At 34.8% G+C, this 72,089-nt stretch overlaps 1 long non-coding RNA gene across 1 annotated transcript; it reads right to left on the bottom strand.

The window, feature by feature from the left end:
- Positions 1-30,520: 30,520 nt before the first annotated feature.
- LOC149136893 (uncharacterized) lies at positions 30,521-48,066 on the bottom strand. Its single transcript, XR_016237870.1, has 3 exons — positions 47,694-48,066; positions 33,217-33,410; positions 30,521-30,797 (listed from the first exon to the last, which is right to left on the bottom strand). It is a non-coding gene; the product is annotated as an uncharacterized LOC149136893 (long non-coding RNA).
- Between the last annotated feature and the right edge of the window lie 24,023 nt (positions 48,067-72,089).

Below are 72,089 nucleotides of genomic sequence, written 5' to 3'. Positions count from 1 at the left end.
TACAAACAAGCACGAACTCATATATGTTGAGCCCACAACAGTTATTTATTGTTTTTCCTACGAAGCCGTTCGTTCTGAAATTATTTTCATCCAAATCAAACACGTCAAAAGATAGTATAGGCCTTGAATTAGTGTTTCCCTGAAAAAAAGATAAAGAAACGGAAAAGAAAAAGACTTCTGGTAATCCTTTAATCTTTGGGGTTCTCGATCAAGCCTAGTACAGAGCAAAACAGCAAAAGCAATATTGCTTTCAAATTTTGGCACAAAGCCAACAATTTCGGGGGAGGGGGAAGGCGATTACATCAACCGCAGTGCTTAGCTGGTACTTATTTTATCGAACCCAAAAGGATGTAAGGCAATGTCGAACTCGGCGGAATTTGAACTCAGAACATAAAGACAGATGCAATACCACTGAGCATTTTGCCCAGGTTCTGCCAGCTCGCTGCCTTAACAACAAAAAACAATATTAACCTCCAACTAACGAGAAACCCTTTCTAGTTGTTCGGTCTGCTAGAAATATCAGAGAAATTGTCCTTTAAATCACAACCTGCCATCTTACAATACCTAAATGAATAATGGGTAGTGTTTTTCTAGACACACTACGGGTGGGTCATATTTGAAAAGACTTTACTCATAGATCTGCTTCCATAAAGGCTGGTTCCAAAATGAAAAACAGTAACATATATACGACTAACCATAGATTAAGTGCGTTGTTTCATGTTGTATAAAAATTCCTTTAGCTACTGGGTATACAAACCGATTGGCTGCTTGTTTCTCTGAAGTTATTCAAATTGATATCGCCACCATTGAAAAGAACCCAATAAGGTTCGAAAATCAATTAAAGCCGTTCATCGTTTTTTGTTGTTTTTTCAATCTATGGAGAAATAACCAAGTTTGCCTTGTTTATATATCTACTATATAGGCTATATAAATGTATACTTCTAAACTAATTTATGGTTTAAACTACAGAAAAACTATCGTTGGAATTTGACAAACGATATCGATATATCATGATAACGAATGTGTTTATCCTGGCTATATGGAAGCTGAACGAGAGACAACATTGTCGACGTCACGATACTCCTGTTACATGCTTTTTTTCAGCAGTTTTAAGTATTTAAGTATTTAAAAGCAAGGCATGGATTCTTTAAAACGAACAGTAAAGAAACAAACAAAACATCACTCTCACAAAGGCACACACATGCATATACATACAGACATAGACACACATTCAAATATGCATAAGTATTCACACACACACACACACACACACACACACACACACACACACGAATGATTGATTTCTTAAACTGATGCCAAATTGTAAGTCCTTGGCAGGTAGAATTAATGTATGCTTTCCGTGTACTGCTGTATCTGTTAGTTCATTATCGTTATTATTTTTTTCAATTGTAAGCTGATAAGGCAGAATAATTTAATTGATCCTTTTGCAGTATGTTTATCTCTGAAAATGGAAGGGTCGTTCTACCACCGCTAACTGAAATTAACTGTTCAGTAATGCAAATTATTATCTTTCCACTTGACAGAATTTATGCACTTTTGCATTAATTTTCTTAGAAAAGATTTCCAGTTTCCTGGCGACATTTTTGTTTACATTTTTATAGGTTTGCCCACCAAAATTTAATTCTTGATTTGCAATATCTTTTACCATCATTCTGATTTTTTCATTGGTTATTTTCAACATAGTAAATTACCAAAAAACTCAAAGCTATAAAATTACAAATCATAAAATAATATCTACTGAACACATGAGAGAGAGAGAGAGAGAGAGAGAGAGAGAGAGAGAGAGAGAGAGAGAGAGAAAGAATGACGTGCCAGTAATATACGTTGTGTTACTCAGAAAGATGTGGAAGGATTGATTTAAGAGATTAATTTTCATCAGTTATAATTAACAAAAAGCAGCAATTTAATAAAAAAGATTTAGTGAGTTAATTACAGTACTTACTCCATGCGCACAGTGAATTTACGAAAGTTTGTGATCCCATATCATATACTAAGTTCATAATAGATTTAGAACACTTAAAAATTCAAGGACAAATATTTTAAAAGAAAATACAGCCGAAGGGAAGAATGTAAATATTTCCTGGTATAATACCACCCGCTATAAAAAAAGACAAAGAACAAAAATAAAAACAAAAAACTGTCACCTTTAGAAACCTAAAGCCCTGAAAGACTTTTTATCTTTTACTTATTTCAGTCATTAGACTGCGGCTATGCTGGGGTACCGCCTTGAAGGACTTTTAGTCAAATGAATCGATTCCAGTACTTCTTTTTTTCAAGCCTGGTATTTATTTTATTGGTCTCCTTTGCCGAACCGCTAGATAACGGAGTTACGGGAACGTAAACCCACCAACACCAGTTGTCAAAGGGCGATTGGGGACAAAGACAAACACGAAGGGTTTCTTTCAGCTTCTGTATAAAAATACACTCACAAGGTAATAATAGAAGTAATAGTTGAAAACACTTGTCGAAGGTGCCACGCAGTGGGACTGAACCCGGAACCATGTGGTTGGGGAGCAAGTTTCTTACCACACAGCCACAGAAGAAATAAATTGCTCGCGAATTTAGCAAGTTCAAAAATATGCAGTAGTTCAAATGACCATCAACATATTACAGTTTAAGGTCTATCACCAACAACAATAATGATATCTGACTCCTATGGGTCACATTACAGAATGGGAGTCATTTCTTCAGGAATGAAGATGAGTTGCTTATGGGTGTTATTTGAAAACCGAATTTGTTTAGAAAATATTAGAATAAAATATAAGAATAAATATTAGAATAAAATCAAATGAAGTATGTAGTGCAAACATTTTTAGATCAAGGCAATCGTATAAACATGTTTGTACACGAATACATTATTTTCAGAGACAACATAACACACACACACACTCTCATACATACACACATGCATACATAAGTATATGTGGTGCATATATATATATAAATATAAATATATATATATATATATATATATATATATATACACGTATGTATGTATGTATGTATGTATCCTTTCTATCTATCTATCTATCTATCTATCTATCTATCTATCTATCTATCATCTCTCTCTCTGTCTCTCTCTTTCTCTCATACATATATATATGTATATATATATATATATATATATATATATATATATATATATATATATATATATATATACATATATATATATATATATATATATATATATATATATATATATATATATATATATATATATATATATGTATATATATATATATATATATATATATATATATATATATATATATATATATATCTATATCTATGTATATATATATATATATATATATATATATATATATATATATATATATATATATATATATTCACAACACCAGTCTGACCCAAAAGCAAACTACAGGCCTTATGTTACGTGGGTCAGAGTTACAAATCTTAGCCCTTTTAAAATTTACTGTTTTTACTGATGTCAACTAAATTCTTGAAATAAAGTGATAAACAATGTAAAGAATTTTTTTTGTGATATTACACAACACAGCTTAAAATTGCTTCTTATATACGCTCAAAGCTTCAAAATTAAGGAAGGTTATTCCATTAAATCGAATCCAGTATTGACTAGTATTTTATTTTGTTGTGTGGCCTAAGTTGATCCTCGGCGCGATTTGAACCCAAAATAAAAAAGCAAATACGGCAATTATTTTTCCTCCAACACTCTAAAGGTGCTCCAATTCACAGTCCCCCACCCACGCAACTTAAATATGTTTTTTTTTAAATTTTGGCACAAGGCTACAAATTTTGAGTGGAGTGGAAAGCTGATAGCATCGAACTCAGTGCTTAGCTGGCACTTTCTTTTATAAACCTCGAAGTGATGAAAAGCAAAGTCGGACTCGGTGGCATTGAACTCAGAACACAAAGAGCTGGAAGAAATGCCTTTAAGCATTTTCTCCGACGTGCTGACAATTCTACCATCTCGCCGCCTTCGCTGTCTTAAATATTTTAAAAAGGGGGAATTTATCTTTACTAGATTAGTAGAATGTATGGGCGAAAAAAAAAGAGAAAAAATAAAACAAAATATAACGAGACTAGGATATTTTTCAGAAACAACAAGGGTCAAGAACAATAATGTTAATAAATTGGTTTGAAATCGTTTTCTAGGATAACTTCATGGCTTGGTTTCTGTTATTTTCCAATTGTCACATTGCTTCATACTTTTGCAAAAGGCATTCAAAATCAATTTTACGTCTAATCTTTAACCATTTAATATTTATCTCATACATTATCGTTATCCTTTTAATTTTAATAGCTTCAGTTGTGCTTGAGCGGTACTTATTTATCGATATCAAAAGGATGAAAAGTAAAGTCGACTTCAGCGGAATTTGAATGTAAAGCAGGAGGAAATGCCGCGGCAACGATTATGCAAGCTCGCCGTCTTAGTGATAATAATAATAATAATAATAATAATAATAATAATAATAATAATAATAACAATAATAATAATAACCTTTTCCACTAGAGGCACAAGGCCTGAAATTTTGGGAAGGGTCTAGTCGATTACATCAACCTCAGTGCTGAACTGGTACTTTTTTTTTTATCAAAGGACGAAAGGCAAAGTCAATATCAGAGGAATTTGAATTCAGAAAGCAAAGAGCCGGAAGAAACGCCGCAAATCATTTTATCTAGCACGCTTAAATTCTTTAAGCTAGTCGCCATTCTGCCATCTCATGAGGTTAATGGCGTCTTGCAGCGAATCCATAAATATTTCGCTCGTGAAACGCCCACCATTGTGAGAAGTTAGTGTTAAAAGACCTAATGCAGTGAAAATCTAAAAATCTAACTAGAAATATTTGTAGACCGAAGAAAAGAGAACATTATCTCAACTACTAACATTATTTTCATCGCTTGGGAAAATACAAATGTCACTTCTGGACATCTTTCTCTCTGAATAGACTCATTATAAAGTCTGTTTTATTTTCAAATATTCTAGATTAATTTCTATGTGTCATTAGACGTTAAGTTTATAAGATAAGCATATTTTGACTCAATGCTATTATGTGGCTGAATATAGAACTAACTAACAAGGGAGCCTCTGTGCTGTCGTACCAGCTTCTAAAACAGCGAGAAGGATACTACACTGGCCTCATTGAAAAAGGATACTACATTGGTCTCTACTATAAAAAGGTGGTACGACCTTGGTGATAAATCAAATCCACGGCTGACATAGAGCTATAGAATAACAAATGAATACAGAATTAATCGGATGATTACAACTCGTGCAGTGAATTGTTGAACCTGCTTATTGTTGTATTCCCCAAGTAACTATTCCGAATTGAAATCGATACAAAGAGACTATTATTATTCAGTTGAACAATGAGTTTATAACAAAGAGCTCATTATTATGAAGTTTAACTAGAAGGCAATGCATTTACGTTCGAACTAACTTGTCACATTGGTACTGTAATTGTAATCAATATCAAGTTACAGATAAAAACAAATGTGAAATGAATTTAGCATCATTCTAATTGAATTTAATATAATTAGATTTGTAAGTGTAGTGAGTAGAATACATAAAAGAAAAAGCGAAATCTCTGTCAAGGAAGATCCTATAGTACGCCCCATTTTCGCAAATTATCTAAAAGTAATATATCATTCATAATTTTGAGAAATAGATATGTTACATGATATTTGAGCAGTTCTCTTAAGTTTAAGAAGCATTCTACTGTGCCACATAGTATAAGAAATTTCCGTCATTGAGTTTGGGCATAAAAGTTCTATTATAAGTAGCTGTACCACAATATAATTGCCACGGCTTGGGTTTTATTAGATGGTATTTAGCCCAAATCGGTTGAATCTCTCAACAAACTAGTTCAGCCGTTTGTGAAACACTACAGAGGTAATAGCAAATGACTGGCATAGCAGCTATTGTACAATATATATATATATATATATATATATATATATATATATATATATATATAGTTGGAATTTACAAAAAAAACCCAAACAAAACAAAAGACGAAGACGGGTGTGTAAACAACAAACAGATGTATTAGTTTAACGCTCGGGAAGTCTTTTATGTTTCGAGCCTACGCTCTTCAACAGAAAGGAACACAGAAATAAACAGAGAGAGTGAAAATAAAAAAGGTTTAGTGGCTAGCGATCAATCATGATATATATATATATATATATATATGTGTGTGTGTGTGTGTGTGTATATATATATATATATAGTTTTAGGGAAAAGAACCAAGTTTCATGAACTCATCGATTATCTCATATAGAAAAATTAATAATTAAAAGCACAATAAATGAGTATAATATAATACAAAGTAAATATCATAAGATAAAGATAATAAAATGACTATACGTGTTTCATAACTAATTTTCAAATAGAAAGGAAATTTAAATCGATTAAAATCAATTAAAATTATCGAAAATATATTCTATTAAAAAATACAGCTAATCGTCAGGTCTTAAATAGAACAATAATTATAATAAATAAATATATATATCAACAAACAATAAGTACCAAATGAATTTATATAAAATACTTATTTTATAAAGATAGAAAAATTATTAAAAATATCAAAATAATAAATATTCCATAATCATCCCTACATCCATTATAATATATGCTAACATGTATATTATATACAAAAACCAGCTTACGTAAATTATCGCTTTAAATACAATTTGAACGAAGTTTAAGGTTAAAATAATAATAAAGATAATATTAGTACATATCTAACCGGTGTAATAGTTAAATCTAGACTATTTAAAACTAAAAACGTTAATTTAATTATTATTAAGAATAAATTGAATAATAGAAAAATACAAGAATACTTATTTCTACAAACGTAGAAATAAAAATAAATAAAAATATGAATGAAAAAATTATGAATAAAAAAAAATTAAGAATGAAAAAAATTATTAAGAATAAAAGACTAAACTTTATATATACTAGGTTTTAATAAAAAACCTTTAACGATATTATAAACAATAAAGACTAATTATTGATCAAATATTATTAATCAAAAATGATCGAAAATATATCAACACTATTCAAATCCAAGTCTTATATTATGTTGAAATGATACTCTAACTTCTAAATAATTTAGTGTTAAATAAGTTATCTATTGAAAATAATCTTTAAAAAAAGACCAAATGAATAATATAAAAATCGAGAATACATATTATTTTCAAATAGTAGAAAATTAGAACTTATCCATATTTTTCCGTAATTCAAACTATATATATATATATATATATATATATATATATATATATATATATATATATATATATATATATATATATATGTATATATAAGCAATGTTAATTCTCTAAATGAAGTATTAACAGTAACTGCACGATAAAGTGTAGTATATTGCCACTTAAGTGTGGCTGACCCCTAGGGGTGGATGTTACTGTTGCTTTTAGCCCCAGGAGGACATCTCCTCCAGCTGGCTTATCGACACACGACTGTGTCCTGTTTGCCAAGGGAGTTATCCCTCTCACCTCGGCCAGCAGCACGAACGTATCCGGATTTCAGGGTTATTTCCCTTCGTCGGCGTTCGACAGCTGATGACCTTGGTGAGAGAGAAAAACCTGGCAGACCTTATATCTTCTTTTCCAGTGACATTCTTCACTGATATTGAAAAGGTGAAAACAAGCAATGTTAATTCTCTAAATGAAGTATTAACAGTAACTGCACGATAAAGTGTAGTATATTGCCACTTAAGTGTGGCTGACCCCTAGGGGTGGATGTTAATGTGGATGTAATCCGGATACGTTCGTGCTGCTGGCCGAGGTGAGAGGGATAACTCCCTTGGCAAACAGGACACAGTCGTGTGTCGATAAGCCAGCTGGAGGAGATGTCCTCCTGGGGCTAAAAGCAACAGTAACATCCACCCCTAGGGGTCAGCCACACTTAAGTGGCAATATACTACACTTTATCGTGCAGTTACTGTTAATACTTCATTTAGAGAATTAACATTGCTTGTTTTCACCTTTTCAATATCAGTGAAGAATGTCACTGGAAAAGAAGATATAAGGTCTGCCAGGTTTTTCTCTCTCACCAAGGTCATCAGCTGTCGAACGCCGACGAAGGGAAATAACACTGAAATCCGGATACGTTCGTGCTGCTGGCCGAGGTGAGAGGGATAACTCCCTTGGCAAACAGGACACAGTCGTGTGTCGATAAGCCAGCTGGAGGAGATGTCCTCCTGGGGCTAAAAGCAACAGCAACATCCACCCCTAGGGGTCAGCCACACTTAAGTGGCAATATACTACACTTTATGTATATATATATATATATATATATATATATATATATATATATATATATATATATATATATATATATATATATACATATATATATATATACATATATATATACATACATATATATATATATATATATATATATATATATATATATATATATATATATATATATATATATATATATATATATATATATATATATATATATATATATATATATACATATATATATATATATACATATGTATATATATATATACTCACTCACTCACTCACTCACTCACTCACTTACTCACTCACTCCCTGCCTTTATAACCATTAGAATTCATAGGGATTTCCAGTTTTACTTTAGCCGTGGATTCAACTACTTGTTAAATAAGCCCATACGATTAATAAATTCAACTTAGAAATAATCAGAGTCCCACTTTAAATAAATGTTTCATTGCTGACTCTAACGTTTATTAAATATCACCAATAAATATTACACACATGCGCACAAACACACACGCGTCCGCTTAAAGCACTCGCATATGTATACGAACATACGTACGAATTTAGTTTCATAGACAAGAAAAAATTGCTCAAACGATATTGATGGGTTTCATATTATGTAGCCATTTTTAATCGAATGATTTCACATTGTTCATAAAACAATGATGCATGATGATGACGATGATAACGATGATGAGGAGGGTGAGGAGGAAGAATTCTCACAACAATATTTTTTTATTACTTTTGAACTTTTATTTATACCAATTTTCAATCTATACTTAATCTATGGTTCAATAATCTCTGTCAGATGATGATGATGATGATGATGAAGATGATGATAATGACGACGACGATGAATATGATGATGGAACTAAAATCTATTTACTAACTCTAATGTTGTTGACTCGATAATTTATTTATTTGTTATATTATTCTATTCATTTATCTAATGTTATTGCTCTTATATATTTACTTATGTCTACTAATTATTCACTATAGTTGCAATGAGTAAACGTTCTAATTCGATGACCTTGACCGGTCTTCTCATATACACTTTCCATCCCAAACTATAGCGTCTTCGTTATCTATCAAATCTAGACGCCAGAGTTTCTAATTTAACCTCTAATACTACCGTTCGCTTTGCTCTCCTTCACTCATTAAGTACCTAAGCAATTCATAGCGGTCATAGCTTACTGTTTAAGCACTTGACAGACGAATCCTACCATCAAAAGCTTTTTCTTATTCCATCGCGCGCAAATATCCATGAGAAGGAAGTACAAGTCTTGTCGAAGCCCACATTTGGATAAGCAAATACTTTTATAAACACGCACGCACACACATGCATATCTGTATATATATATATATATATATATATATATATATATATATATATATATATATATAAACAATTTATGAGTATATGCATATATATGTACATGTATGTACATACCTTCATCTACATGTACATATAGATACATAACTGGGTACATGACGTGGCAAAAGAACATGGACAAAATGATAAACAAGGTACAACAAACAAGCAAGCTACATAGAAACATCTCCCTCATCAGCTGCCACCATTAAAACACCGGCGTTTCGAAGAATTAAGGCAGTACGCATCGTTGAAATGGTTCTTCCCACGAACACAAATTAAATTATTTTCGTGGAGGATAGTGGCGGACGGAAAACAAGACAGGAAAACAGACGGTGAATAAAAAAAACAAGCAAAAAGGCTGTACAGCCAGACGTGAAGTGTGTATGTATTGAACGCTGTGAAGCACGAACAGGAGGGGCAAAGAAGTACGTGCGAGCTTGGAGAATCCAAGAACGAAAAGAAATAGCAGCCGGACACACGTGACCAAGGCTGTGTAAAGAGAAAGAGTAGCAGAGGGAACAGAAGGGGAGGAAATAGAATAAAAGTGAGCAACGAGAGGTAGAGAGAGAGAGAGATAGTAGTAGTAACAGTGAGAGGCGAAGGACGAGTAACAAGAGATAGAGAGAGAGAGAGAAGTAGTGACAGATAGAGGCGAAGAACAGTAGAGGGAAGAATGAGAGGGGGAGATAGAAATAGAGAGTCGCGTTATATATAATGTATATTTGACAATTTTTATCTCTCCGGGAGCGTAAAATTTAAATTATAGATAAGAAAAAGTTAGCTGATATGGAGGAGTGAAAGTCATCTGAATATTGGAAATGAATTACCTATATCATGATGATACGTCCCGGGTGTCAAAATGCCGACATTACGACTACTGCTCAATGCTCTATAAATACTTTTAAGGCTGTAAGACAAACTAATAAACAGAGCCTTAGGCTGAAATTCAAATGTCTATGTGAAGTTTCTGGAGATTGGTCAATTCCTAGCTGGAGAGACGGTGAATGCTGGAAGGCCATATGTGTGGCAGCAGGATTCGGTTTCTTGCCATACCTCTGAAAATGTCAGAAGCAGTCGTCGGAGAATTACTATGATTTCACCAGCCCCAGTTTCTGGTCGGCTGGTTCTTCCGATTGTAATTCCATGGATTGCTATGTGTAGGGTGCGGTTGCGAAAGACACCAATTGTAACACCAAGGACGAGCTGGTAGCCAAGATCAATGAGGTGTTCGAAGATCTTTCCAGAAACACAATGAGGAACGCATGCGCCAAGTTCCAGAGTCGTCTTGAGGCCCGGGTGGAAGCTGAGGGCCGCTACTTTAGGAAGATGGCTATCTCCCAGTCTAGTTGATAATTTTTAGCTCCTTAAAATATTGATATTTTTGGGTAAGATATTGCGTTTTCTTTTCCTTTATGCACACTGTCAAATTACACACACACACACATATGTAGATACACACATACACACAGATGAATTTATATGCATGCGTACGTATTTATGTACGTATGCACGTATGTATGTATGTATGTATGTATGTATGTATGCATGCATTTATATTCTTTCATAGATCTCTGCCTTTGGACTCCGGTGAAAGTGGGGCTCAATCTTAAATCTTTTAAGTCGATCATATTGATTCTTGTACTTGAATCTGCTAATTATGTTATCGATCTTTTGTACTGAACAACTTTTCATATATGGGAGCACAATTCGACACACACACACATATATATACACTCACAAACAGTCACAATCGAATACACACACACACACACACACACACACACACACACACACACACACACACAAACAACACACACAAACACACACGCACACACACACACATAAACTACACACACACACATAAACACACACACAAAGGAGCAAATAAACGTAACCAGTATTTTAGGCTGTTTTAGAAGCCCCCACTGTTATTACGTAATCTTTTATGCTCTATTACGTAACATGAGTCAACATATTGACTTCGTCAGCATTATTACTAAAAATAAAACAAAGAAAACTATCGACCTTTAAATACACCAATATGGGAATAAGTACTGTCAGGTTATCACGGTAGAATACCTGGTGAAAGAAGTGAGAGAGTAAGAATGACTGTGATGGGATGGAGAGAAGAAAGCTATCGAGACCACATCATGTACGCCCTCCGGTGAATCTTTACGCAAACGATCACGCAAATTTCATCCGCTGTTACAATTCATTCACGGAATGTTTAATTATAGAGTGTTGATAATTTCTAAGGCAGGTATCAATTTTAGACTGTCATTTCTGTACAAATCTAATTCTATAAAATTAAATCTTGATATTTGGTTGTCTGAAATAAATAATACTATGAAGTTGCATATCTCGGCTCCATCAGAGCCGCCCATAGGAACATTGAAAAGCTCTTAGCCATTGAGCTTTATTCAGAAAACATAATCAAAAGGTAGAAGAGCCTTTCTGGCCTTCATAATGACATAAATGTCTGTGATAGTAGCATGTCTATGGGATTAATATAAAGCTTTCATTAAAAGGGACAATGTCAAACTGCGGGAATTTGTGTTTTCTCATATAAACTATCAAACAACTCTTTCATTGAGGAACTGTTCTTCTATTGGCAAAGTTATTTCATTGTCTAAGTTTATCGTTGTGTCAAAGACAACATTACTAACGCTCCCTAATTCACTTCAAGTTGTGTTTATAAGGCTGCATTTAGCGTTAGCTAAATAATTTGGTTAAAGGTCTGTAGCAAACTCATATGAGGCGGAGAGAGAACGTAAGTTCGTTTGCCCGAACATGAGAAATTATTGATTTCTCATTGGTTAAAAATTACTACCCATATGAACTTTGTTGAAGAAATCTTTCACGGGGTTACGGTTCTATGATTCGTGTATGAGTAGTTATAAAAACCCTGATTTTCGGCAAAATCTCCACTGATCGTTGGATGTTACTCAAGTCCACGACACTCACCCTTTTGAGTATAGGCTAATATATATGCCATGTTCAATACTCAAATCCGACAATATTGAATTGTCGTGAAACCTTATTAGTTAGAATGAGAAACTAGTTAATAATAAATTTAAGTCGTAAATTCTCTACGATGAAATGCTTAGTTTCTAAATATCTATAAATGTAAAAAAAAATGTATATAATAAATTAATGTAGAAACTTAATTCCTTTTACTTCTCGTTTCTTCCAACTTGTTGAATTTATTTCTGTATGTTAATGAAACTGTATTTTTTTTATGTGTAACGGTCAAGAAAATATAATCTAAATCTTCAACATACATGCACGTAATGAACGCACATTCGGCGTCTTGTCATGTATATACATCATAACATTTACGCAGCCTAAACTAAACTAAGAGTTATGCTTAGTGATAAATACTTATAATTAAGTTATAAGTAACGAGATTATCATTATAGTTTTTAATTGAATAAACAATAATATTTGTTATAACTTACGAATGAAAACATTGTAAATAAAGATATAGTATATCTCACACTTCAACGACCTGTTGTGATAACAAACAACCAACATAAAAAAACTGGTGTCCGACCTGTTAAACACATAAAAGGTCTAACAAAGTGATTCAGAGCGAAGTAGGATCTATCAGGTCAATCCCATCATGTTTTAATAATCTCTGTAATGCTTCTTTATTTATCATCGTACGCATTACGATAAATTGTTTTATTTACGCATTATTGATGTTGCTAGAGTTGGTAAGGTGGTCAGCTGGCAGAATCGTCAGCACGGTGGGAAAAGGCTTTACGGCATTACATCCATCCTTACGTCTTGAATTCAAATTTCGCAGAGATCGACTTTGCCTTTCGTCCTCGGGGGTCGATAAAATAAGTACCAATTGGGCACTAGGTTCGATGAAATCGACTTCCCCTTCCCCAGAAATAGCTGGCCTTGTGCCAAAATCGAAACCAATACCACTAGAGTAATATTGGTTTCAATATGCTTCAGATCGTTCATAATAGTGTTTGGAAAGTTGTTAAAAAACCTTTTCTGAATTTCATCTTCTTTATTCAGGTTCAGTAAATCGTATTCAAAAGCTCCTAGTGTTATATTCTGCGATGGACGTTTGCGAGATATAAAACAGAATTTAGAATTAGAAAATAATACGTGCGATCTATTTTTGAATAAAAAATCTTTCAAGTGTATACGCTTGATTAGATGCTTGGGTTTAATTTCTATGTGCTTCATCATATACAATTATCCTGGTGGTATCAGAATATTCCGCATAGAAAATGCGAGAGAAAATTGCTCAATTAAGGAGGAAAGGACAGGTTTGATAGCACGAACAGGATAAATAGAACTCAACATAGATGAATAGATTTTTTTAATCTTTAATCGGCAGATGTTGCACAATGATTCGTGGACGGAAAGCTTCGTTCAGGGCATTTACGAAACTGCTTCACAATCTGGAAGTCTGATTTTATATGGATTAACTAGCTTATAATATCAAATCCAAATATAACACACACATACACAACCCCCCACCCCCCACTCAAAGATACACAGATACAGATATATACACAAAAAATATGCACAGCTATGCACGTGCTTAAATGGGGATATATATGCGCATGTACGAAAGTACGCATACACACATATACATACACATGTTATATGTGCTTCAATCTCTCTCTCTCTCTCTCTCTCTCTCTCTCTCTCTCTCTCTATATATATATATATATATATATATATATATATATATATATATATATATACATATATATATATATATATATAAATGATGGATTTTTTCCCTTATGAGTTTTTTTTCACGCTAGCTACTTGATAAATTCTTGTAAAAGAATTCATCCTATTATTGAATTTATACACACACACACACACACACACACACACACACACACACACACACACACATATATATATATATATATATATATATATATATATACACAAACACACACACACACACACACACACACATATATATATATATATATATATATATATATATATATATATATATATATATATATATATATATATATATATATATATATATGTGTGTGTGTGTGTGTGTGTGTGTTTGTGTGTATATATATATATATATATATATATATATATATATATATATACCCACACATATATGCACACACAAATATTTACATATGCATGCGCGTATATATATATATATATCGCATAAGTACATACATTTGAGTGAATTGTCTTTTCTTATTGTTTCGCATCTCTAAATGTTCATATATGTTTATGTCACTACATCCTAGGTTTTAAAAGAGGAATAAATGCATATATGTGCGTATACATGTACTTTTGTATGATAAATTTATCATGTATATATATATATATATATATATATATATATATATATATATATATATATATATATATATATATTGCCACGGCCGCCGGAACTGCATTTTCCGTGGTTTCGACCTGCTATAGGGTTCTTAGTGACAGTTATCCAACAGTGTGATAACAGCCGAATCTCCTATCAGTGATAAACAGAGTATCATTGCCTATTCAGGTACTGGTTTGAGACCCTCCGACGATTGCTTAACTGGATTGCTTACGTACAAAAAATAAGATAAACAGACAACAGTAAAAACAATGTCACGAACTACCCCTGCCATCTATCTATCTATATATATTTCCCCTGGCCCACTTCCCAAGGACTGGGATAAATGAAACTTGGCAGAATTATTAGTCCTTCTCTACATAGCCACCACCAATGGTGACACACTTTTTCCCTTTCGCGTTGTGAAGCTGTGAATAACTCGTCTAAAGAAGTCGGTAGGTTGCGTCTGGAGCCAAGACTTTACCTCGGAAATATGTTCATCATCATCTGAAACGTGCTTCTCCATTAAAAAAGACTTCATGGCTGGAAAGCGTTGGAAGTCAGATGATGGGAGGTCGGGAAAGTAAGGGGAATGAGAAGTATTTCATACACAGGAGTGTGCTTTTATCTGGGCAACATGCGCATTGTGGACTGGGGCGTTGTCTTTGAGGTGACGGAATCCTTTGGTCAGTATGCTCTGCCTTTCTGCTTTTATAACGTTTCGCAATTTCTGCAGCATGACTCTGGTGCCTTTGCTAGGAAATCCATCATCCCTACTCCGTGCTGGTTCCAAAAGACTGAACATCACCTTACCTGCTGAAGGTTGCACACGAGTCTTCTTTAGAGGTGGTGAGTTATGCTTCCATTGCTTCGACTGCACTTTAGTCTGAGGATCATTGTTATGGACCCATGTCTAATCCTGTGTGATAAGTCTGCCGAAAATGTTCTCCTCGTTTTCTTGGCACATTGCAATTGACTCTTGGATGCAAATGAACTCGTGGGTGCAATTCACTCGTTCCTGCTTCTGAAAAGGTGTGAGCATCCGGGGAATCCATCGTGCATACCACTTCCGCATGTGCTAATGGTCATGAATGATCTTTTTCCACAGACCCTATACTTATCTTCACATCATGGGCTAGTTGCCGAATAGTTATGCGGCGATCCTCCAGAATAGCGGCTTCCACTTTATGGATGGTGTTATCATCAATGGCGGAATGTAGCCGTCCAGGAATAGGAGCAGTTTCTGCTGATATCCGACAACATTTGAACTGACGATGCCAGAGCTTGACTACGGTATATGATGGTGCATCATCACCGTAAACTACTTTTATTTCATTGAAAGTCTCTTTTGTTGTACGACCTTTCAAGTATTAGAACCTGATCGCTGATCTGCATTCAACTGCTTCCATTATGACACCTTAGTCCACTTCAGCAGCTGTAAAAGACAAACGAATACTATTGGAAAGCTGCAATTTGCAATGTGACATGTAGAGACATATATAATTATATCTGTTCCAATTTTGTTTCTTGCAATCGCCGTAAGTGGTCAGGGTAAATTTTTAATGAACAGCCCTCATGTATATATATATATATATGTATGTATGTATGTATGTATGTATGTATGTATGTATGTATGTATGTATGTATATATATATATATATATATATATATATATATATATATATATATATATATATATATATATATATGTATGTATATATATATATATATATATATATATATATATATATATATATATATATATATATATATATGAATACGACGGGCTTCTTTCAGTTTCCGGTTACCAAATCCAACCAGAAGGCTTTTGCGGCCCGAAGCTATAGTAGAAGACACCTGGTGAAGAGCAGTGGAACTGAACCCGGAACCATGTGGTCGAAAAGTAAGCCTCTTATCACTCAACCACGCCTGCGCCTATACATATGCATGGGCACACACAGACATACAGACATACACACCGTCTCTCTATCTCTCTCTTTCACAACACACACACACACACACACACACACACACACACACACACACACACACACACACACGTACACACACACACACACACACAAACACACGCACACACACACACACGCATACATTGGTCTAACAAATAGCATCAAACATTCGTGAACCGGACGCTACACCGGAAAGACCTATGCACATGATGTCGCATTATGAAATCTAACATGCAACTATGTAATTGTGAAAATAACTTCTTAAGGACATGTATATCGTTACGCTTGAAAAGCACACGAATACAACACCATGATTATCATCGTCATATATCAAGGTAGATTGGCATTACGTCAATAATGCTAATAAAGAAATACTGTGCATATGCATTTGCTGTCTACCTCTCTATCTACATGTCTTATAGATTTTCCTCTCTCTCTCTCTCTCTCTCTCTCTCTCTCTCTCTCTCTCTATCTATCTATCTATCTATCTATCCGTCTCTCTGTCTATCTGTTTGCTCTGTCTGTCTCTCTATCATTCAGGCTGTCTGTCTCTACCTTCTTATCTATCTATCTCCCTATCTACCTACTTATTACATCTACGTATGTATGTATTTAAATATATCTTCCTTTTTAATATAGGTAAGTATATAAAGGAAGCATTCATCGAAAGAATATATTGCCTTCTACCACTAATTAATTCTATTGATAGCATCAATCGACTACTCATCACGAGATCAAGAATTCTTTAAACATATATACAATAGGATTTCATTGAATTTGATTTAGATAGAAATAAAGAAAAGAAATATGGGCTTTCTCTTTATTTGCCTTGGTTCTACGTAGTGGTTGAGCAATTTTCTACATCTGTTTCAAGAGGAATGACTGAAAACATACTCATGTATATGTGTATGTATTTACGTGTATATGTATATTCATGAGTGCACGTCTATATGTTAGTCCACTGATTGCTGAAACAACTGTCTTAAACCTAACCGAGTAAAAAATGTGCAACTAATAAGTACAAAATAAGTGGCTCAAGTACGTACATGAGAGATAAAGACAAAAAGGAAATATGAAAAAGAAATAATAGCATGAAAATAAACAAGTAGGATTCGTTAGCAAATAAACCACAGAAGTAAAGATGGATCATCTTTGACTGGATCCGACACTTCAATGTAACAAGAACCAAAAGTTTCAACGATAAATATGGGCGTAGAAAGAAGCACAAACTAGTTAACATAACTCCACATCTGCGAATAAATAACCCCGGTTAATTACAGCTCATGGGAATTCTGCATTCGATATAATTGATACGCATGCAGGTCTGAGAAATTAAACTTGGTTAATCTCCATCCTTGACCCAGAGAAATTGCCGACGAAGATTTGCATATGTGTGTACATGCATAGTTTTTGCGTGTACTCTTCATTCTTACATTCTTTTACTTATTACAGTCATTGAGCTCCGGCCATACTGGAGCTTAGCCTCGAAGGGTTTAGTCGAACAAATCCAGTTCATTATTTTTTTTACATCTCAAACCGTTAGGCTGCTGAGACCCCCTTCGGTCATGACTGACCATGGGATTGCACCTAAAACGTTACCCACCCAGGCCACAAGTCCCGGCAAGGTTGTTTATGGAAGACCAGCAGTCGCCCCTCTCCACGCCACCAGTGCTATCCAAGGGAAAGACAGAGGCCGATAAAGCTTGGCACCTGTGACGTCACAACTTATTTCTACAGCTGAGTGAGCTGGAGCAACGTGAAATAAAGTGTCTTGCTCAAGAACACAACTCGCAGCCCGGTCCGGGATTCGAACTCACAACCTCACGATCGTAATCTCGACGCTGTAATCACTGAGCCATGCGACTTCACAACCGTTAGGCTACAGGGACATAAACAAACCATCTCTGACAGTCAAGTAGTGGAGGCACAAGGGCGCGCGTACATACACACATTCGCACACATATATACACATATACACACATACACACATCTACGTACAAGCACATTTAGATACACAAACACACACGATTGCATCTGGTTTCTTCAGAGATTCCGTCTAGTAGATTTCTTCACAAAACTTGAGGCTATTATGGAAGGTACTTCCCCAAAGTGTAACACAATAGAGCTACAGCCGAAACCGTACGAAGGTAATATAAATCTGTATATATTTGTATATAAATATATGTATATGTTGCGTGTGCCTGCGCATGTACGTTTGTATTAATGTTTGTGCATGTATACCTGATTTTATGCATTACAATATGCATGCATCTATATTCGTGAAACTGTGTGATCGTATGAGTGTGAGAGTATTTCTCTGTGTGGGAGAAGGCTAAACAAAATGCATGTAAGATGCGCGCTACATGTTTGTACATGGAGTGTTAAAGCGAGATTGTTAATTTTCAAAAGGAATGCGCTTGGACAAAAGAATGAAACACAATTGAATAGATAACCAGTTTTTGGGTTTTAAATGATATCTTTCTATTGGAATATGTAAGTTGAATAAACAAAGGAGAAAGTGACTGAATAAGAATTGAAACAATATCACGTGGATCCAAGCATTTCCCAACATGAATTAATCTTCTTTAGAAATGTAAGTGCTTCAGATGTCTATCTATCTATTTATCTATCTATCTATATATCTATCTATCTATCTATCTATCTATCTATCTATCTATGTATGTCTCACTCTCACTCTGTACACGCGCACGTGCACACACACACACACACACACACACACACACACACACACACACACACACACACACACACACACACATTCACGCCTCTGCGTGTGTGTGTGTATGTGTGTGTACGTATGTGTACATGTATACGCGTACGAAATCAATAGAATCAACAAAGGTGAAAGTGAGTGAATAGGATATATATCATCATCATCATCATCGTTTAACGTCCGCTTTCCATGCTAGCATGGGTTGGACGATTTGACTGAGGACTGGTGAAACCGGATGGCAACACCAGGCTCCAGTCCGATTTGGCAGAGTTTCTACAGCTGGATGCCCTTCCTAACGCCAACCACTCAGAGAGTGTAGTGGGTGCTTTTACGTGTCACCCGCACGAAAACGGCCACGCTCGAAATGGTGTCTTTTATGTGCCACCCGCACAAGCCAGTCCAGGGGCACTGGCAACGATCTCGCTCGAAAATCCTACAGGAGCCAGTCAGGCGGTACTGGCAACGGCCACGCTCAAAATGGTGCATCTCATGTGCCACCCGCACAAGAACCAGTCCAGGGGCACTGGCAACGATCTTACTTGGCTTGCCGGGTCTTCTCACGCACAGCCCATTTCCAAAGGTCTCGGTCCGTAGTCATCGCCTCGGTGAGGCCCAATGTACGAAGGTCTTGCCTCACCACCTCAGCCCAGGTCTTCCTGGGCCTACCTCTTCCACGGGTTCCCTCAACTGTTAGGGTGTGGCACTTTTTCACGCAGCTATCCTCCTCCATTCTCACCACATGTCCATACCAGCGCAATCGTCTCTCTTGCACGCCACAACTGATGCTTCTAATGTTCAGCTTTTCTCTCAAGATACTTACACTCTGACGGGTATTCACATTGACATTACACATCCAACGGAGCATACTGGCTTCATTCCTTGCGAGCTTACGTATGTCCTCAGCAGTTACAGCCCATGTTTCACTGCCATGTAGCATGGTTGTTCGTACGCATGCGTCATACAGTCTGCCTTTTACTCTGAGTGAGAGTCCCTTTGTCGCCAGCAGGGGTAAGAGCTCTCTAAACTTTGCCCAGGCTATTCTTATTCTAGCAGCTACACTTTCAGCGCACCCACCCCCACTACTAAACTTGGTCGCCCAGATAGCGGAAGCTATCGACTACCTCTAGTTTTTCACCCTGGAATGAGATAGAAGTTGTTTCCTGTTTGTTTGCAGTCTTTATTGCACCTGAACATCTGCCACAAACAAAAACTAACTTGCTAGTTAACCTGCCTTTGATGTTGCTGCACCTCTTATGTGTCCATAGCTTGCACCGGGTACATCTTATAGAGTTACTACCTACTCCTTTTCTACATACTGAGCAGGGCCATCTACCTGAAGGGGTTTGTGTTTTATCTACCTTCCTACTTATTAGGATTTTGGTTTTAGCTAGGTTGACTCTAAGGCCCTTCAATTCTAGACCTTGCTTCCACACCTGAAACTTCTCCTCTAGTTCTGATAGTGACTCCGCAATTAGGGCAAGGTCATCAGCATAGAGGAGCTCCCAGGGGCAACCTGTCTTGAACTCCTCTGTGATTGCCTGGAGGACTATGGTAAATAATAGGGGGCTGAGGACGGAACCTTGGTGGACCCCTACCTCTACCCGGAATTCATTGCTGTACTCATTTCCAACCCTCACCTTACTGGCAGCATCTCTGTACATGGCTCGCACAGCTCTCACTAACCATTCTTCTATCCCAAGTTTCCTCATTGACCACCAAATAAGGGATCGGGGGACCCTGTCAAAGGCTTTCTCCATGTCAACGAAAGCCAGGTACAGAGGTTTATCCTTAGCTAGGTATTTCTCCTGCAACTGTCTCACTAGAAATAAGGCATCAGTAGTGCTTTTACCTGGCACGAACCCAAACTGCATCTCATCTAAATTGATTCGCTCCCTAATTAGTTGGGCTATGACCCTCTCTGTAACTTTCATAACCTGATCTAACAGCTTGATGCCTCTGTAATTATTTGTATCTAAAGCGTCCCCTTTACCTTTGTAGCAGTTGACTATGATATATATATATATATATATATATATATATATATATGCATAGATACATATGTATATATACGTAAGCAGAAATACATATGCAAACATACATGATACAAACGAAAGAGTACATGCGTTTGAGCTGCGTGACTGGTGGGATTTTAGAGTACTTAATTTTGGCTATTTCTTTCTCACTATATATATGTTTCTCAAGGTTTCTTAGTTTTTATATGGCAGTTATGAATGTAATAATCTGTTTCAAAATTTCAAATTTCTGCTTTTTAGCAGCTTCTATACGTATATATATAGGTATGTATTATTCAAAACAGTTTGATTCGGATTCCATGCTACTTCAAGAAGATATATATATATATATATATATATATATATATATATATATATATATATATATATATATATATATATATATATATATATATATATATATATATATATATATATATATACGTAACAGGTAAGCAGAGTTAGCGGTTAGAGTAACCGACTAAGGGATAAATGTGAAGGCGCTTGGCTCAGTGGTTAAAGCGTCAAGCTTACGATCGTGAGGTCGTGAGTTCGATTCCCGGACCGGGCTGCGTGTTGTGTTCCTGAGCAAGACACTTCATTTCACGTTGCTCCAGTTCACTCAGCTGTAGAAATGAGTTGCGACGTCACAGGTGTCAAGCTGTATCGGCCTTTGTCTTTCCCTTGGATAACACGTGTGGCGTGGAGAGGGGGGGGGGCATCATGCATGGGCGACTGCTGGTCTTCCATGAACAACCTTGCCCAGACTTGTGACTGGGAGGGTAACTTTCTAGGTGCAATCCCATGGTCAGTCACGACCGAAGGGGGTCTCAAGGGATAAAATATCCGTATTTACTATCACGCTTTGTATTAAATAATACATATGTGGTCCAATTGATTTGTTGATCTAAGGCTTTCTAATTATTTAAATGTATATACATACATACATACATACATACATGTATATATATATATATATATATATATATATGGTAAGCAGCGTCGATTTTACAATTCTGTAAATGATAATGACAATAATAATAATATTTTATTAGTTTAAAGTTTATAAGCGATCATCGTGCAATGACGAAAGAAATAGTCTAATACTGGGGTATTTAAGCCTTCAACGGAATAAAGTAGGTCTTCTCGTACGCATGGGACTGGAACCCACTGCTCTTTGTTTTCGCGACAAGTGTGTTGACTACACGTTTACACGACTGTGTTCACGCATCTATTCTAAACGTGCATTTAACGAATCAGCTGGCTTACATTTTCTCAAGGAATGTACTTCTACTCTTTAAATATTCCCAAATACACCTATTTCGAATTTAAAGACAGACGATAAGAAAGAAACCGAATTAAAAATACTTATCCCAATGTTTATCTTTTCTTAAAACACGTCTCACACTTGCACAAGTTCCCAGGTTTGTTTGCGCAAGGGTCTAATGGATTAAGTCTATTCCACTATAGCAATTTGAAAGGTCGTTGTCCTATAGATATCAAGGAGAAAAGTAACGTAACCTGAACTGTGGTGGAATTGAATATTGCTAAGATGAAAGTAACCAATACTTGGAAAGCATTCAGTCCATCATTCCTGATACTCACTACCGAGTCCCATTGTAAGCAGCATATCGATTTTGCATCCAGTATGTTAAAATGCTACTTTCAGTAGCATTAGTAGAAATTGTACCACTCGATATACGTTTCAAATATTTTATTTCACATTTCTTTTTAATAATTCACTTTTGAAAGCAAGACATATTCATTCACACACACATGCACGCGCGTTGGTAAATAATCTACATATATATTTATTTATATACGCATATGCATGCTTGTATATATGCATGTACTTATATATGCATGTATGTGTGTGTGTATATCTGTATATACATGTATGTGTGTGCTTTTGTAAATTGCTGGAATCAAGTGTTTTTATATGATAAAAACACAGCAAACATTGATTGAGTAAATGACTTAGTACATGTGTAGTGGGCAATATTTTGCATTATACTGTTGACAGCTACTTTTAAGTAACTTGTAATCTCTCTGTCTTTCTCTCTATCTATCTATGTTATGTATGTATGTATGTATGTATGTATGTATCTATCTATCAATCTAACTATCTATCTATCTATCTATCTATCTATCTATCTATCTATCTATCTATCTATATATATGTATGTATATATAGACATATATGTATGTATGCATATATATATACATACATACACACATATATATATATATATATATACATATATATATATATATATGTATGTATGTATGTATATGTATGTATGTATATATATGTATGTGTTATATGCATACACACACACACACACACACACACACATATATATATATATATTAGATCTATTTGTATACATATAGATGTGCATTAGATACACACACATATTACATACACATATGTATGTGCACGTGTGTGTAGCATATAATACAAAGAAAGCCGAAGAGGAATTGAATTATTGCCAATTCTTATTGTTACTCTAACTTCATGAACATCTCAGGTGTCCGGATAAGTTGGCACAGGATTTAAATTTAAATGTTGCCATAAATCATATCTAAAGTTATCTCAAGTATACCATAGTCAGAGATATTAGATTCAGCTTTAGAGGACGCTGAACTAATATGTGCGTGTATTAGGGAAAATGTGAATAAGCGTATAAACCATCATAAGAAGCTGAAAAGCATCAAACTTCTGTGAATTGACGGAATCAATTTTCTGTCTCTGATTTGAAATAATTAGTTTATAAAGAAAATATGAAAGAGTCAATAAATAGTCTGAATTAGTAGTAGATGACAAGTTTTCCAAAGTTAATCTTGAGTGTTGCATAAGCGTCAATGTCCATTATCTCAAATGTCAACTGGACTAATTTCCATAAAAAGTTTGAAGATTTAAACAAACAACAGACACAAACATTTTATTGAGATATAACACAGTTGCAAAAAGATAATGGGAACACTAGAAGATACATCTGATGGGAGATTACTACTATTATTTTAGGAGAACTACTCTGGTAAACCTCACTCGATGAAAGTATGTCTTATGTGTTGAATGGCTAATTATGTTTATATTTTAGTTACAACACTCTCAGATTTTTGTGCTAAATCAAACTGATTTAGTAATATGTAGTTGTTTTAATAGCCATCATCATCACCATCGTCATCGTCATCGTCGTCGTCGTCGTCCTCCTCCTCCCACTCCTCATTAATCTTGTATTAAAACTCAAAGCTTATTTTGCTGGGTATGATGGAAAGTGTCAGCACTCCACAGCCAGCAGACTAAGGTAACACTTATTTACTGGTCAGGCTTCAAGAACCCTGTGAATTCTTGCAGTTCCAAGCGATGCTGATTTTGTAGGTTTTCTACATTCACACTTTCATCATTCTTTTTCTGCATGTTGGTAGTTGAGTGCTGATACTTCCAAGTGCACCAGTTACTATTGGTAACACGTCTACTCTCTTCATTGACCACAACCTTCGTATTTCACACTTGAAATCGTCATAGTTGTTTATTTTTTCTTCTTTCACATTGATCTTATGTCTGGTTTCACATTCTCTATCTCATGGTCGCACAAATGATACCATTTCTGGATTCACCACCCCATATATACTACAGAATAGGTCTAGCTTCTAAGATAGTTAATTATGAGAAATAGTTATTGCCTCCATTTCAGCTTACGGGTGGATTCATGAGCATCAAAAGCTAGGCAAAACTGATAACATTTGAAATTAACACCCCATGTATCCACAAGAATAAGTCTAACTTTCAAGACAACACATATTTTTGCTGCGTCAAATTAGAAAACGAAAAAGCTTGCAGTAATGTTTTCTTCTAGATTATAGTTTAAGACGGTAGGGCATAATATAAGGGAAAATTAGCGGCTATTTCTAGCATGTAGAGCTACCGCGTAGAAGCCTTCTTTTCAAAATAAATTTCGCTATTGATGTTTAGTCGCATATCAACCCCCATTGGACGTACGTATAACAAACGGCATTCAAGTTGCGATCATCATGATTTGCTTTTTAAAATCCAGGAAGGTAAAACGTTGACTGTATCTTTTAACGGTCAGGTGTGACATGCGACAAAGATGTAACTGCTATTTTAATCAGTTCCAGTAACCATGTTGAACATCGAAACTAGCTGATATGGATTGACATCACATTATACAGAGGGAATACAACAGATGGACGACACGTGCCTGCTAGCAATCACCTTTCTCTTACAGTTTGCTTTTCATTCTTTTGAGAGGGCTGCGTGAATGTAAGAAGCGGAATGAGATATGAATTACTTATTTCACTCCTTCAGATAGGTAATTAGTATAAAAGGCCATGTGAGGCATAAGTCTTGTTAGGAAGGATGTGAGAAGTGGTGGGAAAGTATGTTTGTACTGAAAAGGACAAGGTTGTTATTGGCTTAGTTGCAGGTTAGGTTTGGGGTATATGTTCGTGAAATTCTACAACTGTGGACTGAGCTATATGTGTGGAAGAATAAAGAGGAAAGAAGGATATCATTTGTGCTGAAGATAGGTTGGAAGGGTTAGAGAACTTTTTGAATTTGGCAACTGTCTGTACGTGTTGGTGAATCAGATAGAATTTAGAGAAATACTTCATTTAGTTTGTGTGTGTGTGTGTGTGTGTGTGTGTGTGTGTGTGTGTGTGTGTGTGTGTGTTTGTGTGGTAAAAGCGCGTATAGTAAAAATGATACTTTATCTGCTAGAATGCTACATATAAAATCAACGTAGTCTAGACCTGCTGGAACCTATGCTATGCAAATTGACCAGAGATCAGAGCAAAAGACCAGAAAGTCTGATGGAAATTTAAGAACGTTAGAGATATGCTACATGCATCATGGAAACATAATTTCCTTCCTTTCGGTTCATTTTAAAAGCATTATAATGATGAGTAAATATAAAGAGATTAATTTAGTATGTAACTTCACACTTGTGTTATAAACTAGCACTCTTTGTTTGTACAGTTGTATTGAATTTGTGTGGTTTATTTAGATGAGGGAATGGTATGTTCACCCATTTAGCTGTTTCCATAAGAATAACTAATAGAATATATTTAGTATCAGAAGTAGTCAACATTTCACAAGCAAATTTTCGGTAGCCGGCTAATTAGAAGTGACAAAGGTTCCAGGATGAGACTCAAGATTATGTGTAAGATAATGCAGAGTGGATGATCCCATTAGACAGTGATAAAATAATTCGATAGGAACAAAAACATAAATAGTTCGATAAAACTTGTTTTAGAGGTCAGAAAGAGACTAAAGGTGTTTGGAGAGTCATTGAATTTATGAAGAGGCCCCTACTTTCTTCAGTGTAACTACTTTTCTGAAATTTGGTCTCAACAGATTGGCTTCTTTTGATTGTGAATGAAAGCTATTCATTTGAGTTGAGGATAGCAAGGAAATTGCAATGCTAAGTGTATTATTGTAAATTTTGTGAAATACTTGCTACTATAACTACGAATTGGAATTTGTGTCGTGAGAGAATATTCAACCCACTAAGCAATCTTTACAATGTGCATCACCTTCGATTCTGTAGCATCACACTCCATTCCTATAATGTGTCCCTCTTTCACTCTTTCAGCATTCTGTTCCGAGAGTGATCTGACCTGCTCTCTGTATTGTTAAGCTTTCGTCTTTTTAGTTGAATTATGAAATTTTATGCAACCTTCTTAGAATATGTGTTGCACCCCAGATATCAGTGCTTGAGGAGGTCTATTAGTTAGCTATGTTTAAGCAGGGAGCGTGAAGAGCCTGATCTTCAGAATTTCAGTAGAACATATAATCACTGATGATGTCTTCTGGCGACCTCAAGTCTTCGATACAGCAGTGACTGCATCACAAAGATTGGACTTCCTCTCCATAACCAAAATGTTCTCCAGTATCGCGTATTTGAGACGTTGCTGCTATTACACACACACATATTCCAGACTGCACCCATTTTGGTCGAAAGCCACTCATTAATACTTCAAAATCTGGCCTATAAACGTACTGTTTCCGCACTCTGCTTTCTTTTCTGCCATTACAGTGGCTGCTCTTCTCGAAACGGACTGATCTAGTCACATCCACTTAGAAATATTCTTTTGTCTTCTCGTCACCCATTTTGTTAGCCTCATCTATTTTCCTACCAACCCCACCACCCACTTCTTTACTCCCAACACTACCACCCATTTCTTTCCTCCCTAGAATGTAATTTATCTGGAATCCCTTCTCCCGGTTTATGTTTTGTTCGGTTGCAGTCATAAACTTGCAGCTGTTGAATGTTACCAGTTTCGGATAGTTAGAGTAGGCAACGGGCATAGCACTCCTTTCCCTAAGTGTATGTTATGGAGGATCGGGGATTGAAGTGAAAAACTTAACGTATGTAAAATACTTCATCTGACACCTAAACTGATAAGCAATCATCACACACTGCCGCTTTCCCTCCATAGGACATATCTTAGTCCTAAGAAATTTTCTTTTTCTAGTTGATACTGCTGTTGACACCATTATTAACACTTCACTTGACTAGTGTTCCGGGTAAGTATATCTTTAAGCAAAGGTATTCCTATTATCACTGTCTCACCTTTGTCCAGGCATTGTCTACTCCGTAATACATTATCCAGTCTGTCCACTTTTTGAAGAAGGTGAAATGAAATTCGATTGCTAGTTTTATTGACTATACGTTGTTCCTTTGTATATTATGTGTCTGCTAAGGTCATAAGTTCTGCCTCTCCTCTTTATAGTAATAAATCTAATGTTAAAAATTAATAAGAGAACACACACACACGTATGGCACCATGAGAGGTCAGTGTCAATTAGGTGAAAAGCTGATTCTATCTTCACTACAACTATTACTGAAAATAATTAAATATATCAGCCATTTCATGGCGGTTTATTTGATTATTGACATTGTTATTGGTGCTTTGAGCCAGGATTTTGATTGTTAATGAATCCAATTTGCTGGTCTTCATGTTACTAATTCCCTTCGGAAAAGCAAATACTTTATACCACAATTTACTGTTCTGTTTATTGCTTGGATATCTTGGTTCTCTTTGTATTAACTGAACTTTGTTTGCTTTATTCAGTTTACTTCGAATCATTGTATACACAAACATTGATGCGTTTAGTAACAAAACAATATATTTTAGTTAAATCAAAAATTACAGTTTAAGGAGAGAGAAAAAGAACTTAATATTAAACAGCTGAAAGGCGGCGAGCTGGCAGAAACGTTAGCAAACCGGGCGAAATGTTTAACGATATTTCGTCTGTCTTTACGTTCTGAGTTCAAATTCCACCGAGGTCGACTCTGCCTTTCATCCTTTCGGGGTCAATAAATTAAGTACCAGTTGCGTACTGGGTCGATCTAATCGACTGGTCCCCTCACCCAAAATTTCGGGCCTTGTGCCTAGAGTAGAAAAGAATATTAAATAGCTGAGATTAATTCTTTCTCCTTAAATTGGGTAACGAAATTATGATTTAAATGTAGTATCACATCCAAGCAACAGACTTTTTTTTTGTTTTCATCAAAAGAGGAAATCAAGTGCTATTCTTAAACCAAGTTCCAGAAGAAGATTGGGATAGAATTGTGCGTCAACTTGTTTTGAGAAATTTAGCTATCACTTACGTCATAGCCCCAACAGTTTTCTTTTCTATTAAACTTTGAGACTTAGCATGTTATTTACCAATGTTATTTATGTAATAGAAATGTAAATATAGTACCTACGCGATGACAGTTTAACATTTACGCCATAAATCACAAATAAATATTCACGCATCTATTAACCCTTCCTGAACACATAAGCATATATCTGTTTCTATCTATCTATCTATCTATCTATCTATCTATCTATCTATCTGTCTGTCTGTCTGTCTGCCTGTCTCTTTCTCTTTCTCTCTTTATCTCTCTCTGTATCTATCTAATTAATATACATTGACATATGCAAGCATAACGAACATATGTAAACATATGCATTAACACACACACACACACACACACATAATGTTTGTGATAAATATATTTTGCATCAACAGGGACTTCAAGGACATTCGACGATTTTCTATTGATACATTTCATCATAGTTTAAATGTGAAAAGGAAATAAATATGTAAATAGAACTGAGAATCAATAACATATAAAATTAAAAAGAAACAAAATATAAATAAAATAATAGGAATTAAAGCAAAAGGAACATAACGATTAACGTATTCTCGAAATATCATTACATCACTATAAATATTTTTCTGGAAGAGTTTGATTAGATGTTATGTATAAATAACGTGTAAGAAGAAGTATAGCTTTTAGAGAGAATTTACTTCGAATCGGCACAAACGTGATGCATTTTAAGACATTGTGCTTGCGTTTTCCTATATATTTATCTTTCACTTGCTTCACACATAGATTTATATACGACGGCTTCTTTCAGTTTCTGTCTACCAAATCCACTCAATAGGGTTTGATTGGCTGAAGGTTTTAGTAGAAGACACTTGCCCAAAGTGCCACGCAGTGGGACTGAACCCGGAAGTATGAGGTTAGGAAGCAAAATTCTCACCACACAGCCACACCTGCACCTATGCATATAATTTAATTATTAGTTAGCTTCGGGTCAGTCTTGGACAAACAGAGTTATGATCAAAGGCGTTCGAGGCGCATCCAAATGATAAAGATATATCTGGATTTAAATGTGTATTTTACGAAAATATAGGTAAATGTAAAGTAATTTAGTTACTTGTTGAATATTTTCCTAGCCAGATAATAACCACTAGTTAGAGCTTTCTATTCTCTTTGGACACTAAATTTATAAACGACAGTTGAACTATTGTTTTACGAGTTATAAAGCATTTCTAGATTATTTATTTTGCAAATAATCGATTCCGTACGTCATCCAGTATACAATCGTTTACATCTCCATAGTAATTCTTTCGTTACCGTTTCGTTAAGAATGTGGGGATCTGCTTCACCGAGGAAATTATAATAATACCGAAACATGTCCAGAGTTTTCTTCCGTAGTTTCTTGGGAAATCAGAATAATATCGTCTTTTCCTCGTCACATAATTCTTGTCAGCTTTTAATACTTTCTGTATAAAATATATTAAATATATTAGCTCAATATGACCTCCCCTTTTGCTAACAACAACGACAATAATAACAACAAAAATTAAAAATAACGACAACACAAACAACTATAACAGTAAGGCTCTTCACATCCTGGGTAAACAATGGTGCCAGGATGTATGTTTGGTGAACTAGAATTCAAAGCAGAGGAAAAGCAATATAAAAAGCGAGTATTCAAACCACAAAACTGTTTCATTATGAAAATCATGGACGTGTACAGAAATGCGATTAAGAACAACAGCAGCAGCGATATCGATGTTATTTAGCCTGCGTCAATCTTGATCGATCACACCTATGATGAAATGCATTTCAGTTATGACCACCCACGTCCTTTTAGGCGTATGTAGAACGACATTATCTAATGTGTCTTGTCCATATTGAAAAAGATTGGGTGTGATTTGAAGAGTTGGTTGCTATCTCTTGCAGATCAATCGAACATCTTCCAGTTGAAGCGACGTCCAATAGCAGCAAATATTGCTGCGACTACTACTACTACTACTACTACTACTACTACTACTACTACTGCTGCTGCTGTTACTACTACTACTGCTACTACTACTACTACTACTACTACTACTGCTGCTGCTGCTGCTGTTACTACTACTACTGCTACTACTACTACTACTACTACTACTACTACTGCTGCTGCTGCTGCTGTTACTACTACTACTACTACTAATACTACTACTACTACTACTACTACTACTACTACTACTACTACTGCTGCTGCTACTACTACTACTACTACTACTGCTGCTGCTGCTTCTGCTGCTGTTACTACTACTACTACTGCTACTACTACTACTACTACTACTACTACTACTACTGCTGCTGCTGCTGCTCCTGCTGTTACTACTACTACTACTACTACTACTACTACTACTACTATTACAAGTTGTATTAGAAGTTGTACTAATTGTAGTATTAGTATTTCTAGTTGCAGTATCAGTTGTAGTATTGGCAGCAGCAGCAGCAGCAGCGGCAGCAGCAGTAGTTGTAGTCGTAGTGGTTACTGTAGGAGTAGCAGTAACAGCAATAATCCTAGCAGCATTCACTTTAGCAACAGTAATGTTAGGAGCAACATGAACATAGTGACAGTAGCAGTTGTAGTAGCAGCAGAAGTAGCAGTAATAGTTGTAGGAACAGCAGCAGCAGCAGCAGCAGCAGAAGCAGCAGGATACGAGAATAGTCGTTCTTCCCAAAAAGTTCCAAAAATAAATGGAGCTAATATTTACGCCACTGATTACCAAATACGATACGATGAAACTTGAACTGGAAAATCCTATGAGTAAACATGGCAATTAACAGCGTGTTGGCTCTGCTTATAATAGATTTATGGGAAATGAACTAAATTGTTTTGGGAATATTCTTGTTCTTAATTATTTTTGTATTATGATGACCGATATTAAGATGGCGCGATAGCAGAAGCGTTAGCACCCGGACAAGATGCTTAGCGCTATTTCTTCTGGCTTTACTTTCTGAGTTCAAATTTCGCTGAAATCGTCTTTGCCTTTCATATTTTCGGAGTCGATAAAATGAGTACCAGGTGAGCACTTAGCCCCTTCCCCGAAATTGCTGACCTTGTGCCAAAATTTGGAACCGATATTTAGTGATGTTCTAAATCAAAATAGCGCCGATGTCAACTTTCTCTTCGAAATAAAGTGGTACTCCGTTACTGGGACCAGTTTAATCAATTAGCCCCGTCCGATGAATTACTGGCCACCTGCCTCAATCAAAAATTATTTAGATGTCCTGAATTCCGCATCCTATAGAAACCAATACTGACTACCTGACAGCCTTCTCTTGCACCAACAACAGAGAGTGACATCTGGAAGACGTTTACCACTGCAAGCATCAACAGCAAAAATAAGCATAAGCAAGTACAACACCGTCACCGACCTCAATACCAACAACAACAACAACGTGTAACTTCATCAACACTGATTGTGCATGAGCTGCAAGGATGAAAGCAACACTACAACAACGTCAACATCCCTTAACGGCTCCCACATCGCCGGCTATATAGGCAACAACAGCAACAGTATGCCCCGAAGCAACAGCAAAGAGATAAAAAGGACAAAACCCACATGAATTGTGGTATTTGTTCCGGCTTTTACGTTCTGAGTTCAAATTCTACCGATGGCGACTGTGTCTTCCATCCCTTTGGGGCTGATTAGATGAAGTACAAGTCAAGCAGTGGAGTCGACTTAATGGACTGCATCCTTCCATTTACATTTCAGGCCTTCTATATAAAGGAATTTAAACCTGAACAATAGTTCTAAACCAAAAACGCTTCTCTACTCAGAGCTTGTATAAATTACTGAAGGTCAGCTTTTGTATCAGAGAACATCTGTCATTACTCAAAGTAAAAGATATACGTACCTGTAAAATTAGCTATCGAAGTAAACTTCAGGTACAGTGTATTTTGTCAATATATAAGGTGTGTCGAGTGACCCCCACGACATCACCGAAGTTTTACAGCCCTAGAGACTTCCAAACATCGCATACGAAATAAATTCGGTGTCATTTCATTTGAGACTTGAAAGGAACGAGTTCGACTCTCTTGTAATCTGAAACTTGATTGATTTAAGTGATAATATTTCTACAGGTTCATACATGCAAAACCTATAAATTTCGATATCTACAGTATAATTGATTATCCTATATATGAATGACATTTATTTTAATTATACTACATGGAATTAATTAACTATAATGAGTAAATGAATATAACTAATATGACAAGACATGACCATTCTCTACTACTGTTTCAATAATATTAATAATTGTTTCTAATATAGGTACAAGGCCACTAATTTGGTCGAGGTGGTGACGGTGATTGTACTATTAATGACCTCGTAAAATACATGATCGGAAATAGTAATAGAATTAAAGTACTGGCATACGAAAATGAAAACAAACCCACGTATGTCTGTGCGTGTGTGTGTGTGTGTGTGTGTGTGTGTGTGTGTGTGTATGTGAGCATGTACGTTTACTTTTTTACTTGTTTCAGTCATTTGACTGTGGCCATGCTGGAGCACTGCCTTTGGTCGAGAAAATCGACCCCAGGACTTATTCTTTGTAAGCCTAGTACTTATTCTACCGGTCTCTTTTGCCGAACCGCTAAGTTACAAGAACGTAAACACACTAGCATCGGTTGGCGATGTTGGTGGGGGGGGGGGGGGGCAAACACAGACGCACACACATACATACATACATATATATATATATATATATATATATATATATATATATATATATATATATATATATATATATATATATATATATATATATATATATATGTTAAATCTCTGAACGAGGTGTTAACAGTAACTGCACGATAAAGTGAAGTATATTTGCCATTTAAATGTGGCTGACCCCTAAGGGTGGATGTTACTGTTGCTTTTAACCCCAGGAGAACATCTCCTCCAGCTGGCTTATCGACACATATCTGTGTCCTGTCTATTTTTGCCAAGGGAAGTTATCCTTCCCATCTTGATCTGCGATACGTACGGACCCGAGTTTCAGGGTTATTTCCCTTCTTCAGCGTACGATAATCGCCGACCTTCGATGAGAATGACACTCCCTTGGCAATATATAAGTCTTTTTCCAGTGAAGTTATTCACTGATATCGAAAAAGTGAAAACAATCAATGTTAAATCTCTGAACGAGGTGTTAACAGTGACTGCACGATAAAGTGAAGTATGTTCTCCTGGGGTTAAAAGCAACAGTAACATCCACCCTTAGGGGTCAGCCACATTTAAATGGCAAATATACTTCACTTTATCGTGCAGTTACTGTTAACACCTCGTTCAGAGATTTAACATTGCTTGTTTTCACTATTTCAATATCAGTGAATAACTTCACTGGAAAAAGACTTATATATTGCCAAGGGATTGTCATTCTCATCGAAGGTCGGCGATTATCGTACGCTGAAGAAGGGAAATAACCCTGAAACTCGGGTCCGTACGTATCGCAGATCAAGATGGGAAGGATAACTTCCCTTGGCAAAAATAGACAGGACACAGATATGTGTCGATAAGCCAGCTGGAGGAGATGTTCTCCTGGGGCTAAAAGCAACAGTAACATCCACCCTTAGGGGTTAGCCACATTTAAATGGCAAATATACTTCACTTTATATATATATATATATATATATATATATATACGACGGGCTTCCTTCAGTTTCCGTCTACCAAATCCACCCACAAGGCTTTGGTCGGCCCGAGGCTACAGTAGAAGACACTTGCGCAAGGTGCCACGCAGTGGGAATGAACCCGGAACCATGTGGCTGGTAAGCAAGTCAGAAACATGTGTCTACAGCTATCTTCTTATCTCTAGATAATAAGTCTCTCTCTCTTTCCTTAATCGCATTTCAGTCTTGCAAAATTTTTGAATCTTGAGATTATCTCGCCTTCTCAAGTGGAGCTAGTCATAATTGCTACTTGGTAATTAAGATACATTCTCTAGAGGTAGAGAGAATTTTAATAAATCAAGAATGTTTGTTATTTGGTATTTGACACATGTGTATCTATCTATCTATCTATCTATCTATCTATCTATCTATCTATCTATCTATCTATCTATCTATCTACATGTATGTGTGTGAATGTGAGTGTGTGAGTAATTGAAACTGAATGTTTATCTCCCGAGACGAGACTTTTGCCACTATGGTCTTCAGCATGTATGTGTGTTTATGCGCAAAAACATTCACGCAGCAGGTGACAGAGAAAACGAGTGAGAGAAAATAATAGAAACTAACAAGTGAACTCCTTGAGCTAATTCAATTCAATTACCAGATAATAAATGTTTATGTTCAACTGAATGTTTCGTGTAACCTGGATGTGTACTGCATAAGATCTGCTTGTAATTTAAAATGCTCTTACCCTCTCGCATTAATATCTTCTTAAATTCACAGATTGGTCTTCGAATATACAATTTACTGCAAACTAATTTATATAGTTCACTCTGTTGAAAACAGCATTACATATCTGAATGGATAATTAACCTCCTCTAGCTTTCCTACATGAATTTTATTTGTAATATTGGATTGATAAGCATATTTTGTTTTAAAGTTTATGTACGGATATTAACTTGTCACAAATTACGTTGTTTTATGCGTTGTTTTATGTGCTGTTTCGGCTTTTTAGCTCTTGCTATTTTCCATTTGGTTATTTGAGTCGATGTTAACGGCAATGTTTATTCATTGAAATTATAGGATTAACGGTTACGTTTATATATTCATGACAGCTAATTCAGAAATGGTGGGGGAGAGAAAAGGTTCCTGCGTTAACAGAAAATGGTGAAAAGACAGCTGGATTGTGGGTAGTGGCGTAGTTAGTGTTTTTCTCAGTGGCTGGGGGGTTAGACAATTTTGTAGCGCTTACATTTTAATTAACAGACATGATACGAAAGAGAAAACTATAAGTCTTGATGCAGTTACATCCCTATTCATCAGCTGTTAAGCATAAAGTGGTTGCGGGATTGAGGAGCCCACCACCTGCGAGACCTTGTATAACTTAAGCTAAGTTCATTCTGCAAGACCTACTTCCCAAATTTTATGTCTTCTGGTTCCTTGCCGAGTGTTTCTCGCAACTTTACATAATCTTCTTTTCCACATTCTCTTCACAAAGATCATATTTGTTAGGGTCAATCTTGCAGAAATTTACCACATTTACATCCCGTTTAATCCCCTACTTCCTATTGTTTCAAGCTTTATGAACACATACAGTTAGTGATCACGTGTGAAAAATCACTCTGACCAACCTAATCGGACAAGTTGAACAGCTATGATTATAATTTTCCCATTCTTCTCCCTCAATGTGTTCCATAGCTTGCAGAAAAACAAAACAGGAGTACACAATACAATATTAGTTTTAACTACGCAAGGAAGAAATTAGAAATGTTGTATGTTTCAAACAGCGTTCCCAAGCATTTTCAATGGATTTTTGTTTTTACGATATTGGCTCCAATCTTTAATTCTCTGAATATATTGAGATGATTATGGATCATTACATTTGTTCCCATATCTAGCAGCTAACCTTTCTAAACTCTTCAATTTCTCCTTCTCTGTCTGTCTATCTCGCCCCCTCTCTTCCCCTCTCCCTTCTTCTCTCCACTCCCTCCATCTCTCTCTCTCTCTATCTCTCTCTCTCTCTCTCTCTCTCTCTCTCTCTTTCTCTTTCTCTTTCTCTCGATCTATCTCTGCCACTGTGAACGCTATACGATATGTATATTTCACAAAGAGCAAATTTTCAGACTTTCAGTTACGTACTCATGAAAAAAAAAACCTTTGTATGATTACACGACCTGCTAGAAATAGCTGTCAAATCTTCTTCAAATATCAGTCAACTGTGGTAGAAAAGTAGGCGACATGTTGAAAAGAAAAACGAGATATAAACGGTAGAGTAACATATGGTATTTGACTCAATTAAATTTGAACTAGGGCGAAACATCAAGAACAACAAAATACGATTCAGTGGATCGTCAAAGATTTATTCACGATCATGCTTCAAGCTGCAGATTAGAGATATATACTTTCCTCTCTCTCTTTCTATCTCTCTCTCTCTCTTTCTCTCTTTCTCTCTCTTTCTTTCTCTCTCTCTGTCTCTCGTTCTCTCTCTCTTTCTCTCCCTCTCTCTCTCTCTCTTTCTCTCTCCCCCTCTCTTTCTCTCTCTCTCTCTCTCACTCTTTGTTGTGCATGTGACTTTACCATAGTTACGAGTCGATACAATCCTATTGAAAGAAACTGGGTTGACGGAAATTGTATGGAAGCCTGTCGGATGTACTAGTATCGGTAATTAATTTAAAATTCCAGCCTTGTTACGCTGATTTCCCTTGTGAATCACGTCAAGAGTTCGAATATAGGCAGAATACTCAGCAACTTACACGCTAATTAAACGAATCTGATGTTCGGCCGATTGAACAATTGAAAAGCCGAAAGTAAAGGGTGATGGATTTCCCTTTTCAGCTTAACACATTAAAATAACGAATGTTTTTGATCAAATGGCTTACAGAACTGAACAGAGCAGACGACACATTAATTGACTGACACGAGAAGATACTGCCAAATTGTGAATTGTGTTTGTCTTTTAAGATATGAACTTTTGGCATGTCACTTTTGTTCATTTGATGAAAAGCATAAAAAAAGATGTATTACGAAAACATGGTGTCATAAGGAAGCATATATATACCTATTTGTATATGCGTATGTCTGTATATATCTAAGTGTGTACACACACACACACACACACACACACACACACACACACACACACACATATGTATTTGTATACATATATGTGTATTATATGTATAAATAAATAAATGGAGTTAAACGCAGGTGTTATTCAAATTCTTTTACTTCCGACGCATGTTTCGAAGATATTACCAAAGGAATAAAATGCTGTAACAAGGAAAAATACACACATCTATTTATATATATGTATATGTATACATATTATATATTATATATATATATATATACATATATATGTCTATATGTGTATATCTGTGTATATATTTACTTATTTGTTTATTTATATATGTGAAGATCTATATATGTGCATGTGTATGTGTATACATATGTGTATATACGTATATATATATCTATATACACACATATATATATATATATATATATATATATATATATATATATATATATATATATATATATATATATATATATATGTATGTATATGTTATCTAGCCTGTATTTAAAAGTTATGAATTTAGAAATTATGTTAAATTTTCTTATAACCTTTCATTTTGAATTAATTAAATTATAAAACATATTTTATAGACGAATATATATATATATATATTTATGCGTATAGAATTCTGTACGTTTGTGTGATATATAAATATATATATATATATATATATATATATATATTATCGTAAATATGAGGGTGAACATTTTAAATGATTTATTACCAGTGATTAGCATGCATAAATAAAATCATAACAGTTAGATTATTTATGATTAAGCTCGCTCTTAAAAAGGGTTTTGGTTTTGAAAAAGCGTTAGCAGTTATAGAAATGTTCAGTTGCTATTTTTCGTGAGATATTTAAGAAGATATGCGTATCTGATGAAACTTCATTATGTTTAAAACGGTATTTTATTATTCTTGAAAAACTTGTTTTTATTAATGGTATTGAAACAGCTGTAATTTACTAGTTGTGTCATTTGTTTATATAAAGTAAGTGCCTGTTCATATTATACACTATTATACTCATATATTGCTCGACAGGCTTTGACTATCTGTATCGCCTCAAAAAACTCAAATCGTACTTTCTCCAACTCCAGCATGAACGCTGCATATACCTACCTACCTACCTACCTACCTACCTACCTACCTCCCTACCTACCTACCTCCCTACCTACCTACCTCCCTACCTACCTACCTACCTACCTACCTATATATATATATACATAGACACACACGAACACACATAAATAAATAAATATATGCATTTACACACATGTATAAATACGTATGTGTTTATATATATATATATGTGTGTGTGTGTGTACATATACACACACACACATACTCAACTCAAGGTATCCTCCCAAAACGTATGGCACATTGAATGAGTATAAATCAGTGCTTATTAAAATCCGTTTCAGTTCCTAAAGTTAATAGATTCTACTGACAGATTTAAAATAATCTATAAAGGCTTATTTTCAAACTGATGAAAGTTCTGGTTTATGCACTGCTGTTAACTCGAAAGAATGGAGTCATTAGTATCCAGAATAATTTCCTACGGTATTTGTGTTCATTCTTGTTTTTGTACGGTAAACTTGATCGTTCACGTAACCCCATATAAATAAAAAAAAAAGACCCCGGTCTACTGGTGTGAGGTCTGGTAAAGGTGGAGCGTATTCTATTGACCCGCTTCAGATAATCTGCTTGTTAGACAAAATCTCATCAAAGTAGAACCTTGCATTAATGTGGTAATGTAGGTGTGGTCCATCTTGATGGGAATAAATGATTATCACGCCAAGTTCAAGTTAATTAAATCTGTCACATTACCCTAAAAAAGAATAGTGCAATTAATCCTTTTGATAACACGCTGCACCATTCTGTAACATTTGGCAAATTAATGTAATGCTCCTTCGTAATAGGCAGATTCTCAAGTCCCAGTAGGTGCAACTATAGTGTTTAATTGGGCCATTTAATTTAAATGTTACCTTAATCACTCTAAATAATCTTTGTTAGAAAGTCTGCATCTTCTACATATTTTGCTAAGTACAACTCGCAACCCCCCCTCTTCGGTTCGTGTCATGTTATATTTATATACACCGGCACTGTAAGGCTCTAATATTCTCAGTTTTGCCTATTAAGTATTTTCTCTAACAGATAACACAATCTGAAATCTAATTCAATACTTAGAATGTTTATGAAAACGGGTCTCCATCACAACGAGATATACTGGAACGTAACTTTTCCAATGACGTCGATTCAAAGAGCGATAGATGCTTGAAACTACTTTCGCACGATTCGTTTGCAACATAGCTTTTCTTGAACGTTGACATTACGTGTCTAGTACACTTCCTTGTTTTGTGGTGCTTGGCGTTGACCACGGTCATCTGGAAAGTTCCTAGTGGACATTCTGGAAATTTCTATATGTCTCAAACTTATCTCTACTTCGATGATATTCAATTGTGTAGATGGATCTGTGTGACACTCTCTCCTTAACTGTCTTTGCATATCGACCGCATTTTCAAACTTCCAGCAGAATTTAGGTTAAATTTCCTTTGTTCAGTACTTAACCTGGCATTCTTCATAATTTCTGATGAATTAAATCTAGCAAGAAATAAACATTGGGTGATATATCAGCTGTTGAAATGTATATGCATATTTCTGAGACCCACTGTATATATCCACAATGGATACAGATTCTAAAAATATGTATAACATATTATCGTGTTCTACCTTGTTATATTTATATACACCGGCACTGTAAGGCTCTAATATTCTCAGTTTTGCCTATTAAGTATTTTCTCTAACAGATAACACTATCTGAAATCTAATTCAATACTTAGAATGTTTATGAAAACGGGTCTCCATCACAACGAGATATACTGGAATTGGAAAATTATATGTATTGAATACTGTTGCAGTGCCCCAAGAATTATCCGTTTATTTCTTGCTGAAAATTCTAGAAAGACAGTAGAGGATAGCATACATACGTTTGTTATAATGAATACATATACATATATACATACATACATATATATATATATATATATATATATATATATATATATATATATATATATATATATATATATATATATATATATATATATATATATATAGTAAAGTAAAGTTGTGGAATACCGTACGAGTGGAAATATATATGAAAGAAGGTTTGAAAATGCACTTATTAAAAAAAAATATTTATTTACTTAACCGGTTTCACTTTTTTAGAAAAAGATTATCAAAAGTCTTTGAGAATAATAAAAAATGTTAAAAAACAGTTTGAGTATTAAAATGCATATATACATTCTTTGATGATAAAATATATTTAAAGTATAAAGCTTTGTATGAACTTTGTAGTGTTACATACTGATTATCACACATTCTCTTATATTAAGATGAAATTGTTAAAAACAGTGTATGAAAATACACATATGGAAAAATACATATACATATTCTTATACATATTCTTTGATAATCGAATAAAGTTGAGGAGGAACTGACCTGGCTTTTTTCTCTTGTAGTGAAACCGGTTAAGTAAATAAATATTTTAAAAAATAAGTGCATTTTCAAACCTTCTTTCATATATATATATATATATATATATATATATATATATATGTATGTATGTATGTGTCTGTATGTGTGTATGTATATAATCATGTTTGAATGTATGTATATGTATATATATATATATATATATATATATATATATATATATATATATATTTGTTTTGCAAGATTTTTGATGTGAAATCGTGTGTTGAAACAGATGTTGTTGTACTTGGCGATGGTCATATTGCCAGTTTAGCCAATAAAAACACACGCACTGTATATTTGGTGTTAATTTGCTTCAGCTTTATATTACATTAATCTTAATCTTAATTCGGCCAGAGTTCTTTCGTCACACTTCTGTGACCTCGTCAGTGGTCCTTTGTTTCCTTCCTTCTTAAAAAGTGTCTCACCTTGCTAAATATCAGCAATGGCTGATATTTAGCAAGGTGAGACACACATAAGAAGGAAGGAAACAAAGGACCACTGACGAGGTCACAGAAGTGTGACGAAAGAACTCTGGCCGAAATAAGATTAAGATTAATGTAATATAAAGCTGAAGCAAATTAACACCAAATATACAGTGCGTGTGTTTTTATTGGCTAAACTGGCAGTATGACCATCCCCAAGTACAACAACATATGTATATATATATATATATATATATATATATATATATATATATATATATATATATATATATATATATATATATATATATATATATATATAAGCAATGTTAATTCTCTAAATGAGGTATTAACAGTAACTGCACGATAAAGTGAAGTATATTGCCACTTAAATGTGGCAATTTACAACATTTACAAGGTTTAATCCAGTTCAATTAAAAAACATAGGAAAGCAACGCATAGTATAATTTGCGAAAACATTTATCTCCGCACAGGGTATGCATCGCACCTCCGATGCCTTTTCCCCCCTTAGATATTGGAATTTGTATGAACATTTCCATTTTTTAAGCATGTTTTCTGTATATAAACATTATCTCCATAAACGCCCGATAATGTTTGCTTCTTTGGCGTTCAGTTTTCATATATAATCATTGATTTCTAGACCCCCTAATTCTCTTTCGCCTACTACTAAGCTTTGTCCTTAGTTTGAATGACCTTATCTCCCTCTTTAGCTCACCTTTTCTCTCACTCTTCCTCTCTTTCACTTTCCTTCTCACTCTCTTTCGTGATAAAGCCTACCAACAATCCCCTTTTACCCGTTCCTGATGGATTGCAACTAATTTCTGTATCTTTTGTTCAGGTTTTCTTAACATAAGTGCACACCTATATGATATCGCCGTCCTTCAGATAAACGTATTTAAATGCTTTCATATAGCGATATCTTTCCTTCTCTTTTGTTAGGTGGTCATTTATTACTTATGATCGATCTGGTTTCCTAATGCGTATATGTTCCTTTTGAAGAGGAACAAGGATATATTGAGACATATGTACTATTGTAAGGAATTGACGACGCAATAAAAGAAATACACATACACAGACCCGCACACACACAAGCACACACATATTTATAATTGTGTGTATATACAAACACACACATATACACAGACACATAGACACACACATGCAGATACACAAAAAAAAAAACAAATAACAAGATATGCATACAAAGTTTCTCATTTCAAAACAATACGCTTTCATTGAATTGGCACGATTTTATTGCACTGCTGGCATGTTTCAAGGAAGCATTTAATATTGTTAACTTTTATCTAACACGTTTATGCAAAAGTTGAAAACTCTGCCAGGCGTGTTTCGCCAATAAAATGGAACATAAGAAAAGGTTATTGATACGAAGTTTATTCAGTATCTCCTAAAACGACAAAATGTTGGATTAAACACATTACAGTATTCATTCAGTCTCTCTCTCTTTCTCTCTCTCTCTCTCTCTCTCTCTCTCTCTCTCTCTCTCTCTCTATATATATATATATATATATATATATATATATATATATATATATATGTATATATATATATATATATATATGTATATATATATATATATGTATATATATATATATATATATATATATATATATATATATATATATATATATAATATATATATATATATATATATATATATATATATATATATATATATATATATATATATATATATATATATATATAGAGAGAGAGAGAGAGAGAGAGAGAGAGAGAGAGAGCATCGGTGGTTCAGTGGTAGAATGCTCGCCTGCCACGCTGGCGGCCCGGGTTCGATTCCCGGCCGATGCATATGAAAGTCACTTTTTAAATGTCGGTGCCCCAGCATGGCCACAGCTCATGACCTGAAACTAGATAAAATGAAATATATATACCTTGTTTTGCTTTAGGTATTGATTGTAAATCATGCGGGACTAGAATTTTCCTTTTATCCTTTCAGGATGGTGGTGGCGGCGTTCGATCTTATGATCGAACCAAACGAATTGTATTTTCACTTACTTTTAAAATACGATGCTATGTGTCAGCTCCATCTCCGACATTTGGAAATGGCGCAACATTCGAACTCAGAAGAGATTCCGCACGGCAACCAAGCTAATGATTCTGAAGATACACTGCCGTAGACCGATAATGAACTCAGAATGTTTAATTCGTAAAGATGACTTCGGCTGATTTGAATTCAGCACAATGAGTCGGTAAAAGTAGCGCTAAAAATTCTACCCAGCACTCTAACGACTCTACCAATCCGAAGCCCTCGCGTGACCATTCTCTCCCTTTTTCAGACAGTTTGTCTTGGATTATATTCTATAAGCTAAGGCGATGAGCTGGCACGCCGGAAAATTTTTTGCCGCGGTCGACTTTGCTTTTACCCCTTCCAGGAAGATAAAATAAGTACTAGTTGAGCATTGGTGTCGATGTATTCGACTTATTCCTGTTCCCCCAAAACTTCACGCCTCGCGCCTATAACAGAAAGGATTATATCATGTAACCTGTCGTTCTCACTTTCTAATATTGTTTTAAAAGGGATGGTCAACTGCTATAATTAACTGCTATTTCTTGCAGCTCGAGCGATCACGTGAAGGTTCGCTTGTTTACTTGATTTATAATTTTTTTTATATAAACATATGTGGTAGCTGTGCGTGACTAAGCGTCTTCTTCTCAAGCAAAAAAAGTTAACAGTTCGTGTCCAATTTTTATGACAGTGTCCCTTTCTTCAATACACAACCCCGCCCAGCATATTTTTAATTCTTGGTCTATAAAAGAATAGTGATTCTTTCTTAATATTGCATATTATATATCTAGGTATCTAATTATTGAGATAATATATCTCTAGGAATCTTTTACTTAAGTTTCCATGGCTTGTTTTATCTCACTGTAGATACTGCCTCTTAAAGGTTGCAATATATTGCTGGAATCGATTATTGCAAGATAGTTGTATTATTATTGTTTAGTTAGAATATTATAGAATTCTACTTCATGGGTTTGTCATAGCATGGGGGATGACATGCCCTGTGTATTGTCTTCATTCATGATCCGAATAGATAGCAGTTAAGAAAGTTACTAGACCGGTTTCGCAGATAGTTTATACATAACTTTCTCAGCACTGATATTTTACAACAGGAAGAACTCTACGTGGTCTCAATCTATGACAAATAAGGACTAAATCTCCATCATGTCACGTTCTACTGACATAAAAGAAAATTTACGCACTGGGCAATGTAGTTCCATATCTATCTATCTATCTATCTATCTATCTATCTATCTATCTATCTATCTATCTATCTATCTACCTCCTCTCTCTCTCTCTCTCTCTCTCTCTCTCTCTCTCTCTCTCTCTCTCTCTCTCTCTATCTATCTATCTATATGTATATTGAGTTATATATGTTATTGACCTTGACATTTGTCTCTTTCTAATTAATACTTTAATCTAATCGCTCAGTATATTGAACCCACTCTGTTTCTGGTGTTTCTTGAAAAGAGTTCACGTCCTTAATTTTTCATTACATATATATATATATATATATATATATATATATATATATATATATATATATATATATATATATATATATATATATATATATATATATATATATATATATATATATATATGGAACACATATATGCGTTCCTTTTGTTTGAATGTAAATTGATTCACAATTATAATGTATAATTTGATTTAACAAATTTTGTGTTTGTGTCGTTGATTTGCTAATATCAGTTTTTACTGTTTAGAATGAAGATTTCGATATCAATTATGACTTAAAAAGAACGCAATGTAATTTAGATATTTATGTAAGTAATTAAAATAAGTATCGCATATATTAATACATTTCAAGAATAGAAGAAGGTATAGAAGAAGGCGTGGCAGGCGCAGGCTTGGCAGGCTCAGGCTTGGCAGGCGCAGGCTTGGCAGGCGCAGGCTTGGCAGGTGCAGGCTTGGCAGGCGCAGTCGTGGTAGGCGCAGGCGTGGCAGATGCAGGCGCGGCTGTGATAAGAAGCTTGCTTGACAACTACATGATTCCGGGTTCAGTCCCACTAAGTAGTACCTTGGGCAAGTACATTCTACCATAGCCTCGGACCAACCAAAGCCTTGTGAATGAATTTGGTAGACGGAAACTAAAAGAAGACTGTCGTGTATATATATATATATATATATATATATATATATATATATATATATATATATATATATATATATACGCATTTGTGTATCTGTATCCCTCCAACATTGCTTGGAAGCCGATATTGGTGTGTTTATTATGTCTCGATAACTTAGCGGTTCTGCAAAAGAGACTCATAGTATAAGTACTAGGCTTACAAAGAATAAGTCCTGGGGTCGATTTCTTCGACTAAAACCCCTTAAGATGGTGCTCCTGCATGGCCGCAGTCAAATGACTGAAGCAGATAAAAGAATATGTATAAAGGAAAAAGCGAAAAAAGAGACACACAAAAATGTATGAATTTTAAAGGGAGATAACGCGCGAATTCATAATGGGCAGAAAACCTGGTTCGTTTACTTACTCAACATTATACCAAAACGTATATCGTTATTCAGAGATATACTGGAACGCTATTTTAAATAACATTCTCTTTAGTATATACATATAACCTTACATAATTATAGATATATTTCTCTGGGGATGCATATGAACAGCTGCTGAGAATGCAAACTTCCGTTCTGGAAAATAGAAATCTAGTACTACCTTATCTACTTAACTATGGTGTTAAAATAAGCATTTCGAATATTAAAGTCTTGCATTTTCACATCTTTTGATTTGGCAAACGTTTATAGGAACGGGTTAAGTTCCACAGTCGGCTGAATTACAAGTACATATTTTGAATTCCATAGAAATATCAGGTAAATTTTACACTAAATCGGAAAGCAGAGAGTTGAAACTTAATACTATACATATCATATTATTCTTAGAAGAAAACCCAAAGAAATTATTCAACCCTTGGTTCTTAAAAACAACAAAAACAAATCTACGAAATCTCCTCACCAAAATTTATGTATTGATTACAAATGAGTTGAGGCAACAATCTGGCGGATTCGTTAGAACACCGGCTTGTATACTCTGGTAGTCATTCCCCACCTGTACAATCTGAATTCAAATTCCTGTCTAGATGAATGTTGCATTTCTGCCTTCTCATTCGGTAATACGAACTACTATTGCGGACGATATCCCGTTTCTTCTCTCTCGCAATCAGCAAAGAGCAAATAAATGAGTACTAATGTAGCTTATCTATCTAACAAAAGCTGCTTTCATCGGGCTAAAGGTCTTTGCCAGAATTCATAGAGGCAGGCATCAACCGGCTTAGCTTCTTAAGATGCCATTTACAAATGGCATCTCACATTTATCATATGAAAAAGAACAAAACTATTCGAGTAAGTTACAAAACGATATCTGATTAGCCTATCAGTAAAAAAGTGAGAACTACGTAGTCACTCGATTTGCTAAAAATGCTAGCTAAATCTTCTCCAAATTATACGTTACCGTTTTCTATATACAATACAGTTAGATTGTCACAACAGTAATGATTTTGATGTCATTTATCATTTATCCACTCGACGTCAAGTATTACCTATAAAACATCAACAAAAATAAACAATATATATATTTACTTGTTGCATATAAATAATGTAAGTTCTGTATGGCCAAATGTTTCGGCCTCTTTACTCCTCACTACAAACTATTCTAGGAATTCATCTTCGAAACAGTAAAGCTCCGCGTCGACAGTAAATCACCAGATTTACCATTTATGTCAAGTCAATGTCTGAGAGAGTGACAGATCTGAATGAATGTGCATAAAGTTCCAAACCTCATTATTCATTCGCTATTCTTTAAATGCAAATACTTCTGCTTTCATCACACAACGTCATGTATCAAGACCCATAATATTGGTTTACCTTTTTTCGTGATATTAATTCACAGAAGTCAAAGACCAGCATTAATACAGCCTAACAAAAATGGTGACGTCAATTTTTAAATGTGATGCCAAGTATTGCATGACAATGCGAAATTCAACTGTATTCTAAGGATAAGTATAGATTACAGATATGTTAAGATGTCACATAGCTTATGGTCCCTTTTGTTAGTATTTTGTCGATGCAAAACTTGAATAGAAATATTTAACTATCACACACACACACACACACACATGTATGGATGGATGGATGGATGGACAATATAATATATACATATATATATATATACATACATATATATATATATATATATATATATATATATATATATATATATATATATATATATATATATGTATATATATATATATATGTACATATTATATTGTCCATCCATCCATCCATCCATCCATCCATCCATCCATCCATCCATCCATCCATCTATCTATCTATCTATCTATCTAGCTAGCTAGCTAGCTAGCTCGATCGAAATTACATTTTTACTGCCGGATTCCAACCCTCTGAGACACAACTCAGTGTTCTTGTAAAAATGTGTGCATAATTCAACCAAGTAACATAATTTTACTTGAAAAATAATACTTGCCGAACAATTTTCAAGTAATTAAATTTTTTTTTACGCGAAGAGTTTGGAACGATTTTACTGTTTTCCAAAACAATAGAAATAAGTCTTCATAAGTTTTGGGGTAAATGATTTTAACTTGATATTTTATTAATATTTATTTATAAAACCAACTTTTGTCATGTTGTAAACTTTTGTCATGTTGGAAACGAATTGTTCAATATAGCTTAGTGACAGCTTTAATACGGGAAATAGGATGCTTGTGATAGCATCGAATACAAGCTGGGCCATGAGAAAAATTAAATGGATCTATTGGTTAACTATTGACGTGCATATGTTAAATACACGTTGAAGTTTTATGTACGAAATTGTGGTAATTAGGGATTTTAATGAAAGTCTGTATCAGAATAAACTAATGATTGCACGTTTGCACATCTGAAGTGATTGATGTATATTTTTCATTGTTAAAAATAAATGAAAAAAAGAGAGTAATCACGCACAACGAAATCCTCTATTATAATTTCATTTACAATTTAGATGCACTATAGGAATATAAATTATCACGAGGGTGTTATTGAAGAAAAGGAATAACTAAAAGAAAAGAAAAAGAGGAATGAAATTGCTTTTTAGAGATACTGTAAGAGTTGTGCTTTGAGAGTGGATCGATGTGGAATATATTAAGATATGATATATTCAAGTTGATATCTGATTCTGAATTGCAGTGATTTTCTGGTAACAGGTAAAAAAAAAAAAAATGTAAAAGAAATAAGATATAAGTCAAAACAGGTGGAAGACAGTTCTATATTTGCTAGTTGGAATTTCACTGAAGCATGTATTTTCAACATATAAAATAGAGTCTGGACTAATGAGAAAGGATTACATGTGCAGTATGGTGAAAACATGAATTATAAAATATGCATGCATCACTGGATGTAGAAGGGCGTGACATAAATTAGGAATGATAACGTTACTATAATGCAACAATGGCTTTATGAATAAATAAGAAGCCTCAGGAACATACAGTGGATGTAAAAATCGGATGCTCACATCTTTCTGCAAACGGATATTTGTTCACATAATTCCCTCAATAGTCATAATAATATGTCGCTCTCGGTGTGACCATGCCGCCATTTTTGTATGACATGTTGTGTCTCAACTTACACTATTCAATATGTACCTTCATTTTTAAGGCAGGACGGTATAATTAAGAGAGATGTAGGTACTACTTCTAATAAGCCGAAGAATTACATGTTTCCTCGTTGGTAATTTGTCTATGTTACTACATAGACTACAGTCATCCTCAAAATTGTTCATACCCTTGATAATTTTTGTGACTTTTTAAAATTTTTGTGATGAAATGAATGCATTTTGTCAAGTTTGTTTATGATTTGTATAAAAACAATACACAATTCAAGAAATTCTCCATTTCAGGGATATTTTATTCATGGATTTTCAAAAAATGCCATGTTCAAAATTATTCATACTCTAGATTTACTGAGGCAAATAACATAGCCTTTGTTTTTTTACTACTTCTAGGCGATTCTTGTACGTGTTCACAAGCTTCCTGCATGTCTCCTGTAGGATGTTGGCTCATTTTTCCATGGTGAAAGCCTCGAGCTGGGTCACCTTGGTCGGTTTCCTCCTAGCCATCACTCTAGTCTTCAAATCTAGCCACAAGTTCTCGATCGGATTCAGGTCTGGACTATAACTTGGCCATTCTAGGACGTCGATATCATTGTCCTTGAACTATTTCTCCACTACTTTGGTGGTATGTTTCGGATCATTATCCTCCTGGTACTTCCAGTTGTGGCCAAGTTGGAGTTCCTCAGCAGATTCCTTCACGGATCCTGATGTAATCCTCCTTTCTCACAAAACCCTTGGCATTTGACATGGTTCCCTGTGCCACTGGGAGAAAAGCATCCACATAACATCATGTTTCAACCACTATACTTGACGGTAGAGACAGTGTTCTTCGGCTTGTATGCTTCTCCTTTCTTCCTCCAGACATATTCAGCATCCATATAGCCAACTTTGTTTCATCAGACCGCAAGATAGTTGACCAAAAGCTGGGATCTTGCTTCAGATGACCTCTAGCAAAGGTCAGGAAAGCCTCCAGATGTCTTTTCCTGAGCAGCGGCGTCTTCCGAGGCCTACGTCGATGGAGACCTGTGCAAAACTCTCTCAATGCTGGACCTTGATACGTTCGTCCCTGCCTGGTCAAGCCTTTCAATTAGGGCCTTGATTGTGGTTCGAGGGTTGTTGTTGACCTCTCGGCAGATTTTTCTGGCAAGTTTTGGAAACACCTTATGATTTCTGCAACGCCCACTGAGGGTTTAACAGTGTTGAACCTCTTGTGCTTGTTGATTATGCTCTGGACGGCGGTTGCTACAGGAACATGAAACTGGTTTGAAATGGCCTTGTAATCCTTACCTTCACTGTGGGTACGCACAAGACGTTGACGTAGGTCCTCATTTGAGTTCCTTCTTCTTGGCGATAATGATCAGAAACTGAGAATGAACAGAGCATTTTCTTCTATTTATACCTGACCCAGCTCGAGGCTTTCGCCAAGGAAATGTGGGCCATCATCCCACAGGAAATATGCAGGAAGCTTCAGGACACGTACAAGAATCGTCTAGAAGCAGTCATAAAAAAGACACTGGCTATGTTATTGACTATTAAAGAATGACATTGGACTCAGAAACCTAGGGTATGAACAATTTTGAACATGGCATTTTTTGAAATAGGAGGAGAACATTGACGAGGAATTCATTAAGAAAGCTTGTGATGCAGTCAGGGAGAGGGTTGAGAGAGTCATTGGCAAAAGAGGAGCAAATCTTGATGCCTATCATTTAGGATTGTGGTCACGATTGTCTCTGGCACTTTGAAATAAGACTTTAAGCATAACTTTGAACATTGTTCCAATCCTTTCTGAGCATCCGATCCTGAGTTAAGGTTAATTATTTTTGAAAATGTCATTTTCGTTCATGATCAACTTCATCACGATTCTTCTGGTGAGCTCGGAGTGTAATTCTTGCTCAAAGTACAGTCCAATAGGGTTAGAAAAAAACCTCTGATAATTCAATTAAGTTATCTTTAAGCATTCCTGAGATGCAAAAATTCGAAGTTGAATCTAAAATTTGGACAATTTTTCTGGTACACCCGGTATATACTGACAAATTTATATAGTATGTTTCCTACGTAACTTGCAGCCTCTGCATTGAATGTTCCATATGCAATTGGATGCTGAACCACAATAGATCACCAGAGACAAACTTTTTTGCATTACGTTACAACGATCAAATGAAGCAATCAGTGTATTTTGGATAACGTGCAATAAAGTATGTCTTAAGGACGTAGTATTTTGTTGTCACACGTTTTTCCATTTATTCCAATTTCTATTTTCTATCAACGGTGATATGAAAAAGTATTATTTGATTATATTTATCCACTTTATTTGTATTGCACATTGCACACCCCTATGATATACAAAATTTGAACTTCTTGGTTAAGGTATACATAAACACATTTCATATGTATATCTATCTATCTATCTATCTATCTATCTATCTATCTATCTATCTATTTTTGATCATGTATATATTTATGTTGATGTTGTGAACTGTTAAAGAATTATAATTTCAATTACTTTTGCTCTAACCCGAAATAATTAACAAAGATAATTAGTGAAACTTCTACAAGAAAGTACTGCACCAATTTTATTTTGTGTAGCCTACCTGTCAAACATTTGCAGTCGTCCATGAACAAATTTTAACTGCCTTCAGTACAGGCAATGTACGCCCACGTGAAATGAAATGATTCAATTACTACTCAATGAGAGTAAAGAAAAGCAATTAAGAAAATTAGATGCCAGAAATTACCAAAATGTTAATTCTTTCACCACACAAAAGAGGAAGAAAATCAATATTAAAAATATACATGAAAGAGAATGGTTTAAACAAAATCAGAACAGTTACAATATTTTTTAGAATGTATATTCCACCGTCGTCGACTTTGCCTTTCATCTTCTCGCAGTCGATAAATTAAGTACCAGTTGCGTATTGAGGTCGATCTAATCGACTTGCTCCCTCCCCACCAGAAATTTTACCTTTAGTAGTAATTATACATGATAAAACTATTATACATGATAAAACTAGCAATGGCTATAAAAATAAAATGAGAGATATCGTGGCTAAAGGCGCTTGAACAAGGAAGATTAAGTTTTTTGTATTTCTGTCTTGAATAGTATTTTCAGGCGTGCAGTCTTGCTTATTATCTTCGCATATTGTGAAAGAAGACACTGAAAGATGAAGACTTAAGTTTTAAAGATTTTACTAATATTAGAGTATCTGTTTGTGTTATAAATTCATTTCTGTCTAATGTATTTTCTGCTCAACGGAGCTTACATGAAGAAATTATCGATTTAAAAACGGATTTCAAAGCTGAAGTATATTTTGAACAGATTAGCTATGAATCATTCTGGCCCACGATGCAAAACAAGTATCCTCAACATTGGCAAGAAATTAAATTACTGTTCATTGCTCTTTCTTCGTCATATTTATTAGAAAAAGGATTCAGTGCGGCGTCGGAATTGCTGACTATGTCATAAAATGCATTTGCAATAAGCCAAAAGAAAAAAAAAAAAATCAAAAAAACGACTTACGATTTCTTTTGACTAACACTGAACCTGATATAAGGAATTTAGTTAGATCTCATCAGGCACCGGGAAGTCATTAACATGCGGTTTATAAAGTAGATTTACAACTTTTGCCTTTATCAGTTTCACTCTTAAAAGCTTATACAATCCATATTTAGTGTAAAATTTATTAAGTATCATCTATGTTAAGTTAGTTTAGTTTTGATACCTCAAACGCCACTGAGGTGGGCGCTAGGCATTGACTTAAAAAGGGGTGCTACAAAAAAAAAAAAGAGAAAAAAAGAAAATTAAATAAGGTTAAGAACTACTGATGCAGAACAACTACGGAAAATTAGGCTCAGTATATCTGTCTTTATTTTGATGCTATCTGTTTTTAGCAAGCTACGTTTTGAAACCGAATAAAATAACAACATAGCACAAATGAGTAAGTAAGCGAACGAATAAACGAGGAAGATAAGAAGAGATAGAGAGAAAGAGGAGAAAACTAGAAAACGCATCCGTGAGAGAGGGAGAGGGGAGAGACTGAATGTGTATTTGTATTTATGTGGCTTGCTATATTTCTATAATTCTCCTGTTGTCGGATAAGTTAGGATTAATCTTACATTAACTTTCATCAGCTTAGGTAATCAATTTACTGGTTAACTGTAGTAAAGATAACGTTGATGAGGTTGATGATGACGATGATGATGATGATGATTATAACACGGACGTCGACTTCCTTATCGATGGGGTTAATATTCAACAGTCATTTATTTGTAACATATTAAATAAGAGTAAAGTACATCAGTAATAGGATAGGCATACAAAAACAAAAATCAAATAAAAATATATCTATAAACAACATATATCTTTTAAGATTACAAAAATAACAAAAAAATTCTAAATAGGATTCTTTCAAGAAGCAAAATGCTAATAACACGCGGGTTTAATCATGCTTCCATTTTCATGGTTTCTCAGACGAAAAGATTACGTCGCACAGATATATGTTGAGTACTGAAGAGAAAGCTAGCAATTTTACAACTAATAAAGATGCCAAAGAGCGCCGCGATCAAAATGTAGCGAGACTTTGTAATCAAAATGAATTCATCGAAAAGAAAAGTTAACGTTGACTCAAGAATTCAGACTGTCAAATAAGTTGAATATTTGGCATGTATGCGTGTGTGTGTGCGTGTGTGTGTGTGCGATGTGCGTGTCCGTACCTGGGTATGTATGTATGTATGTATGTATGTATGTATGTATGTATGTATGCATCTATCTATCTATCTATCTATCTATCTATCTATCTATCTATTTTTTTTCTCTCTCGGTCCCTTTTCATCGAACTCCCCCCCTTTTTTCCTTCCTACGATCCCTTTTGATCGACACCCATCCCTACTTTTTTTCCTTCCCCCCCCCAAAAGAAAAGCTCTACATTGTATTTGTCCCATCTTTGTTGAGCCCTGTGTGGCCAATAAAAGAAATGTATCTATCTATCTATCTATATTGGCTATACATATACATATATTGATATACGACATACACATACACAAAGGCACACAGTGGCGCGCGCGTACATACACACACTCACACACTGTAAAAAAGCACTGCTTAATATAAACTCCAGCACAAGCGACGCATTTGTATTATCACCGAGCTCAACCCTCGAATCCTTTTCAGAGGATGGATTCTTTTTATACAATTCTTAACAGCGACCTTCAGCTCAGTTATGTCATCAGATCGTCGTTCACAAAGATAATCCTTCATTGGACAGAAGTAGACGAAATCAGAAGATAATAGAACCGGGTTATACAACGGATGAGGGACCACTAACCAGCTCAGTTTATCAATTGCCTAATTTGATGACATTGTCATGGGAAATGGTGATCATTTCCAGATTCTTGTTCGGCTTTTTCTGCACAATGGCTTCTCTAAAACTTTTGAGTGTCTCAGTGCACTGCTCACTGTTTACGGTACAGTTACGTTTCAAAATATCGTGGTGAATGACGCCATTGTCATTCCCCAAAACACTTACTATGACTTTGTTCCGATTGTTAACTCTTTAACTTAAAACTTGTAGAAAAGGTGTGATGTAATTTCATGGATTCCAAGGATACTTTGATGAAATGCCATGGATACTTTGTTTCTAGGTTGTAAAGATACGCCCACGATTCGTCCCCTCTCACTGGATGCGAAAAGAAATAAAACATATACCCACACACAAAAGAAAATCAATGCATCTGTATTGGCCTCAAAAGCTTTCAGCCGACCAGAGCATTCCTTTTCGCTTCACGCTTTTAAATAGTGGGTCAGCTGCTGAGTTGTTCCAGTCTACACATACTTTCACCACCTTTTATAAAGCATTGTGACCACAGTATAGTTGTGAAACATGTTTATGTATTGTGACTTGTATATTCGTGTGAATCAGTTCGTCCATTTACAGGCGATTTTTATCAGTAGATTCCCACTAACTACTGGCTTCCCACTGCATGTTATAAACTCAATGGTGATATATCTTTCTTTAAATTTATTTAACCATCTGTGCACATTGCTCATGTCAATGGTATCATTTCCGTAAACAGCATGTAGTCACAGATCTCATAAATAGAAAAATTATTATTTCTAAATCACTGAACGAGAAACATTGAGTAACAGTACTCTAGAGTAAAAGATTATTTGCCAACATAATGTGGCAGTCCTGATTAGGAAGAATGTTACAGTTATTTAGCCCCAGGAAACATCATCTCCAGCTGGCTATCTGCGTCCTTATATTTTCGAACAAGGGAGTTTAGTGCCCCTACTCATCTCAAAAACAATATCTGTGTACCAATAGTTTCTGGGATATTTTCCGTCATATATATATATATAGTGTTTATTTTGTGAAGTGATTGCGAAGAGTTTGGCGAATCACCATGTATCTTAAGTTTCAGTATATAACATGGCTTCTTTTAAACTAATTTTGTTAATTATAATTGTTTAAATAAACCTATCCTCTACATGTGAGAACTTCTACGACCTCTACATTGTAGTTGAAACCAGCTAGAGATAATAAATTAGTATTCCTCAAATCTCACCTAAAATCTAAAAAGGGAGAAAAGAAATATCGGGCAATGCAATCTTAGATATATAAAAGAGATGGGAATGCAATAGCTAAAATTCTCTTGATCAGGGCTGACTCATTACTTAATATAATATGTGGACATACCTTCATTTTAACGATTTCACTTATATTGTTTTACTCTCTTTTTGCCTCTGCATCCCGCTCTATAAGTGTTTTTTTTCTTTTTCTTCACTCCCTCTGTATATATGTATGTATTTTCTTTACGTGTAGCATCTTAAGGCTTTCTCTACCCTTTGTATGTATATGTTTCCGCGAGTGATTCTGTGTAAATGTGAGTTCGTCTCTCTCTCTCTCTCTCTCTCTCTCTCTCTCTCTCTATCTCTCTCTCTCTCTCTCTCTCTCTCTCTTTCTCACTCACTCTGTATGTGCGTACGTGTGTGTGTGTTTGTGTGTCTTGTAATGCCAAATCAATGTCATTGCTATAACAGGTTAGCGTCCAAAGAGCCAAGTTAAAGACATCAGCTTCGGCCAATCCCGCCACTCTGAAAGACTTTAAAAAGTCATATAGGTAATACATGCAGCAATATATCTCATTTGGCGCGCTACAGATTCTGCCAATTTACGAACCTGTTGTTTTATTAGCCATATTGATTTCTAACATTCTAACATTAGTACAAAGACATGAATTTTTGTGGTGAGTGTGGCAGTTATAGTCGATGATATCGACTCAATACTTGATAAGAAGAAACGGATCGTTAAAATCTCTATATAATATCAACCAATACAAATGTTTCTTAGTCAGTTTCTTCAGTCACGCTTTACATCGCATAGAGAGAGGGAGGAAGAGAGATAAGAGGCGAAAGATGAGTGCATACAAGGTTTGGTGGCAGGCAAAAAGTAAACGGCCATCACGTACACACAAACAGCGTGAGAGAAGGAAACATACAGAGGAGGAAGAAAGGTAGTTTATGACAAAATAGTTACAGAATTTTTTTTTTTTTAAATTTTATTTTGAGACGATAAATATTTTTTCTTTTGAAAATTAGTATTCATTTCATCACTAAGAAATGATGAAATTTGATGGAAGTTACATTATGATTATTGCGTGTATTTGAAATTCCTAATATTCCCCATGGTAGCAAAACCATACTTTCAAAATTAACTGACATATGATAGGCAACACTAGTAAATATATATTTATTATCTACATTACAGAAACAAATGTCACAACTGTCCCATTCTTGTTAAAAGTTGTGCATTAAAGGAGCCCTAAATATTATTTTTGCGACACATAACTGCTACATATCGTTGGATTTATCTTGTTTTCTAGCAGTCTTACAGAATTTTTTATTCCATTTAATAGGTACAATGACAATGGAATTAAATTTTGCAATAAACTTTGGGAATTGTAAGTGCCTGTTGTTTCATTGTAGGAGAAAGATATAGCATCTTTTCTTTCACTAACAGTAAATATCACACAAGTGAATACCACACACTAAATACCACATGTAAATACCACACAAGCTTGAATACATAATTGTATTGGGTCATCCCATAAATAATAAGCTTACGCTTATTTTTTCAACGCTATAATGGAAGTGACAAAAGAGCATATTCGGTATATCTTGCTGTGTGAACTCAATAAAAGCAACAACGCAACGGAAAATGCGAAGAATATTAATACTTTATACGGCGATCGGACGATAAGCGTAGGCTAGTGTCAACGGTGTTTCTAGAAATTCCGAACCGGAAACTACAGCCTAGAAAACGAGCCTCGCCCTGGAAGATCTGTAGATCTCTATGAGGACGTCCTGCTGGAACAAAATCGCATCGTAATTGTTGTGGAACTGGTAGGGAAGCTTGGATTTGGTCATTCAACCAATCATCGACACCTGCGTGCCATCGGAAAAGCCAGTTAATTGGGTCAATTAACTTTCCTAATCTAATCACGCGCAGAGAATGACTGTGCTCTTCTTTGCTGTGCTCTTCTTTGCGCTCCAGGCTAAAGAAAGTCTTCACCCACGTAAGGTGTTGCTATCTGTTTGGCACAATGTGAAAGGTTTGAACTTTAAAACTAAATCAAACGATAACAAAGGACATCTACTGCGAGGAGCCTGAGGGGCTTAATTCAGTGCTAGAAGTAAAACGACCGTCTTTGATTTCAAGACGAAAGGTATTCTTCCATCAGGATAATGATCGGCTATATACAGCGAGAACAATATTCCAAAGGCCGGAGCAGTTTGAATGAGAAACGATGCCCCACCCACCAGACATTGTCCCATCTGATTATCATTTACTCCGAAAATCATTTGGACTGAAGAATATGAATTCTGTAGACGAGGTCAGAACAGTACTAGAAGAAATTTTTTTTATTACGAGGAAGTGAATTTTGGGAGAGGGGCCTTGCAAGTCTAACAGAAAGATGGAAGAGCATCGTAGAAAATGAAGGTGAGTATATTTTAGATTAAAAAAGAACATTGTTTTTCTTAATTTTGAAAAATAAAAGAAGTATAAAAAAACCGCACTATTTATGGGATGACCCAATATAAATAAGCGAATTTTAAGATGAATATATTGCAATATCACCTCACTTAGACATTATTTAAATATATGTGCTACAAATTATGATTCACTAGAACACGAGTATATAAACATTTATTAAAAAGTCTACATATATATATATATAATTATAAACGATAATATGGAAAATTGTTGGCTATACGGATCACACTTATTACTTAGAGTAAAATTAATATTCATACACCAATAATTACTTATGAAATTTATCAACAAATATGCTCTTTTTTATGGTGAACTGTAATGATATTATATTTAACATAATTTACGAAAAAAAAAATTACAGTCATCTTGCCAACTATAAACAAAGTAAATACTTGACAGAAAGTTTATTCGTTTCTCCTCATATACTGAATTACTTACGAATGTCGAATAAAGTGCTAATGTGGAATTTGTGAGGTTAATTCGATATGCGACGGATTATCATATATCTCACTGTTGGGTGATTAACTTATTGCATTATCATGCAACACATATTGAGCTCTTCACCATGGTACAAACTCAAGATCAACGATAAAAATAGTCATCTTCTAAAGCATTTAACAATCTTGTTTATGTAACATCGATTTTTGAAACAGTCTTCTGTCGAACCAATGCTTATATTCTGCTTCCGATAGAGTTAAGCAGAGGATACATAAGTATCCTTCAGAATGTTGTCCTATCATTGAAAGTTATTCCTGGGGAACAAAGTCAGAAACATCAAATCCCTTATTATTGCCACAGCGTTGTTAATGATTACAAAGACAGACTAAAACAACGTCGTGTTATTAACTTACCCTCTGTCTTTTAACAGGTTTTTCCCCTAAATGCTTCACAACTGCCATAAAATGACATGAAATAAAACTGGGTTGGATGCTTCTACAGGATGAGTGACGATATGCATTGCCAGATAATGTAGTAAATCAGCTATTCTCGAGTTTTTTTAAGGCTAGAGAAAATCTTATTGATAGTTTACAAACTGAAACGAGGCTCACAATAGATTATTTCCGGTTTTGTGTTTTATCTTTTACTTTTTTCACTCATTTGAGTGAAATATTTTAAAGTCTGGTACTTATTCTATTGGTTTCTTTTGCCGGAAATCTTTATTAGTAATCGAAAGTAAAATGGAAATCGATTGTAACTACCACTCTGTATAAATAAGTAATTTAGCTTTGAGTAATTTATGGCTATTTCACTCCTAGAAATGTGTACCTAGTATAGTAGTTATTGCACCAAAGCGTCAGGAAGGAGACATGAGTTCGTGTCTTATAGTACGCTTAGATTTGATTCTCTTTCTGATATGTCGATTCGGTTTGGCGTTTTCATAAATTTTACAACTAAGCAGTATGGCTTCACTAAATAGGACTGTATCGAGGATCCGTCTACATGGAGATAGAATGGAGACATTACATGCATATGAATGATATGATTTTGTTAGTGTTTTTTAGTATTCCGAAAGTAAAAGATTGCTTACATTGTTGAACACCAATGAGGATACACCCCCAAACGTATGGCTGCAAAGGAAACTTCTTAATTGCACAGCTATGTTTAGCTACCAACAGCTATGTTTAGCTCCACAACATTTCTTTCGTATATGAACATAAACAAAATACAGAACGCAATAAATAAGGCGGCAGAGTAACGTATTGCGTCATTGATGCTGGATGGTTAATCCAGCTAGAGCAGTTTTTGTATATACAAACATCTATACCCGCAAAATGCAAATATGTCAGCCATTCTGCCAAGCTGGGATTCTGAGGAGATAGAGGTGTTCTCAAATGTATCATAAGTAATTTTGCTTAAGATATTTTTAATCAAATTTCTGTTCCATCTATGAGACTCCCAGTTACATTTCCATTAATATTCTCCAATTTATCCAATACACAGCAAAGAAATGAAGAAAAAAAAAACGAGGAATAACAAGACACCGGAGAATTGCAATCGACTACAATCAGTAAGATATAAGCACTGTAAAATATCATAACTTTCATCAAAAGCACATTTCTAATAACAGTCTTGGCATTTTTTTTTATTTAATTGCCTTGGCTACATAGAAATACATTATCCACCGAAGAACTGGACACTAGGTCTTGACGATATAGTTATTAACTAGCAATTCAATTTATTATTCCATTTAGCCTTCAATAACCAGCGATATTTCTTGTTATAGTAAACATGTATATTCCTTCAAAATCTTTCTATCATTTCTAGTTAATGCTCTCAAATGTCAGTAAATACTAACCTTGATTGTGAGCCAAGAAATCTTTTATCTATTGATCAGTGGCTTTATCAGGGAAGAGATTTAGTTTTCAAGGACCTGATGCTTACAAGGGAATTAAATTCATTTAAAGATCAAAGAAAACAAGTACGTATATCTCTTGGCTGCAATATTAATTATTAATGTTAAAGCACATTTAAAGTGTAAACGAAAATTGTAGTGGTAATGTGGATAATGATGATGGTGATGGCGATGATGATGATACTGATAGTGTTTGTAGGGATGATTATGGTAATTGAAATGAACAAAGCTGCTACTGCTTCGGCTGCTTCCGCTACTGTTGCTACTGTTGCTATTGCTACTGTTGCTGCTGCTGTTGCTGCTGCTGATGACGACGACGATGATGATGAGGTTGAATGACATCAGTCATCTTTGATTGAGAAGCGCTCCATTACATTTATGTAGCTAATCCAGCCTCGAGGATAAGCAATAGCTAACTGAGACGTTTTTTCGATAGAACCTTATCGGGAAGTCGTTGTTCAAATTGTGAATGTGCGAGCCTTAATGATAAGTTTTTGAGGAGATAAGTAGAACATTATCAATCTTTCCGTATGCTTTATTGGTATGATTCATTTCTTTACCCCAACAAAGCCACGCAAATAAAGAGATAAATATAAAATAATAAAATCAATCCTAATATATGACCGAACTGATATTTATTTTTCTTCATCCCTAAAAGGTTGAAAAGCAAAGTTGACTTGGATTATATTTCAAGATAGAACAAAGAAGGATAATCTAAATAGCGGTATTAATATCTTCTACTATGTCACCCTTTCACCAATACTTTATAGACATTATATAGACATGAAGTGCTATCGTTACATTACATACTTGAGATCCCGATCTATTTTGGCTTCTCCCTGATCAAAAGATAAAAGATTTTGATTCAAAGTTACTTCATCTAGTTATGATTATGCTGATATTATTGTTAAAATTTAAAATTTGGATGTCACGGATGTGATTCAAGTGACCAGACAGAAGTTTCTTGGGTGTAATAAATATGAAATAAAAATTACTAATTTGTTTGAAAACTTTGTTATCTAGGTATTAAATACGATCTTTCTCAGTTTACATTAGCAGAAATAGGCGCGTTCTATAAGTTCTTGTATAGTGTCACACACAGGCAGTGTCATAAGACGTTTGTTCCATATTAATATTTAGCGGAGAAATTCTGCAGATTTTAAGCTTACTCACTACAGTGACTTATAATAATAATAACTTACCGATGCCACCTTCATGAAAAACAAGTTAAATTAAAGTTATAAGGAGCAATTAAGAATTAACATGAAACGATGACGAGAAAATATTGATATTAATCAAGGATTAATATTATTGTAATTATTTCGGTCAAGTATAGGTAGCACCTTATCATAACATCACTAGTAAAACATGAAATGGGTATGTTCCATGGACAATGGTTTCTGCGTGCTTCATTTTTATGTAATATTAAAGGCAATAGATTTGATGAAGTCTATTCCTTGGACAAGCTGTTGACTATGACCGGGATTATGCAGTATGAGGTGTAACCAAAAAAGTGAGATGTTTCTAATTACGAATGGAAATTGTATTACGGATTCTGAAAGTTGATTTACTGTAGACATATGTTGGGAAACAGTATAAGTATACGAACATAATTATATGACGTTACATACACACTAGGTACTTTTAAGAAAAGCAAAGAAAATAAAAAGCAAAAGATATGACCACTATAGAATTTGAATTCAGAGTGGAAATAGTTCGTCCTTAAATATTTTCCACCATTTTACTATGCAAATGGTAAAAATATCTGACCAAAACTTTGCAGAGAATGTAATTCTGGATTATGCTGTCACAAGTGAAAATCCAATAGCAGTGTGTGTGTGTGTGTGTGTGTGTGTGTGTGTGCGTGCGATGTTTCTTCTTGGAAAAGTAATATTTTAAGAATAAGTTAAATTATATTATCTCTACCGTTTTTCTATGTAACTTGTTGAAAAATTCATTATTAGAAGTTTAGTTTCATAGCAAGATAATTTAAAATGAAATATATTCAGTCCAATTTAGAAACCAGCTTTAAAATGGAATACACTAAAGATTTATATCTCTGCTTTGTTTGCAATGTCTCTTAGCTTTTTAGTGAACAGGAAATGAATTCACAAGACAGGAAATCAATGGAATTTATCAGTAACTAATCTTCTTACGTCATTTTTATTATTTTTACACAATTTCTGCTTCTATTTTCAAAACTACACACAACACATGTGATCTTCGCTTGATTCTCGAATGGATTCAGATGACCTATTTATTCATTTTGCTGTCTTTGGTTAAACATAAATCTTCATTCTAATGCTAAAAGGTAAACGTACGATTGAAATGAATTTCAATGTAGTAAAAAGAGCAAAATAAATGTGTAAATGAATAAGTATTGGTAGGGGTGTTTGTGTTAGTAATTAACAAGTTCTTATTTTAAGTATAATCATTTAATATGACAAAACTTTCTTTTCCCTCAAACGCATTTTAAGCGAAGGTTGTACTGAAAGTAATGCAAAAGTGGGCATATCATAATTCTTTTCCTAACACATGTCGATCAAATTGCCTGTGTTTGTACAGTGACACTTATGCCTGTTCTTCATTGAGTCTGTTACAAAGGAAGGGTTCAAGATGACATTTACGACAGGCTACAAGATCTGACAACATTGTCTAGAACAATAAGCACAGATGGTTGAAGAAGTTATAGAAAGAGAAGCCAGCACTGAAGACAAACCACAGAGTAGGAGACCATCTGCAACCCCTGACACAGATCCCCAGCGAGCATTACGTATTGATTCATGCAGACAGACGAGTCACAAGTCGTGAGGTTGCTTCACAACTAGACTGTGATACAATGCATTACAGAAGATTATGGAATACTTTGAGTGCCAGAGAGCGTTTGCAAAGTGGGTCCTTGGCAGTTGGTACCCGATTTAAGATGGAGAAGGGTGGAAGTCTTTTCTGATGTAGAAGTGTTTGAAATCAATGAAAACATATTTCCCCCCTCTAATTTGGTGGCAGGGGATGACACAGGGGCGTATTTCTTCTTCAAGACCTAAGAAATTCAAGAACTATCATTGCAGCTCAAAAAACTATCATGGCTATTTTTAGCGTCATTCTCTTTGATTGTTTTGGACGCGCCTGTACTCATCGAGTAATGTACTGAGACATTAGAAAAAGCTTAATGAAACAAACAGAAGACGCCGAACAGCAATCTGTAAACGATCCATATCTACCCTGAAAAATTTCTGATATTCCCCCAAATTACCTGTCATATGATGGACAACACTCCAGTAAATATATATTTATTAACTACATTGATAAAACAAATGCCATAGCACATTCCACATTTACCAGCCATAATCTACTTACGTACTGTCATCTTCGGTATGTACACACCTGCTCTAATGCGTCTTCTATGCCTCAAAAGAACAACAGAACTGCTTTTCTTGATTGCCGTTTAAATCACTTGTGATTTCGCCTACTGTCTCGTAATGGTACCTCTTAAGATTCAATTTCATTTTAAGAAAAATATCAAAGTAGCAAGACGAAAGGTTAGTCGAGTGCAAAGTGTGTAGAATATGCAACTTTATTTCTTTGTCAAATATTGAGTCATGTTGAGGGAGGTGGAAACGGGCGAGATGTAATAAGGTAACAATCAATAGCTGTTGCACCATAATTCCACCCACTTTGTCGCTTATCTTCTCTATAGACTTCTTGTGAAATAAATTTTCAGTGAAAAATTATCTTGACATCAGAAAACAGAACAAAACGAGAGAATACTGTCCGTTGTTTTATGGACATGTTACACTTTCTTTGCCTTTGGTGATTGTGAGGGTTTCCATTGCTATGATTGCTATTTTGTCCCCAGATCGGGTCGTTGCTGTAAACTCAGATTATTAATTTTGATCATTAATAACTTTCCTACAAAGTTGTCTTTCATCAAGTACAAAATGCGGGAGACAGGTTCATTATAGATATGTTCCGAAATTTTACCACATTTTCTGACATTTTTTTCTAGTGACCAGTAACTTTAACTAGCTTCCCCCTTGAACTGGTACTCATTAAGTTTTGAAACCTTTGTGTCACAAAAATCCACTGGTTTCTGCCGAAAAAGTGTCCAATAGGGTTTCGATTGTCAATTTACTAAGTTTCGTGAAAACTTTTATGCAGGCACGTTGCTCTAAGTTGTTAGACAGAGCTGTTGTAACAAAAACGTTACAAACATTGCATAATAACTGATTTAGTAGCTTGCTGCCAAAAATGGCTAGCAGCGCATGCATGTTTGTTGAATGGCACAAAACAATATATTGTGTCAAAAATATAAATATTCAGTTCATTTCAAAATTTCTTGCTAATAGAAAAAGAACCGGTTTCTAACTTAGATCCAAGGCACTTTCATTGGAATTTCAACATCAACAACAGGGTATTTTTTATGTATGTATGTATGTATGTATGTATGTATGTATTTTTTATTTCTGTATTCTCATGCATATAGTTGCATATCCTGACATGCTCATATATATTTAAATGATAAACTTTTAGAAAGTTTTACAGATTTTTATAGTTCCAGTGATAGATTGAATCTGCAGTCTTCGGATTAGCTTTTTCCTTTCTGGTTTTGAGAAGCGTAATTTCTCAAGATTGGCATTTAGGTAGTGTGTTACATATTCCAGGGCCCCAATAATTACAGGTATAAACCTGAACTTGTAATCTGGATAGAGTAACTGCAGATTTTTCAATAGTTTAGCATAGATGTTCTCTTTTTCCCTGATCTTCAGCTTTATGTTAACATCCACTGGGTAGCTGATTTCCACAACTGTGCAGAGTTTCTCTTCTCTATCCCAAATCATCATATCAGATCTGTTGTGGTTACATTTTATCAAGGTCTTCACTGGTACATTCCACCAGTATTCCTCTTCATTATGAGTGCTATGGCTTCTACCATATTGTGGGTTCTTATTTCTTTGTCCTCGAGATTATCCTTCCGACGGATTTCATTATAGAGTGTCCTAGCTACAACGTCATGTCTCATCGGTAGATAATACCGTAATGACATTTTCGGACAACAGCTTATGATGTGGGTGATATCTTCAGTGCTGACTCTACAAAGTCTGCATCTGTTGTCACATATTACGGCTTTACCTGCATCTCTATGCCATTTGTGCATCAGGTATGTATGTATGCATGTATGCATGTATGCATGTATGTATATTTATATATATATATATATATATATATATATATATATATATATATATATATATATATATATATATATATATATATATAACATGCATGTTTATATATATATAAGGGTAAGGGAAATTATCGAAGGAACACTTCTAGGCAATCAATATAAATTCTAAAGCATAATTTAAAACACACAACGAAATAAATATATATATAAATTTATAAGTAAGTGAACAAAATTACATGTAAATGTCATATGTCAAAACTATGCACCATGTACGCTGGGTTCAGCTATCGAATGGAGGAGTGACAAATAAAGAGGTAAAAATTTGAGGTATGGGCTTCCAGAAAGAACTGTTCGAGTCGAATAAAAATATGATGTTTATGCGAAACGTTGGATGAAAGTTCAAAATTTAAAAATTCAGGAGTAAATAGGTAGATAAATAAGTAGATAAAATAAATATATATAGATTCGGGAGAATTCTGGTAAAGGATATCATCTACGGCCGTTTCTGGGGTACTATAAATGTATAAATGGCGTTTTAAGTATTCCAAATACAGAAACATAATGCCCGTCTCATCAGAATGGTTTCCTTCGTGATGAAATCCTACATGGTAATAATTTGATAGATTTTTTAAATCTGTAAATATGTATATATGCATATATACATACATATACCTACACACACACACACATACATATACATAATATATATATACATATGCACGCACACACGCGTTCACACATATTGTGCATGCTTTGTGTTCTATATTCAGATGTTCATTTCTCTCTTTTTCAAACACTTCGTTCTTTTCCTAATACATGCTTCTTTCTGAAATAAAATCCTTCATATTGTTTCATTTTATTTTCGTCTATGTGTATAGTATCGACAAGGCCAATGGTATTTATTGCCCAGATATAGATTTTGTTTCCTATCCTATTCATACGATCGTTACGGAACCAGTTCATAATCAATATATCTGCTTAGCAGAGGATAATTTCTTGTTCATTTTGAATGAAAAAAGAAAACAAAAACCCACTTGCGATATGATAACATTATCTAGAGTCTTGATAAAAGAAAAGAAAAAAAAAAGATCAAGGTTCTAGATATAAGATTATTTTTTTCCTTAATGTGAGCTTATATCGACATACAAAGAACATTTTTGTAGTAGAACATTTAATAAGTAAATTTAGCAAATTTAGATATGTTCTTATAACTTGGGGAAATGTTTCGAGCAAAGCCATTCTCTGGATAAGGGCAGAATAAAAACAAAATTGGTTCCCCTAAAATGTGCTTAGCTCAAGAATTCAGTACAGACATGTAGAAAACCTAGCAAAGTGTGGGAACTTTACAAGATGAAATCGTCTCGACGCATACTACTGCTAGCTTCTTAGTTTGATTCTTTTTTCCATCTTTTTACGATATTTTAAATTACATTAATCTATGTTCCTCCACATTTAAATTAAAGATTGTAAGGTATAATTTGAATGAGACTTCACTTTAATCACCATAGTTTGAACGATCATGTTAACAATTCCACGTTGGTTAAGATGTTTTGAAGCATCTACAAATTAGCATACAATATGAATACTATAGTTAAAACCACCCGTACACGTAGATTCTGAAACGCAAGGTTTCGATATGCGGTGAAAATTTACTGGCAGAACAGTCTTATTTTTCCTTTCAATCAAGTTATATATTACTAGATATGTGTATATTTTCAATTCATATATGTGGCTTAGAGATCATTTAAATACATGGAGAAATCCTAAGACTAGTATTTATCCTGGATCTTTTTTCTCTGAGTTCAGATCCCAACCGTATCAAATTTTCACCCGCTTGTCTAGATTGGCTTCAGGCAAGATGATAGATTGCTGTTGAAATGCTTATATAGAAAGCAGAAGAGACACACCTTGCGGTGTTCCACAAGATTTCTATGACAATCACATATTGTTGTCTGTCAATGAAGTCACAAGGGGTTCAGTACATACCTCAGAGGAAGAATATAACAATTAAGAACAGAAGAATATATACATACATGCATGTATGTATACATACATATGCACATGTATATATATGTACGTACATGCACACACACGCACACACACACATATAAAACAAAGTGATGACACCGGAAAAAATCGAATGTCATGTAACTCCCTTAGCTTACAGCTGTTTCTGCTATATGATAGGGTAGACTCTTAGTTGAGTACACCACTCTATACTCATATAATATTGTGCTCTGGACCAAACGTATATTGAGTTCTACACCAGGTTATTAGTCTCTGTATGGTTACGCAATATAATAATAATAATAATAATAATAATAATAATAATAATAATAATAATAATAATAATAATAATAATAATAATAATAATAATATCGTTAACTGGTCAATTACTGAAATATGTAATGTTGACAGAAAAATACGAAAACTGTTGACAATGCATAGAATGCACCACCCTAAGGCAGATATAGAACGTCTTTATCTGCCAAGAAAAGAGGGAGGTCGAGGACTTCTACAGCTGGCATTATCAATGAAGGTAGCCACAATTGGCCTAGACACCTATCTGAAAAACTCTGAGGACTGGATGCTAAAACTTGTCTTAAAACATGAAAGCAAGAAAGCATCTTACTCAGTAACAAAACAGGCAAAGGAATATCTAAGTGAATTCCAATTGCAACAAATTCAAGAATTAGACGAACTAGAAACACCCGCAGAAAAAGCTAAGCGCTTGAAAACCCGTGCTAAAATTGCTACCTTAGATATTATGACTGAAAAATGGCATGGAAAACCTCTCAATGGCAAATACCCAAAGAGAGCGAATAATGCAGATATTAACAAAGCCCTTACCCACCAATGGTTAATGGCCTCTGGCTTGAAATCAGAAACAGAAGGGGTTTATCATAGCAGCCCAAGATCAATGCCTACCTACAAAGAACTACCAGGCCAACATATTAAAGAACGGCAGCTCCCCATTATGTCGTATATGCCAACAACAAAATGAGACCATCGATCATGTTGTCCCCATGTGCAGTCTGCTTGTGCCTACAGAGTATCTCAACAGGCATGATAGAGCTGCACAATGTATTCACTGGGTAATATGCAAAAACCTGGACTTGCCCCATGATAAAAACTGGTGGGAACACAAACCACCCCCAGTACTTGAAAATGATCACATTGCACTCCTCTGGAACTTCACCATTCAAACTGACAGAAAGATAGACGCAAATAGGCCAGACATCATACTGAAAGACTTCAGACAAAAATCATGCCTCCTCATTGATATGACTGTCCCAATTGATATAAACGTATCTGTCAAGACCTACCAAAAACTGAGCAAATATAAAGATCTTGAAATAGAAATTAGCAAAATGTGGAATCTGAAGACGAAAACAATACCTATTGTTATAGGTGCCCTTTGAATGACAGCGAAACGGGCTGATTACTACCTAGCTCAGATACCAGGAAACCCCCAAATGGCTGAAGTTCAAAAGATAGTGCTCATGGGAACTGCCCATATCCTACGTAAAATACTGTCTATGTGATCTCAAATTTTAAAGCAAACACATAATTTTCTTATGGTTTCTTAAACATTCGCTTGAACAAAACTGTACAAATCCAAATATATGGTACCCTAGACATAACACCTACATGAACTTCTAACTTGTTGTCTCTTGAGGTCTCTGGGTGAGACTTGGATCCAACTTGTACAAATGCAAAACAAAAGTCAAACATAAAATAATAATAATAATAATAATGTTAATAATAATAATAATAATAATAATAATATTATTAATAATAATAGTCAAGACGAAGAGTGCGATTTTAGATGTTTTATTTTTTGAACATTTCGACAGAACGTCTGTCTTTCTCAAGTTCAAACCAAAAGGTGATTGAAAATTCAAAATTTCAGAAACCAAACGTAAACTATGAACGTGAGTAACCAGCGTCCATACGTTGATAGAATGACATCATCAGCTTTTGTCAGTTTTTTAAGCAGAAAGAAAGAAAAAGGAAGACGACAGAAAAAGAAAAGAAAAAGAGAGAAAGAAGAATATTCAATCAAACAGTTTTGTATAAATTTGATGATATTCTCCTGTCATCTTATTCATTCCTCCAGGGCGTGATGTCAATAACCCGCAAACATATTTCTCCTCATACATTCTGAGAAGTGAAAGTGGGGTACATTCAGGATATTTTTTGAGAATGTGCACTTTCAAATCTTCTTCAAAATTGCAGCCGCTTGAAACAAAATGTTCAGCAAGTTCTGTTGAACTACTGTTCTTGTGCCTGACGTCGAATCTGTGCCCATTAAACCTTTTGTTTAATTGTTCCGTTGTACAACCAGCATAAATCAAGTTATGTTTCGTGCATTCTGCACCGTACACTAAATGGGAATCTTTGCAGGTTCCCCCTTCTGTATAAATCATAACATTTCTATTACCATCAAAAATCATAATAGAAATGTTATGATTTATACAGAAGGGGGAACCCGCAAAGATTCCCAAAAAACGACAAAGAGCTAGAAACACTACTACAGACAGTACACGGCTTTACCAAGGAAATAGATATGAAATTCGGATTAGAAAAATGTGCCAAAGCAACCCTGAAAAGAGGAAAATTAGTTAAAAGTAGCAATATAACACTAGATAAAGCCAATGAAATAAAAGAACTAGACGAAAGCCAACCATATAAGTATTTAGGAGTCAATGAACTAGATAGGATACAACATACACAAATGAAAGAAAAAATAAAGAAAGAGTACTAGAGACGAGTTAGATCAATACTAAAAACATAGCTCAATGCTAAAAACAAGATAATGGGTATCAACACTTTAGCTGTCCCAGTTATAAGCTACAGCTACAACATCCTTAACTGGACACTAACGAACTATGTAAAATAGACAGGAAAACATGAAAAATAATGACAGGATATAGGATGCACCACCCAAAATCTGACATAGAAAGGCTATATATACAACGCACAGAAGGTGGCAGGGGTCTTATACAGCTAGAAAACTATTATAAAATAACCACCATAAGACTGCAAAAATACCTACTCCAGAAGCAAGGGAAGCTAATACAAATAGCCACAAAACACGAGCAAAACAAAAAACTGTTTTCAGTATTTAAGGAAGCTGACAAATACAAACAAGAAATCAATCTAACTAACAAATACGAAGAAGAAGAAGAAGAAGAAGAAGAAGAAGAAGAAGAAGAAGAAGAAGAAGAAGAAGAAGAAGAAGAAGAAGAAGAGGAAGAAGAAGAAGAAGAAGAAGAAGAAGAAGAAGAAGAAGAAGAAGAAGAAGAAGAAGAAGAAGAAGAAGAAGAAGAAAAGCTATAAAAAAAATAAAATCCAAACTAAAACTAGAACAGCAACGGACCATGATAAAACGATGGCAAGAAAAGCCCCTACATGGTAAATACTGGGCTAAACTAAATGCGAAAGAAATAGACAGAGAAAAATCCCAGCAATGGCTGAGAAGCTCAGGACTCAAAGCAGAGACTGAAGGATTTTTAATTGCTGCACAAGACCAGAGCCTCCCCACCAGAAATGACCAAAAACACATAATGAAAAGAAATATAACAAGTAACTGTAGAATATGTGAAGATGGACAAAAAACAATAAATCATATTATCTCTGGCTGCCCAGTCCTGGCTAAGAAGGAATATATTCACAGACACGACAGAGCTGGGACCTATATACACTGGAAGCTATGCCAACACTATGGAATAACAACAGAAAAAAGATGGTATAAACACACGCCAGAAAAGGTCACAGA

The sequence above is a fragment of the Octopus bimaculoides genome, chromosome 2 (assembly GCF_046866305.1).
Source record: "Octopus bimaculoides isolate indiv1 chromosome 2, ASM4686630v1, whole genome shotgun sequence".
Classification (NCBI taxonomy): Eukaryota; Metazoa; Mollusca; class Cephalopoda; order Octopoda; family Octopodidae; genus Octopus; species Octopus bimaculoides.
The sequence above is the reverse complement of the archived record's forward strand: the minus strand, read 5'-3'. Positions and strand labels throughout refer to the sequence as shown.